At 36.1% G+C, this 72,089-nt stretch overlaps 1 protein-coding gene across 2 annotated transcripts; it reads left to right on the top strand.

The window, feature by feature from the left end:
- Positions 1–19,190: 19,190 nt before the first annotated feature.
- On the top strand, positions 19,191–43,449 carry LOC121422150. Of its 2 annotated transcripts, none has more exons than XM_041617049.1 (7): positions 19,191–19,276; positions 28,622–31,326; positions 33,449–33,539; positions 34,897–35,213; positions 36,926–37,033; positions 37,417–37,644; positions 40,866–43,449. In XM_041617049.1, exons 2-7 carry the CDS (start codon positions 28,669–28,671, stop codon positions 40,917–40,919), a joined length of 3,456 nt encoding a protein of 1,151 aa, XP_041472983.1. In that variant the 5' UTR covers positions 19,191–19,276; positions 28,622–28,668; the 3' UTR covers positions 40,920–43,449. The 2 variants fall into 2 exon arrangements, with proteins under 2 accessions (XP_041472983.1, XP_041472982.1); XM_041617048.1 differs by having other exon boundaries at positions 34,897–35,318; positions 40,866–43,448.
- The last annotated feature ends 28,640 nt before the right edge of the window (positions 43,450–72,089 follow it).

Raw genomic sequence — 72,089 nt, 5'->3', positions numbered from 1 at the left:
CGTTACCTAGGTGAGGGGGACCTATTTGTACATACAAATGTTTGAGAACGCTGTTAAACTGAAATAATTGTGTCATGCTTAAAGTTTAATCTTAGCCTGACCTGATCTTAAAGGCGGGCAGGCTGGTCTATAGTCATGGGCATTCATATATCTCTATATGCTATATTTATGTCATCTGTAATCCACCGATAGCTCATAATTAATAGCTGTGCTGGGATTCCGGTCCGGCTAGCAGGGAACCAGTGGGAAAACAGCCATGAATTTTAAACATTGAAGAACTTACGAGGGGGGCCTTCTAGCCGGGGGTTTAACCCCTCTCCGAGGAGCTTATTAAACAAGGGTATCGGTTGGTTACAGACATTATCGGTATATGTATATGTGATGATATTCATACACTGTACACAAAAAGCAGAATTGGTAAAGATGCACATTCATCTCTATTTTCATTAAAGCCACGACAAATCGCAATTCACTTGTTCTTGTTGTTTTGTTAGCCGTGAATAATGGATTTTAAAGACGGCTTGACGATTTAAAATGATTTATTAGCGGGCTAGCAAAATACACATTTTAGTTTGTTTTGATTTTGAAAGGGGGCGTGGTTGCCCGAGAAAGGGCTCGTGACCCGACCCGTAAAGGGCGGGGCAGCGCTTTTTGGCGCCCGCGCCAAAGAATTTGGGCACAATGCCAGACATTTGCCGCGGTTGAGCTATGCGCGGATAAAAGTGCGGGGAATGCTTCATTTTCGTTTTGGCTTTCAATGAAGAGAGATGACGGTGCATGTGTAAAGCGTGCTTACAAAATTCCCACCTCCTCCCCATTACCATCCTCTAGTTATAATTAAGGGGGATGTTGACATATATATCGTGGGGGGATTCTTGCATATTATGGATATGGTTGTGTATTTATTGTCCTTGTGCATTCTTAATGTTATTTTGTTTATTTAGTTTTTGTTTGCAAGGAAGAAGTCAATTCGAAATTACTATGAAGCAGGTTATGCCTCAAACGTTCATGTGAGTTGTCATAAAAATCCAAGTTATGGATGGTTATAGAAAAAATCTGGGGATTGAAATTATAATTTTCTCAGGTCATTTGAGAAGAAATGTTTATGAATTCATAATTTCTATGTATGTTTTATTTTCCTCTACCATGAGCATTATATATGAAGAAATGTTTGATAAGATTGCATAGGCTTCATTTCAGATAAAGTTATTTCTCGGGTCTGCATCGGACTCCTTAGGAATTAGACGGAAGTATTGTCCCAATTTTTAGGCTTCTTCAAGTTCAGCCGAATGTTCAGGTCTTTAGGCGTAGTATGTTGGTATACTTATGTGAATTTGTATGGTAATTTTGTCATGGTGTATTTATTATTAATACTGCCCACCTTTGGTATAGGAAGCAGCACACGCATCAGTCAGATTTGAGTTATGGTTTTTAAATATCTGTTGTGTGCTGCCCGTTCAGGCAGAAATTGTGAAGAAATGATCGTTTTGGGGAAAGATATTGAAGAAAATATTATTTAGTTTAATTGCATTGATGTATATGTTAATGACGAACACGCATTGGTCATTTACAACGAGTGATACTTTCGTACCTTGCTTCCCTTTGCCAGAGTATGGCCATATTAGTGAATTTCGTTTGGTGAAACAAATTTCTTTCTGAATTCAATTTCCTTTATTAAAGTTCCTTTAAGGGGCTCAATATTTTCAGTGGGATGAAAATTGGATACCTATAGTTGGCTTGAATACCAGCAGTAGTTGATCTTGGCAAAGTGTGATTAGGGGGGGGGGGGGTACAAGTACTTTTGCATTTATATTTTCCAGGGAAGTTGTATTTGTTGAATCTATATGATACTCTATAATGAATGGTGTATGAAGTAGTTGGAGGGTGATGGTATACTTTTCATGGTTAATTTCAGAATCTAGGCAGAGCCTAGGCTGATAGAAGAGCGTAACACGAATCCAAATTCGAGGGTGTTTGACCTGGTCGCACACCAATCCTAACAACGATCGTCGTGCATAAGTGGGCCGTAAGGGAATTTTATCCTCCTGTCCTATTTTGGCCAGTGGGCAGGCGGGTTTTCGCCCTTACTCGTTTTTGGGAGGAGTGTTGACGCCTTGTGTGTTGTTGAAAAACAAGCAGTTGAAGTTCTGGGGGCATGATTTCAGTAAGAGGCGCATTATTAAAGTACCTCCTTTTTTCCTTTCCATGCCAGGGCAGGCATGTGGATTTTAATCAATTATGTTATGTTATTATGTAAGTTGCAGGTCCCCACTCGTTACCTAGGTGAGGGGGACCTATTTGTACATACAAATGTTTGAGAACGCTGTTAAACTGAAATAATTGTGTCATGCTTAAAGTTTAATCTTAGCCTGACCTGATCTTAAAGGCGGGCAGGCTGGTCTATAGTCATGGGCATTCATATATCTCTATATGCTATATTTATGTCATCTGTAATCCACCGATAGCTCATAATTAATAGCTGTGCTGGGATTCCGGTCCGGCTAGCAGGGAACCAGTGGGAAAACAGCCATGAATTTTAAACATTGAAGAACTTACGAGGGGGGCCTTCTAGCCGGGGGTTTAACCCCTCTCCGAGGAGCTTATTAAACAAGGGTATCGGTTGGTTACAGACATTATCGGTATATGTATATGTGATGATATTCATACACTGTACACAAAAAGCAGAATTGGTAAAGATGCACATTCATCTCTATTTTCATTAAAGCCACGACAAATCGCAATTCACTTGTTCTTGTTGTTTTGTTAGCCGTGAATAATAACGATTTAAGAAACACATATTGCCATATTTTCAGAGAACGATCGATTTATTTGTATGTATTGATTGCATTTTCAAGTAGTTTTTATTGACAACTTCAATTCATATACAAAATCCGTATAACAAATAAAAGTCTGATGTCTTTATTAATGAATACCTTGACAACTCATAAATTGAAAACAATTTGTTTTACTTGAGTGTTACAATAAAACACAATATCAGAAATCCCCCAATACATAATTATAAATAACACTGATGATGATGACATGCATTTAGAATAAAGTTCTACAATGAATTCAACATATTCAACTTTTTCCCGAGTGTCATATATTTCCATAAAAAAGAGATTTTCCAAATACATAAAAATAAATAATTACACTCTAAATATTCGAATGTTAAATCGATATTTGAAAGCTGAATCCAACATTAAATGCAGCATTTAAAAAATGTTGTCACTCCAACCTTTCAAATGTTTAGTTAACATTTCTTTTTTCTTAGAGTGTAATAGAAACTAACCCCCCCCCCCCCATCTCCTCGGCCTCTTCACTCAAATAGTAGTACATCATGGTTTTAACAAGAACCAGGCCTATCAGGTTGACCGGCAGGTTAAATTATTACATGACCATGATGACGATAAATCACAGTACATTGAACATTACAATTATAATACATTATTATTATCATAATTTTGAAACAAGTGCACCCCAAGTTAAGTTGCCAATGATGCATATAGCCATAGGCGGCGGAAGCAGGTCCCCCACCCCTAAATTTGAGGTGGGGTGGATGGACCCCCCCCCCCTAAATCTGTTGTTGATTACCTTTTTTTTTGCTTGTCAAAATTTTCACCTGTGTCCATCACAAAATTTTAGGTAGACCCCTCCTAATTTGTTTGGCTTCTACCGCCAATGCATATAGCATTTCCATTTATTTGAAAGCAGGATAAAAGAGCATCGTACATTAAATGCTTTGCTCACGGGCATAGGTGCCACGGCCAGGGATCGAACCCCGGACTTTCTATGTATAGCCAGGCGCCTTAGACCACTCGGCCACGACACCTCCACACACTATTCTGTTAATATTCGATACAAAAATATGCGATAACCACATTAAATGTCTATTTACAAATAAGTTCAACAATGATAGATGCATACACATGGTACGCAGTAATATATTACAGAGGGGGAGAGAGGGAGAGAAATATAGGGGAATAGGAGGTGAGAGAGGGAGAGAGAAGGACACGAAAGAACATGGGATAAAGAGGATCGAGGAAGAGAGATTGGAATAATGCTATTATGGTACATTATAATATACAACAGTGTTATGAAATAGTCAAAATAAGCGGTATAAATAGATCCAACGAGAGGTATCGAGCAGTAGGATAGGAAGAGAGAGATTTTCTTTGTATTAAGTAGTTTTTATTGACAACTTAAATTTATTTACAAAATAATATATATATATAACAAATAGAAGTTTGATGTCTTTACAAATTAATAAAATACCTTGACACCTCATAAATTTGACATCATTTTTTTTCCTGAATGTTACAATAAAACACAATATCGGACATCTTCCGATACACAGTTATAAATAACATTGATAATATACATTAAGAATAAATTTCTACAATAAATTCAACACATTTTTTTCAGTGTCAAATAAAAACATAAAGAAGAGATTTTCCAAATCCACAAAAACAAATCTTTAATAAAACCCAAACAAAATGAAGCCATCAACATATTTTTTTATTTTTTTAAAGATATATATGTAGAGAGAGATAGAGAATAATCAGAAAAGGTAGGAAGAATAAGAGAGTTCGGAATAATATATCATTTTCCTATCGCAACAATAATCTCAGCCTAGGACCCTACCCCCCCCCCCTCCGACCCTCCCTAAAACACCCCCAATGGCCTCATCCCCCATCCTGTAGAAAACTTGCTCTTGGTTCGTACAAATGGTCTAATATTTAAGTTTTCCCATTTAGAGAAATGGATTGTAATAGTCCCCTCTTTGTTGCAAATTTCTTTTCTTCTCTTTGATCTCCTCTAATACTATTTTTTATTTCATTCAATAAAGGTGTGTTTTTTTTTAATTCTCGGTTTTTTGGAAATAAGATATTTAACTAAAATCAAAACATGATTAATTAATTCATATTTACTCTTATTTCTCTCCTGCTTCCCGAAAAGAACTTCCTGCCAACTAAGATTATTTATTTCAAAATTTAAACTTCTAGCACACAGATTCTAAAGTGACTTTGAAAATTCACAAGAATAAAGTAGATGTCCATACGTTTCTTCTCCCTTTTCACAAAATGAGCATAGATTGGTCGAGACAAGACCAAGACGGAAAAGATGGTGATTAGTGTGTATATAATATTATGCAAGAGTTTATACTGAAACTCCCTTATAGGACAAGTCCACCTCAACAAAAGGTTGATTTGAATAAAAAGAGAAAAATCCAAAAAGCATATCACTGAAAATGTCATCAAAATCGGATGTAAAATAAGAAAGTTATGACATTTTAAAGTTTTGCTCAATTTCACAAAACAGTTCTATTCACATCCTGGTCGGTATGCAAATGAGGGGACTGATTACGTCATCCACTTACTATTTCTTTTGCATTTTATTATATGAAATATGAAATATTCTAATTTTCACCCCATTGTCAAGTGAAATGATTAATTCCTCCCTGAACTGTAGATAGCATTGTTTAATACTATATGGTTTAGTCAAGTTGGTTCTTATTGTCAAATCTGTAAAAAATGAAAAATTGTATAATTCAAAAAAAAAAAAAATAAAGAAATAGTGAGTGTTGGTCATCATCGACTGACTCACCTAATTGTGCATGTCACAGTTTTGTGAAAAATAAGCGAAACTTTAAAATTCCATAACTTTCTTATTTTACACCCGATTTTGATGAAATTTTCAGGGTTATGCTAGTTTGATTTTTCTCTAATTATTCAAATCAACATTTTTCTGGGGTGGACTTGACATTTAATCGAGTATTCAGTGTACAATATCTTAATCTTAAAAATATACTTTCGATTTCCTTATTGGTAAGATCATAATCTTTTCTAGTTTTTTCGAAAATAGAGGGTTTGTGGAGCCGTGATATGTGCAAACGCCGGGATATGTGCAAACAACGGTATATGTGCAAAATTTCGCCGGGATTTGTGCAAACAACGGAATTTGTGCAAACGCCACGCCGGGAAATGTGCAAATCTGTCAAAATTTATCAACGGCATCTGTGCAAACGTGACGACGGGATATGTGCAAATGAACAATTTTCACGGGAAAAGTGCAAACCTCCGGGATATGTGCAAATCACTGCATTTATCCATATAAAAGCTATTTCTAATGAAATGTTTCATAAAATTACTGTTAAAAATGAGAAACATGCCTGCATAAGGGAGAAGCTATACAGTGACATCGGCAATGAAAAGCTATTCAGAGAGGCAGGGGGGGGAACTGTTGCACCCACAAATGTAATAACGCCCACAAATGTAATAACACTTTACCCACAAATGTAATAATTTTTGATCGCCCACAAATGTAATAATGACTTAACCCACAAATGTTATAAATTTTAAGGGCTTTTTGGCAAATCCGTTCTTAACGAAAATCCTATAGTAATGCGTTCATATAGCACACACAAGTGCAAAGTCTCTTTTCCTGACCCGGTTATTTAACAAATTATAATATAAATCCAAAGTCTTTATTCCAGACCCGGTTGTTTCAAAAATAATAATATAAGTCCAAAGTCTTTTTTCCAGACCCGGATGTTTCAAAAATTATAATATATGTCCGAAGTCTTTTTTCCAGACCCGGTTGTTTAAAAGATTATGATATATGTCCAAAGTCTTTTTTCCAGACCCGGTTGTTTCAAAAATTCTAATATAAGTCCAAAGTCTTTTTTCCAGACCCGATTGTTTAAAAAAAGAATAATATAAGCCCAAAGTCTTTATTTGAGACCCGATTGTTTAAAAATAATAATATAAGTCCAAAGTCTTTTCTCCAGACCCGGTTGTTTAGAAGATTATAATATAAATCCAAAGTCTTTATTCCAGACTCGGTTGTTTCAAATATTATAATATAGTCCAAAGTCTTTCCTCCAGACCCGGTTGTTTAAAAAAATATAATATAAGTCCAAAGTCTTTTTTTTCCAGACCCCGTTATTTCAAATATTATGATATAAGTCCAAACTAAGATACGATAATGATGTTCCAGTGGAATAAACATAAGAATCAAGCTAGTATTCTTTCCAGACCCAGTTTATTAAAACTGGTGGAATCAATGTCTTTGTTGTTGTTTTGAATTATACGGAATGTATTGTGAATATATTCGCCATGAGTAAATTGAGAATCAAGCATAGTCTTTTCTCCAGACCTGGTTATTTAAATCTAGAAACTGAAACCCTCTACTAATGCCTTCATATAGCACAAAAGTCTAAAGTTTTTTTTCCAGATCCGGTTATTTCAAAAATTATAATATAAGTCCAAACTTAGATACCAAAATGATATTCCAGTGGGGAAAAAAAACAAAATCGAGCTTAGCCTTTTCTCCAAACCCTGTTATTCAAAAATAGTAAATAACAAAACAACAAAAACTGTATAAAGACTCCATAATCTTATTAATGCTGGATAAAATGGACATATAGCGTAGTCTTTCAGCCAGACTCAGTCATTTGTTTTTCAAAATAACGCTAATAGTAAACTTAGAAATAACTCCAAATCTAAGACCAAGCAATCCTTGAACCTAAGAACCTGTTTTTAAAAAGAAGTTTAGAACGTTGTCTTTATTCCAGACCTAATCATTACAAAAATTATGAAAAAGAATCTTCTAACATAAGACCCTATCACATTCTTTTGGAATAACACAAGTTTTAAAACGTTCTCTTTCCTCCAGACCAGGTTATATAAAAAATGAATTAAAAAAGAAAATCAAATCTAAAACCAATTTTCAAAAGTTACACCCACTAAAAAATATGTCTTTACCCTACACCCAGTTTTTTTTTAATATATAATGATACTAAGACCCCTACAAAACATTGTAATTATGCATGGATATAGCAAACGTCCTTTCTCCAGACTTTGTTATTACTATTTTTTTAAATAGTTTTTACCCATATTCTAAAACGAATACCCAATAATCTAACTACTGTGGAATAACATGGAGATCGATTGCAGACTTTTCTCCAGACACAATTATTTCATGAATAAAAAACCAATAAAACCCAATCCCCAACAGCGAATCTAAGAACAAACAATCTTCCAAATTAAAGATAAATTCCAGTTTTGGTAACGATCTCAAAATGACTTTTTACAGAATCTAATATAATGACCACTCAAGTGTCTGTTTGTATGAATAAAAAATATGTGCCAACGGATTCTGGAAGAAATTGTGTAATTGCTGAGAAATAAGCAATATAAGTGCGGATTCGGTCACTTCCGTCGGGTCTTTATTCCAGCAATATTAATACACTGTCCCACGTGTGCCTATCTGTGTTGGTGATCTTCAGTGTGATCATATTTCAGCATAGGTTTCAAGATTTCACAAAGTTCAGTTTATGTAATTGTACCAGATCTAGATCCTCGATGATATACTGACGATTAAGCCTGGTTTTACAGACTTTCTCATGAAATCAGTGTTTACTGCAACTACTGGCATTTCTCTTTAAGACCAAGTAGAAAAGCACACGTTTAGAGCGTTGTCTCTTTTACAGACCCAGTCATTGAAAAATTAATTTAAACATTCTTAAAAACATTAGACTTTGTCATATTCTTATTCCTGTTGAATAACATGGATATTATGCTTAGACCTTCGTCTAGACCCAGTTATTTATAAGATAAAAAAATATTGAAAAAAAACAAAGCTAAGACCAATTTTTTAAATTAAACCCAGTTAAAATGCTTGGGTTTAGAGAGTTGTCTTTACCCCACACCCAGTTCTCTTAAAAATACAAATTAAGCAAAAGATTAATCAGGAAAATTTAGACACCAGCCTCTCCCAAACTGTAAAAAACCTGTGATAACGCATACCACAAAAACGACAAATTAATAAAAGGCGTAAATATTCAGATCTGAATGGTACGCGCCTTAAAAACCCAAAATAACAACAACGTTATTTTACATTAATGAGATTGTGGCGTCTTTGTTAATATTGTTTGTCTGTTTTTATCCTTTCTAATAATTTCCTATTTTGAAATAACATGGTCTAGAGTCCATCGACGGGACAGCCTAACCCCGTAACTCTGGTACGGGTGTGGGAGGGGGCTCCTCTTTCTTTGCCTGTCTCTCTTTCAGTCATTTAAAATCATTTTTTCCCTATCTTATCACTTCTTGATCACATAAATCCTTTCTCTCTGTCTCTCTCTTTACTTTACGGGTCAATATAACCCCAGAAAATATATCTTAGGCCTCTGAGATTATTGGAATTGTAACTAATAAAAAAAAATGCTGAATATATTACAAATGGTGCTTGGTACACTGAAAATTTAAAGTACCGAAGAACTTGTTGAAACGTTATCCCCTCTTGTTAGAATCATTTTCTTTTATGTAATATCTCATAGATCGTCGATCAACAACCTTATCGTTTTGGGGAAGTAATCCTCATATTGTGTGCTGATATCTTATTCCTCAGCTTTTTGTTTTATATTTAAAGGTTTGTTTTATTTTTTCATAGAATAAAAAGGAATGAATATATAAGAAATAATAATGATAAAAAAGAAGTAATAAAAATAACACTAATTAAAATTGTTACCCTACTTCTCATACAGTGGGTGGCAAAAATAGTCAATCATGACTTATTGCCAAATGAAAACATGGAATGGAATGGTTATCCCCTCTTGATCGAATGTTTTTCTTTTATATACTATATCATAGATCGTTGATCAACAACCTTATCGTTTTCGGGAAGTAATCCCCCTATTGGTTACTGATATCTTATTTCTCAGTTTTTTTCACATGTATTAAAAGTTCTGTTATTTGTGTGGTTTTTTTCATAAAAAAAAGGAAGGAATATACAAGAAATTATTTTGGGGGTTTGCAAGGTCGTTCTTTTGTTGTTGTTATTGTTGTGTTTTTAATGATTTTTATAACTGGGTCTGACAAAAAGACTACGCTATATTTTCATATCTGAATGACATATCTGAATGACACGCGCCTCAAAACCCAAGCTAACAACAACGTTATTTATCATAAATAGCATCATGGGTCTTTGTTTTTTTAGAATTATTATAATTTTTGAAATAACCGTCTCTGGAAAAAAGACTTTGGACTTATATTATAATATTTGAATTAAGCGGGTATGGAAAAAAGATTTCGCATTTTTGTGCAATATAAATGCATTACTATAGGGTTTCAGCTTTTAGTTACCGGGTCTGGAGCAAAGACTATGCTTGATTCTCAATTTACTATTAGCGTCTGGAGAAAAGACTAAGCTCGATTCTCATTTTTATTCCACTGGAATATCATTATTGTATCTTAGTTTGGACTTAAGTTATAATTTTTGAAATAACCGGGTCTGGAAAAAAGACTTTGGAATTATATCATAATTCTTTAAACAACAAGGTATGGAAACTAGAACTGCAATCGTTTCAGAAAGATGTGCATGCATTGACGCCTCTGATTTAATAGGGGGCAAGAAACAGGAGGAGATCAAGAGAAAACTCTAGATTATATACATTCTCAAAATATTAGAGGGCGCTATTTCTTAAAGGAATGGTCACTGATGCGTAAAACACAGTTGGAGTATGTGAAATGATATAATTGGCAAACCCTGAAAACATGAGACCAAAATAAATTCAAACAAGAAAGTTATGGCAATTTAACTATTTCAAGACTTTGCAATAGAGGGCGCTATTTCTAAAGGTTATGAACCCTAATTATGGACAGTATGTCTACCAAATCAGAATGAATTTGGATGAGAAACGGAGGCAGGAGAGGACTCACAAAAATTACATGTTAATCAAATTGGATTTTGGCAGATTTTGCTTTTCATAGGAAATTACATTCTCGAGTCAAACAAATTTCGTCCATTTTTAAACCATGTGGCCGCTGAAGAAAGAGAGAGAGAGAAAGACGCAGAGAGGGTAATAGAAATAAGCATACAAATTCGCTGACAATTCATCAACCCAGTGTTAAGTACATATAAGAACGATGTGCATGCATAAACTGAGTTTATCGCCTTACTGGACAAATGGCGTGCCATAGGACGTTCAGTTCGTTTTTGTGCGAAACCGATGCAATAGACACTGTGTACAACTCTGTTGTTGATAATGTGTACATAGTGAGCAGTATACCATGTGTTCAGATTGACTTATCTTGAAATTTTCTGTTGTAACCTATGTCATATTTGGTATCACTGGAAAGAGTATTCCAATGCGGTGACATTGATACCACTTTTATTTGTGAGCAGGCAATAGACCGGAAGTAAATGCCATATAAAGAAAGACATTAAAAATGAAGGTTTTGCACAATAATTTGAAGCTGACGTCAGATTTTTGTCAGTTTTTGTTACAAAAGGTTGACGAACGGTTGAAGTATATATCAATACTCATATCAGCCAAGTTAGAAAGAATAAGCTTCAATAATAAGGAAATAAGAGCAAGTTGAAGTTGTGCTGGCATTAAAGTGCATTTTGGGGTATTTTGCTGATTTTCGGGAGCATTTTTCAGATATTTCGTCAGTTGTAAGGTATATATTTTTTTAAATGGCATGAAAGATCATATCTTGAAGACCCTAAATTCAAAAAAGGGTACGGGTTTGGCCACGCATGACGCAATGAGGAGCATTCAAAGGTAAGCGTTTTTGAAACTTTAGAGGGCGCTATTTCGATGACGGAAGGTCAATGATGCGTGAAAACTCAGTAGCTTGTATGTTATGATACCGTAATCAATTCTTGAAATAATGAGTTCAAAATGAATCAAAACAAGAAAGTTATGGCCATTTTACGAATTTATGACTTTACATTTCAATAAATATGACGTTTTTGAAGGAAGGCTATTTCGGATTTGAATTTAGGACATGAAGATGGCATTTTGAAGGTCAGGTTATACGTCGCAGATGATAGAGAAAGTCTTGGACTATCTATAGCAATTTGTTAGAAGTCTGTAGCATGCAGGATAATTGAGATATGAAAGAATGAAGAATGGTATGCAAATGGACTTGAAATTGACAAAATGGCGCCTGGATGGTCATGCATGAGTGATTTTGGAAAATGGAAGACGAGAGGCACATCTAGGGATGCTGGACAACATGTCTACCAAATTTGGATGAATTTGGATGAGGGACGGAGTCAGGGTAGAGCTAACAAAATCATGTATTAAACAAATGGGATTTTGGTGGAAGAAGAAGAAGATTACGGAATAGGAATATGGAACAAGAACAATGCATTGTCGCCATTGGGCGTCAATGCAAAAAGACTTTGGATTTATATCATTATTTTTTAAACAACCGGGTCTGGAAAAAGAGACTTTGGGTTTATATTATTATTTTTGAAACAACCGGGTCTGGAATAAAGACTTTGGATTTATATTATAATTTGTTAAATAACCGGGTCAGGAAAAGAGACTTTGCACTTGTGTGCTATATGAACGCATTACTATAGGATTTTCGTTAAGAACGGATTTGCCAAAAAGCCCTTCAAATTTATAACATTTGTGGGCGATCAAAAATTATTACATTTGTGGGTAAAGTGTTATTACATTTGTGGGCGTTATTACATTTGTGGGTGCAACAGTTCCCCCCCCCCCTGCCTCTCTGAATAGCTTTTCATTGCCGATTTCACTGTATAGCTTCTCCCTTATGCAGGCATGTTTCTCATTTTTAACAGTAATTTTATGAAAAATTTCATTAGAAATAGCCTTTATATGGATAAATGCAGTGATTTGCACATATCCCGGAGGTTTGCACTTTTCCCGTGAAAATTGTTCATTTGCACAAATCCCGTCGTCACGTTTGCACAGATGCCGTTGATAAATTTTGACAGATTTGCACATTTCCCGGCGTGGCGTTTGCACAAATTCCGTTGTTTGCACAAATCCCGGCGAAATTTTGCACATATACCGTTGTTTGCACATATCCCGGCGTTTGCACATATCACGGCTCCACAGGGTTTATCAAGATTTCTTTTTCATTCAATAGCTGTTCGTATATTTCTTTTGATTTTAAAAACATTATATTAGTTGTTTTCTAACCGAAACTGAAATAGATTCCAGAGTTATGTTTTTAATTTGTTTCAATATTGTTCTTCCAACTAACGAATAAACAGGCATATAATGTTTGATCTTTTCAATATTATTTGCTTCTAAATTCAAAATGAAAAAGTGTCTATCACATTTTAGTTTACCATATAGTTACCATTGTTTTCCAAAATATGATGCAATTTATAAACTTCTTTATCGTATAGAATCTTATCGAATATACAACTTCCCTTATATCGAATAAGTTTATTATTAAACTGTGGAGGTGCCGTGGCCGAGTGGTCTTAGGCGCCTGGCTATACATGGAAAGTCAGGGTTTCGATCCCGACCGCGGCACCTATACGCCCGTGAGCAAAGCATTTAATCTACAAAGCTCTTTTATCTTCTTTCAAATAAATGGAAATGCTATATGCATTATTGGTAAATAAGTGTGCACACAAAAAAATTAAAAATCAGCACTTTCCCAGACTCTGTACTTTTAACAAGGGCCGCGGAAGCGGGGTGGGGTGGGGGGGGGGAGTGGGCTTCATTATTATTATTATTGATAACAATAATAATAACAATAATAATAATATTAACAATAATACTAATGACAATACTAGTAATAATAATGATGGTAATTATAATAATGTAATAATAATAATAAAAGTAGCATTATTAATAAAATATTATTGTTATAGTACAGTGTACAGTGATATCAGTAAAAAGGCGTACAAAATGCAACCCATGTCTCACCAACTATTGCCACTTTTGTTCTTCATCGTTCTTTATAAGAACTTTTCTAGAATAATAAAGTATACTTATTGTATAATTTATGTCCTTTAATAACCTGATACCACAATATATTCACGATTGTTTTCTCCAGTCCAAATATCTCACTATTCATGACGTACGAGATCAGATCGTTTGCCATTATTTCTCAAACACCGCCAAGAAGGGTGAGCGGTGTTTTACAGGTAGAAATATCAGGAATAGTCTGCCTATATGCGGTGTTTATGCTCTCAATTATACTACGAGAATTCAAAAACAAGCTAAGAAACATAGGACGTTCTGTTTCTTTGATAATAATCCCATTTTATTTTTTGTAAGCATATGGAGAGCAGAATTTCATTAATATATTTATTGTTTTATTTTACATGTATTTACTTATTTATTCATTTATTTATTTATTTATTTATCCATTTTACTTATTATTATTATTATTATTATTATTTTATTTTATTTATATATTTTTTTTTTTTTTGGGGGGGGGTCATAATGTGCATGTGATTAATTGCACCAAAGGGGGGATGCATGGTGCACACGGTAAGTCATTATTTTTTAAATTCATTTTTTAAGGGTCTTTGCTCATGTATGCAACTCTAATTAAAGCCATTTTTTAAATGTCAATGCAAATTCACCTATTCATTTTTATTGTGTGATTGTTGTTTTGTTTGCAATCAATACCTTATGTCCTTGTACTTTTACGTTTTATGTACATTTCATCCTGCCTCAAAACAGTAAAGGTTCATGGGCATGGTTTACTTATTACTCTATCATTGTTTCACTTTATCATTTTGTATACTGCTTTTCTTTGATATTAAGCAACCAAACTATTATTATTATCATTACCATCTGAGGAGAGAAGGAAGGGTTGGGAATGATTGTTTTCCTTTCATTCAGGCAAGTTTGATCTATGTTGTACAATAATTGCCTACGGGATTTGAAATTTGATTTCGCCGCCCCAGCAATACGTACTTCACAGACCTGTAAAAAGTGGGAACATTAACAACAATTTCCCCGTGTTACAAGATATGTATATATATATATATACATTTTCTTAACTTTAAATTAGTTTATGAGATACAGCTATTTCCCTTCAAAGTAATCGGAAGAACACATCAATTTTTTGTATTTTTTTTAAATAGTGAAACAAATTTGAATCATTTTTAATTTAAGAATTTGTACAGACTTCTATTTCTTTGTGTTTCATTTATGAAAAGCTGTATTATTTTCTGTTATAACTGATCGATGACATGGTGATAACTGATCGATGACATGAATCCTGATCGATTACAGTATTGTTCGGTCCACACTCTACCGTGATGTCACTAAATCACTAAAATAAAAAATTCACTAAAAAAGCGTATAAAATATAAAATTTAACCCATAATTCACCAACTACTCAAATTGTTTCATCTTAAGGTTGCTGACATAGCACCAGAGAACATGGTACAGTCGTATAGCTTTCATTCATTTATTGATTCCACTTTTAAAACAAATATCATAATATACGTAACAAATGTGTTCATAAACATAGTGTATCAATGATAAAATTAAGTATCTAACATAAGTATTTAAGCATAAGGTACACTGCAAAATGTAAAAAAAGTGAGAAGGCTAAATAAAAAGCAGAGCTTGTAGAAAATTAGGCTCCCAGCAGTGCGGGGGTGTCAAAATTAGAAACTTTTTTCTTTCAGTAAGTTTTGAATAAATCTGCGCATGACCGTTGATATTTTTGTGTGAAATGATATATCCCTATAGTACTGACATAGCACCAAAGACATGTTGGAGTCTTAAATAATTTACGAAACACCCAGCGGGTTTGTCTATTTCAGAAATTTCTTTTCAGCGTATCATTTTTCTCAAGGATCTTTCATTACACCTCTTCGATTTGTATAAAAAAATGAATAAAGAATAATGAACAATGATAATAATAATAAGAGTAATAATAGATAATAAGAAAAGTAATAATCATAATAATAGTGATAATTAATAAGGAATAATAATAATAGTGATAATGATAAAAGTAACAGAAGTAATAATGATAAAAATATTAATAACCATGATAATAATAATAATATTAATGGTAATAATAATTACTATTGTTTATAGTATTACTGGGGAGCGTTGTAGCCCAGTGGATTAGTCTATAGACTTTTTAAAAAAAGGATCGTGGGTTCGAATCCCAGAAATGGCGTAATTTCCTTCAGCAAGATATTAATCCACATTGTGCTTCACTCGACCCAGGTGAGGTGAATGGGTACCCGGTAGGATTTTTCCTTGAACGCTTTGGCGCCTATTAATATGGCGGCTCAGCTACAACCTGGGTAATAATATGATACCAAGTATCAAAGCGCAGTTGAGTATATGAACATAGTAACTGCGCTATATAAATGGACATTTTACCATAATTATTATTATTATTGTTGAAGGAGTCGAGTAGAAGGAAGAACAGCCGTAGGGGAAAAGGAAGCTTTTATTTCATGATTTCTATTTTGATCTGTTGCGTTACCATAATTGCCTATGGGATTTGAAAAAATTTCGCCGCCCCAGCAATAGGTAATTCACAGACCTGTAAAAAGTGATTGAAAAATACAGATATGTAGCATACAAGATCGGAAGGTAATTGATATTTATATATAAATAAATTTGCCTAATTTAAATTAGTTAAAGATGAAATGCTACTTTTTTTCATAACAAATCGTTAAAGTATATTATTTTGTTTTTTCTAAGGTTCAACAAATTTCCTCATTGATTTTTTGTTCTTTTGTGGAGAGGGGGAGCGGATTTTCTTTGGTAGTTGATTAGATCTGTCGTTGTGTAGCCTACAGGATTTGAAACATAATTTAGCCACCCCAGCAACAACGGGCACATGTCAGACAAAAAGTTTTTTTTTGAGATTGTACAAAAAGTGATCTTGCTTAAGCAGGCATCGAATATTATTATATACATCCGCTTTATTTAATTAGTTTAAGCCATACTGCGATCTTTCTAGAGGATAAAACAAATTAGAATAAATTTTCAATTTACGAATTTGTACAAATTTCTATTCAAGTTGTTTTTCATTAATGAAAAGATGAAAAGCTGTATTATATACTTTTTTCTCTTACAATTGATCGATTATAGAGTTAGGATGCTGATCGATTACAACATTCTTCAGTCACCAGTGACATCACTAAAATCACTAAAAAAACGCGTACAAAATATAAAATTCAACCCATTACTCACAAACTACTCAAAGTGCAATTCTGAGTGAGTGAGGAATTCAGAAATTCCTCTCGCAAGCTTCATTATGCATATTGGATAATTCTGCTAAGAAAGAAAGTAAATGTGTTCATGTTTGTAATTGTGTGGGTGTGTCATAAAGCGACTGGAATTATCAAAAAGTTGTGAATAAATTTGAGCATGACTGGTACCCTTTCTTGTGCTAAATACTATATCCTTGTGTTACCGACCTAGCACCAAAGGATATTGACCAGTCTTGAAGGTTTACGACACTCCAAAGCGGGGTGTCAAATTTAGACATTTTTTTTCTGTAAGCAGGGGCGGATCCATGATATTCCAAAGAGGCGGGGGGCACATTTTCCCGAGAAAAAGAAAATTGACCCCGGGGGGGCCACTTACATTGGCGAGTGGATACCATGCGCGACCAAAAAAACACGTAAAAAGGATGTCTTTTTCACGATAGGGCACGTTACGTACGTAACGTGATAAGGGTGTCAAAAACACAAAAATAATGAAAAAAGGGTATCTATTTCGCTAGGAAAATTACGTGTTTAGGGTCGAATATGCGGGGATGATAAAGCAAAATCAAAATGTTTTATAAAGAATGTCATTTTTGCCCCAAAACTTCGTGTTTAGAGTCCGATTTGCGCGAGGTGTAGAAGGTGGGGTCGTACTACACCAAATAAGGTAAAGCCGACGACCGAAGGACCCGTAACGATAAAACATTCCTGTACTTGTTTAGGGGTTCATTTCAGGGAATATTTGCCAAGAGTATCGTTTTGTTTCCAATACTTGTTAAGGGTAGGGTTTCACACGCCAATACTTGTTAAGGGGTGCATTTTCAGAAAATGGAAATTACGTGTTTAGGGTGCTTTTCGAGACCCCATGGTCGCGCATGGTATCCAATCGTGAATGGAAGTGGCCCCCCCGGGAAATTGACAAGCAAAAAAAAAAAGGTTTTCAAAAAATTAAGGAGATTTCGTCAAATTAGACAAGAAAAAAAAAGGTCTTCACTTTAAAAAGGGGGAGCACACTTCTGTTTTACCAGCATATTTACATTTCAAATGTTAATTATGCCTCTCACGAGGAGAGGGGGGGGGGGAATACAGGCTGGCTGTGCCCCCCTCCCCGGATCCACCAGTGTCTGAAAATTAAATGAATCTACGCATGATGGATGGCCATGATTTCTTTTTGCTCTAAATGATAAACCTCTATGTAACTGACCAATGACACTTAAAGGAGAATGAAACCTTTGGAACAAGATAGCTTATGTGAAAACAGAAAAAAAAACAGGAGGAGCGAATTTAAAATTGGGGGAGGGGGGGGGGGTTGGAGGCCGGGGCCCCGGGAAAAATGGCACATTTAAACTATGAAAATGAATGACTTATTTACATTGGCATAGTGAGCTTTAAATTTTGAGGCGGCTATTCGATGTGTCGAATTACTTTAAATTTATAAGAGGCTGCGAGCAAAAATGTTGACACTTTTGTAACAAAAATCCAAATTAAGATACATTCTCACATAATATTAAGAAAATAAAATCATATTTTCTCCATATCTCTCTCTTTCGTTTTCTTTCCTTTCCTTTTTTTTCTTGGTCATGATTTTTTTTTTTTTTTTTGGGGGGGATTATAGCCCCAAGCCCCTCCTATATGTACACCACTGCTTATCAACCCCGTTCACATGACTCATGAAACTTTCGGGACGTACGATGATGGCAAGTTTTTTTCCTTTGAAGGGGAGCTCGTGTAAATTAGGTGTACAGAACACAGTCGTGAGGGGCACTTTTCTAATTAGGTAAAAAAGGGCACTTGCATAACTTCTGAAAAGGGATTTTTTTTCAGTGCTTCAAGAAGTAAAGGAGGGGGGTGGCCCCCTCTCGATCGCCGACCCTAGGGGGTTGTCAAAACTTTGTAATTCTCCGATTTTTTAATGACATTTTCGGGGTTTTTTTGGGGGGGGGCATTTTCTGATCTCTGAGAATAAAATGATATTCTTTTCAACTGGAATACCCGAGCAGGCATATAATAAGTCCCAAGTATAAGTAGGAAAGGACAGAACAACATGAATTTGAGTGTGGTGTGTCAAACAAATTTTCTTTCTTACATTTGTAATAATACCGGGAATAAGACAATTTCCGTTAAAAAAATTGCCGAATTTGGCCATAAAATTTCGTTCGGCCGGCCAATCACATCTCTCGCTGCGCTGCGCAAGCGCGCCCTGTACTATTATAGATGATGAATCTGTAGTTTGAGTCAGCAATATTTGGAAGATTGTTATATTTGTTACTTTTCTTAGCTGTATACTTTTCATGATGTAAGTATACGAAATTAATTACGACGTATTTTTCTAGGCTTTGACTTATACACCCTTTTCCTAGGCTTAGAACATAGACTTTTATTTTAGTATTTGATCATCTATGACGTTGATGTTATACCATCAGTAGCACGTAGTCCCGGGCGTGTTAATTGACGTCGGGCATCGTAAGGCTTATGATGTGTTCTACTACTAGTAGAACACACCATACTAGTACTAGTAGTACTAGTAGTACTAGTACTTTTACTAGACTATACTAAATCATTGATTTGCTAACGTAAGGTTACTCTCGATGAAGCCAGGTCTTCCTTCTCATTCACCTACACGAAGGACGCCAAAACCTGAAACTTTCACCCCCGAGATTTCTACTTTCCTTCTAAAAATTAAAAGATCTAGAAAAAGTAGAAGCTACCTGTTTGCAAGTACTATCTAGAGACTAGACTAGATAGTAGATTGCAAACAGGTAGCTTTAGTCTTGGCATTATTTAATTGCCAAAACACAGAGAAAATCAAGTTAAAAGGAACAAAAACAGTGACTTACCTCAGCTGTCATGCAAATTCACTTCCCCGTTTTCACTCATGGTTTCAAATCGTCTCGTGTGTGAAGGATTCATATGCACCTGGTGCACGCGAATCTTTCACACCATTTTTACTAAAATAACTATGACTTTACATCATAGCTATGACTTATAATTTTTCTATAACACTTACCGAACCATATGGATCGTTTGTTGAATTCTCTTTGTTGTTTGTTTTAATAAAATAAGAGCATTTTTCGTGATCTTCACGTAGATGCCTCTTGATCAGCGTTGATATCAACTTTTGCCTAAAGAGGGCGCGCGATATTATTCACCAAGCCGGTAGGCACTTACGAACCAAGTTTGAAAGGATACTCATAAAATTATGTCACTCTCGCCGATGAATATTCATTAGATCGTGGTCGTGCGTGTTCAATACACACCGAGTGCATGCATGCAGAGCTAGAGTTTGTATTGAACACGCACGACCAGGATCTAATGAATATTCATCGCGAGAGTGACATAATTTTACGAGTGTCCTTTCAAACTTGGTTCTTAAGTGCCTACCGTACCTTTGTTTACGGTGCTGCAAGCTAGCTGCATTCTAGGCGATCAGCATTATTTTCTTGCTCGTTCAATCCACTTTCATCATCATCTTGTCAAAAGATGGCGTACTTTACCAATAAGTATATACATGATATGCAACCTGTTGATTTTTGTCTCACCTGCGAAGCAGAGTGAGACTATAGGCGCCGCTTTTCCGACGGCGGCGGCGGCGTCAACATCAAATCTTAACCTGAGGTTAAGTTTTTGAAATGACATCATAACTTAGAAAGTATATGGACCTAGTTCATGAAACTTGGCCATAAGGTTAATCAAGTATTACTGAACATCCTATTAAAGTTTCATGTCACATGACCAAGGTCAAAGGTCATTTAGGGTCAATGAACTTAGACCATGTTGGAGGAATCAACATTGAAATCTTAACCTGAGGTTAAGTTTTTGAAATGTCATCATAACTTAGAAAATATATGGACCTAGTTCATGAAACTTGGACATAAGGTTAATCAAGTATCACTAAACATCCTGCATGAGTTTCACGTCACATGACCAAGGTCAAAGGTCATTTAGGGTCAATGAACTTTGGCCGAATTGGGGATATCTGTTGAATTCCCATCATAACTTTGAAAGTTTATGGATCTGATTCATGAAACTTGGACATAATAGTAATCAAGCATCACTGAATATTTTGTGCAAGTTTCAGGTCTCATGATTAAGGTCAAAGGTCATTTAGGGTCAATGAACTTTGGCCGAATCAGGGGTATCTGCTGAATTACCATCATAACTTTGAAAGTTTATTAGTCTAGTTCATTAACCTTGGACATATGAGTAATCAGATATCACTGAACATCCTGTGCGCGTTTCAGGTCACATGACCAAGGTCAAAGGTCAATGAACTTTGGCCGAATTGGGTGTATCAGTTGAATTACCATCAAAACTTTGAAAGTTTATGGATCTGATTCATGAAACTTGTACATAAGAGTAATCAAGTATCACTGAACATTCTGTGCGAGTTTCAGGTCACATGATCAAGGTCAAAGGTCATGTAAGGTCAATGAACTTTGGCCATGTTGGGGTTTTTTGTTGAATAACCATCATATCTCTGTAAGTTTATTGGTCTAGTTCATAAAAAGTGGACATAAGAGTAACCATGTATCACTGAACATCTTGTGCGAGTTCGAGTAGTATTCAAAGTCAGCACTGCTGCTATATTGAACCGCGTGGTGCAGGTGAGACGGCCAGAGGCATTCCACTTGTTGGTACAATTTCCTATTACGCGCTGACGACTTGAATTGAGAATGTTCGATACGAAAATTGCTTTTCGATTGTTGTTTGCGTACTTTCCACCGCAGTATTAAGGACGGATCGAACGGAGTATCCTGGTTGAGACTTGGAGGTAAGCGATAAAAACAGTTTTATAAATAATTTCCAATTCATTTTTTTTAAAAAACTAAAAATATTAAAAAGAAATCATTAGTGGAGAAATACTGAAACGTTTGGCGTTTTTTATTCCCTCACATTCGTGTGATGAATGAAAACGTCAAAGTCCACTATGAAACCACATGCGTTGTGCAAGGTTAGTATTACTAACCTCGCATGTTGTGTGAGTGCCCCGTTTTATCCGATCTTAAGTACATAAACATATGGCCATTGTCATTGAGTCCCCTGTACAGATCGCGCTAGAACTTGGGTCTCTGTATTTGGTGAGTGAAGCCAACAGAGTTCAGCTGAACAACCAACATAACAGAGACCGAAGCTTTTGGTCTTATGACTGTAGGCCTATACCTTACTCTTACCTCGGGCGAAGTTCGTGCAGGCTCCATCTCCATTTCAATACACTACGCTCCACCTACCCGAACTTCGGGACGGTGAACTCGATTGGATGTTGGATATTCCGAGTGACAAAGGTGGGATCAAAAAGTGGTTTATTATAAAAATTTTAAGAAAAAATATATAATGAGAAAATATTCCACTGATTCTTGGAATATTTTCCCAAACTCTTACTCTTAGAATATTTCTGGTATTTTCTGAGCCATCCAATTATAATATCTATGCTCTTTGGCCTGCGACCGCGACTGATCGCATGCAATGTTTTGAAATCAGCCGTGCATAGTACATGTACGTATGAGGAATTTGATACTGGCCCCAAATTACCACTTTTGAGGATAACCGGAGGATGGACACGGAGTGAAATAACGGTGAACTTGGGTGAAGAGTAAGAAATTAAGCTATTTTTCTTTCTCGTTATATTTTTTTTCTTTGATTTTTGCAATAAACCACTTTTTGATCCCAATTTTGTCACCCATAATATCCGATCGAGTTCACCATCCCAAAGTTCGGGTAGGTGGAGCGTAGTGTGAAGTGGAGTGGAGCTTGCACGAACTTCGCCCAAGTTAACCTTCCTCTACAACTTTGCAAAGTTTCGTGAAAATGACATGGGGTTTGAATAAAGTGCAGCATTTCTTTTACTTCCTAAGTTTGTTATTGAAATTGGAATTTTTTGAGTTTGGAAATTTGTTCTTCTTTCCCGTAATTTCTAAGAACTGACAGTGCTGTAAGACTTAAATGAGCAAAAAATTGAAAGCAATGTAAATAGATTATCCATTTTAAGTATACAGTTATTATATTTCAAAATTTGATGACATTTTCATGAATTTCGACTTTAAACTCATTGTTGTGATTGTGGGGTCTAAAAATTTCAAATTCTTTTGAATGCGCAATTCTTGAGAACATCCATGTGGGTTAACTTTGAAGCTCTATAGCAAAAAATCAAGCACATAGACCCATGTTAATTTTTTGCATACTGGGTATTTGGAATATTCAGGTGCTAAAGTATTATATGCAAAGTATGATGAAAATGACATGGATTTTCCATGTTTGGGAGCAAGACTTTGGAACCATTCGCATTTACACGGTATTGACAGACTTTTTTGGTGCATTTTGGGCTGTTTCAAGCCAACTCGTAACGCTTTGGACACTGATATAAAAACGAGTACATGGACCCAGTATTATTATTAGCTTCCCTCCACCTTCGATCTGCATTCCTCTACAATTGAGCCGAATTTGATGAAAATGACATGGATTTTCAAAAAAGTGCAGCTTACAATATACTGTTGTAATTTTTGAGTAGATTCATGTCTGAAGATTTTTTTTCCGAGTTTTGCACCATTGTTGCCAAATGAGGGCGCTGCTGACTCCATATAGATTTAGTTTTACCAATTAAAAGACTCTTACTTTGGTATACACTTTTTTATATCTATATATCTTGAAGTTGAAGATGAAGTTTGATGCGGTATCCAGTTAAACTCATTTGGTGAATTCGTGCTCAAAATCTATTGACTATTAGAGAGGCATACCATAATTTTCTTGATTGCGCAAGATTGCATACCATTCAAATACGACTACTTTGAAGACCTGTAGAAAAAAGATAAGCACATGAACCTATATTATTATATTGTATAATCTTTTTTGCATTTTCGTAATGCATAGATACCAAAGATACTCTGTGCAAAATTTCGTGAAAATGATATGGACTTCATTTTAACTGTGGAACATCCTTAAACAGTCCACCAATTGTCGTACATATATACAGCAGTGTATCCTATTACCGGACACCTTTATTTCAGTGCTTTGAAAACGACAACTAGAGGAATCACAATCAAAAAGAATTTGAACTTGCTATTCCAAATATTATATTATGAAAATTTGTGTTTGCTATCTAATTTTATTTTTTCTTTTTAACTGCATGTTCCATGGCACTTTCCAATATTATGCTCATTCATATCGTGCCTGCTCATCAAGTTCTACCCATGCGCTTTTGATCGTTGACAGCTCTAATCACACTAAACCTTGCGCAACATTGGGCAAACCACGCCCCATATTTCCGTCAGAAAATATTTCAATTGTCAATGCAAAACTGTGTTATATGATATTTCAAGTATTTTCTATCATTTTAGAGGTAAATAATGTAGAAGTGGGATTTTTTCGCCTTCTTTTTGCGATCCTGTTCTATGTATTGCTCTGTGAAATTGAACTGCGGAAGTCTTACGGTAATACGGTACAAAATTGTTTTCATACGCAGTAATATGCGCGTCCGGAATCATGATAATGTCCGTTAATATAAAAGTCACGACTATACTATATTTGGCAGGTCTGGTGTTAGCAGTGCCACTTTGAAATATTCTCTAAAGTTACTACATTGTAAGTCAGTGCAGCTGAATGACATTGTCATTTTTCTTGCAAGTTTGCTTTACTTACCACCAATATAGGGCCTACACAAAAAATGCTCAAAATTACAGGGTTTTTTTTAATTTAAGCACTTTTATGAATTAAAAAAAAAATATCCCCAAGTATCTAATGAAAAATAAGTCACAAAATCATGTAGACCTCTATATTAACGTGTGCCTGCATCTAAAACTGAAAAAACACCCCTTTCAACATTTTTTTTTGGTCACACATGTGTACAGCAATATATTTGACTTGCGCCCCCCCTCCAGGAAAAATGACAAAATAAACATGATGAAAGAAAAATAGAATCTAATAATTGCAAAAGTATTGCAACCAATGCCAAATGGTAATGGTTAGCAATGTCAAGGGTCAAATTAAATTTATGGTGCAATCTAATGTTACACATGATTTGGGGGTTTTGATGAAAATGGCAGCATTTGTATGCCATTTATACATTAAATGCCTGAAATGTAATATTTCACCATTTTTCAGATTTTTGTGGTGAATATACATAGATCTGTCTTTGCAAATTTTGTGGTTGTTGCATAACTTCTTTTATTGAAATTGCAGATATGCATACAAGTAGACGAGCAGGGAAAATAAAACGCTAGAATCTGTTTTGGATATTTGAAATTTCCACTAATTTGCATACCGGTATTAAAATTACCTCATTGAAATGAACAAATCCCCATAAAAGTGAAAATACCTAAAAAGGAATTTAACTCTTCATGCGTTCACCTGTAAACCCCTGTGTGTTGCATTATTTTAGCAGTGATCCCCTCTACGCAGTATAATACACTCTGTTGTTTAGAGTGCCATAACTTTTTATCTGATCATTTTGAAAGAAAATGTTGTGTAGCAAACTTGTAGAGTGTTTCCTGGGCTTTCTTATCGTATATAGATTTATTGGATAAATTATGGAAAAATGTATAGTAAATTATATTTTCTAAATGCTTTCTCCTAATACTTCCAACAAAATTAAGCCCCCCTTTTACTTTGGTCTTGTGTTTGTGGCATGAATTTTATTTTTCCACTTGGACTGTTCATTACACAAGATTTGTATTGATACCAAAATCATGATAATCTGATAAAAATAGCCCATACATGTATGTAGTGGAAAATAAAAGAGAGTAAATTTTTGCCTGGTCAAGGTCACTCCAGTGAAAGGGTCTCATTCACATTTGTGCCATGAGTCACAGACTCCTAACAATAAACCTGGCCATGGTATTGTTTGTGAGGAGGGTTTTATTGTCTCACCTGCATAGCAGAGTGAGACTATAGGCGCCGCTTTTCCGGCGGCGGCGGCGTCAACATCAAATCTTAACCTGAGGTTAAGTTTTTGAAATGACATCATAACTTAGAAAGTATATGGACCTAGTTCATGAAACTTGGCCATAAGGTTAATCAAGTATTACTGAACATCCTATTAGAGTTTCATGTCACATGACCAAGGTCAAAGGTCATTTAGGGTCAATGAACTTAGACCATGTTGGAGGAATCAACATCGAAATCTTAACCTGAGGTTAAGTTTTTGAAATGTCATCATAACTTAGAAAATATATGGACCTAGTTCATGAAACTTTGACATAAGGTTAATCAATTATCACTGAACATCCTGCGTGAGTTTTATGTCACATGACCAAGGTCAAAGGTCATTTAGGGTCAATGAACTTTGGCCGAATTGGGGGTATCTGTTGAATTCCCATCATAACTTTAAAGTTTATGGATCTGATTCATGAAACATGGACATAATAGTAATCAAGCATTACTGAACATTTTGTGCAAGTTTCAGGTCTCATGATTAAGGTCAAAGGTCATTTAGGGTCAATGAACTTTGGCCGATTTGGGGTATCTGTTGAATTACCATCATAACTTTGAAAGTTTATTGGTCTAGTTCGTTAAACTTGGACATTAGAGTAATCAAGTATCACTGAACATCCTGTGCGCATTTCAGGTCACATGACCAAGGTCAAAGGTCAATGAACTTTGGCCGAATTGGGTGTATCTTTTGAATTACCATCATAACTTTGAAAGTTTATGGATCTGATTCATGAATCTTGGACATAAGAGTAATCAAGTATCACTGAACATCCTGTGCGAGTTTCAAGTCACATGATCAAGGTCAGAGGTCATGTAAGGCCAATGAACATTGGCCATGTTGGGGTTTTTTGTTGAATAACCATCATATCTCTGTAAGTTTATTGGTCTAGTTCATAAAAAGTGGACATAAGAGTAACCATGTATCACTGAACATCTTGTGGGAGTTAGAGTAGTTTTAAAAGTCAGCACTGCTGCTATATTGAACCGCGTGATGCAGGTGAGACGGCCAGAGGCATTCCACTTGTTGATTTTGTCCTCTCCTTTTTCAATGAACTTCCTGGCTGTGATCAGGATGTATTGATTTTTGGGGAAAACTCAACGATTCTGTAATTTGTAAACTGCGATAATCCGTCGAACGATAAACTAATGTCGCACGATCGATCGGTACACGTACGGTATACACAAACGCCAGGCTATACATTGTAGCTAGGCACGATCCGGGGCATCCAATTGTTCAATAGGACAGGGGACGTCTATGGGAAATGTGTGGTTGTGCAAAAATGCGAACGAAACACGCGTACGGATGTGCAATAATGCGAACGTAACGCATGAAGAGTTAATGAGCAAGCCAATAGAAATATGTGGATATATATGGATGTTTGAAATATGGGTATCAGGGGTCTTAAAAAGTTAAACATTTACACTCATAAGATGTGAGCAATTCACCTCATTTTTAATGCCATTTTAGAATCGTGAAATTTCCTGTCAGATGCAAAGTATAGGGCCTACATGTAACTACTTTTGAATGTGTAGGGATAGTACATGTATCTTCAAAGTTCTGCCCCTTTTTATACCAACAAGTGTGCTATCATTGGATGTGGGTGACGTAAAACAAATGAGGTGAGATCAAGACCCATCGCCATATATGCCTTGGCCCAAAACTAAAACTGAATTTATTGAATGATTTTTATTTCTAATTAAAAAGATATTTTGTGGGCTATGTCGTTAACTTTTCATTAAAGTGTAGGGACAGTGATTTTCCGTTTCTAAAAATTGCCTTTTCCGTTTCAGAGAATCTCAAATTCTGTTTCAGCATGTCTGAAAACGGAAATTCTGTTTCCCCATAGACTTTGTGTACAAGAAAAATTGACAAATCCGTTTACATAGAAAACCAATACGCAACGAGTAGCGATGTCAAAATGGTAGCGCTGCTCAAAATTTGCATCTACCAATGTACTAAAGTCGCTTTAGAATTCATATTAATCGAAGAGATTCAAGCTCATAAAATAATAAGGGAAACATAATCAGGCCAAATCGTGGTTTTGGGAACCACTCGTAGATTTGTGTACGCGCACTTGTGTACAAAGTGAATGGAGGTGGAAATAGGGAACCGTGCGTGTGACTGAATAAAGCGCTGCTGTATGAAGTGAACGGTGGTTCCCACATATCACGATAATGCCCATAATCAACATGAATATATTCTCACCTTTCATATTATTAGCATTATTTTATTGTTAAATGGGATTTTATCGCTGATTTGGGGACTTTTCGGACATCGTTTTGAGCAGTCGACGACTTCCGAATATCCGCCATTTTGGATTTGATGAATCACCGTGATCATTATATTACAAGTGTAAACTAATTTGGATACGATCGAGTGATGGAGAGGCTCGAGTGTAGTTATGATGATTGTTGTTGCAAAGTGAGATTGTGTTTTTTCAGTTGATATTCGCATTTTGTTGAGGATTTGGGATTAATTTCTGTTGCTTTTTTGTGCATTTTGAGAAAAACATGTTTTCCGTGATTTTCCGTTTGAAAAGCCACTTTCCGTTTCAAACAGCCGATTCCGTGAATTCCGTCCGTTTTCCGCGATCGTGGAAAATCACTGTCGCTAAAGCCTAAAGGTGCCTTACTGAAATATGCTCAAAATTATGTTATTTAGCACACTGGTTAATGATACAAAATTTTCTTCATCACAACTGTTTTCTTTGCATTTCAGGTTCTTTGCAGTACTTACATGAGAGGCCGGTATCCAACTGACTCAAGATGGATGATATCTCCCTGATGGACACAACTTCGGATGATGAGCTTGACTTCAATACCCCTCTCTGGAAGCGCATCAATAGACGTCAAGTTTCATCATCGGGAAGTCCTAGAGATGGAAAGGACTTGTTATTTGCCAAGCCATTCTTTGAAGAGGCACATGATAAGTTGAAGAAAGGGTTGACGACGTCAGGGTCTTCGGATGGGACAGCCTTTGGGGAACGTGGAAGTCCGCTCTCGGAAGTGACTAGCAACATCTCCTGGGGTCCTCTAAGTCCAACATTCCCTGGGAAGCCGACATTAGACAAAGGTAATCCATTTGCAAGGTCTGCAGATTGTAAAACAAGTGGTCCAGGTACCAGTAAAGCAGAATGCTTCAGGACACCTTATCAAGAAGAAAGTACTAAATATCCTGTTTCTGAAAAGGGGAAACTTGGCAAGACTAAACTGACATCAACGGACACTGCTTCAGAACGGTTACAAGCTCCTAGTCATCAGGTCAGTAAAGAACCACAATCATACATCTGTGGCAAGTTTGCGAAAGATGAACCAGACACTTCTGGAAGGCAGCACCTGCCCCTGGAGACGAGCAGCACTCTGTCTCCCAGTCCTTCCAAAGGAGGATGGAAAAAGATACATGTCAGTCCTACGGAAACGTCAAAGAAGTTGTTGAACTTGCCCATTTCTCCTTGGAGACACGTAGGGAAAGTCAGCCCAAAGCATGCCTCTCCAGGATCAAGTGTTCATATACACTGGGATAAGAACAAAAAGATGCAGTCTACCTCACTAGAGCCAAAAGGCAGTAGCAGATACAGTCCTAACAAACTTCGGACGCATTTTAGTCCAAGTTCCACTCTCAGGTCACCTTCAACCTTCAGTATTAGAAGTCCAATTTTGATCCCTGACACACCAAACCTGGAAAGTCAGGACAGAAAGCAAGATAGTGATGATGGAAACATAAGGAGTTCCTCTCCGAAATCTCAACTTGGCCATTCTGGAAACCGTGATAGGCCTAATGTTCTTTTGAATGATCTCTTGTCAGAAGATGATGACTTTAAATTAGATCAGGACTTGCCGTCTACTTCATCAGCTCGTAGCCTGTTTTCATCCCGCTCACCACGTTCAAGTCATGATGTCATAAGTCCAAAGAAGACCGTGCACACTCCAACAAAGAAAGTGAAGGAAATTTGGATGCAAAAGCTGAAGGGCTCAGAAAGCAGTGAGAGAAAGGAAGCAAGACAAAGGGATCCGGTGTGGGACTTTGCTGACAAGTTTTCCTCTCCAGAAAAGTACTCTGACGATTCCTCAAAGACGTTTGATCACAGAAGACAAGGAGTGGGAGTGAATTCAAAAGAGGACAATTATTTCAACAAAGTAATTAGTCCTGAAAAAAAGGTGAGTAGAAAGTATCTGCGATCAGTGACAACAAGTGAAGATGATGACCTTCCTCTTATTTCATATGTTACAAAAAAGAACAGACAATCTGCTTGTGATAAATCACCTGCCGACTCTGCGAAACACATGCATGATCCATTGGTTACTTCTCCGTCAAGAACTTGGACAAGCCCTCCAAACAGGAGTTCATGGGCCTCTCCAACCCATTCTAAGAAGCTTCCGGTCATTTCTCCTTGGAGGCCACAGTCTGGTGTCAGCAGTGGGGTATCACACAGAAAGGACACTTTGAATAATGATGCGCAGACGGCTAAAGGTATCTCTAGCAGCAGTTCTATAGGTAGGGCTAATGATGATAAGAAGGATGGAATGGCACATCGTAGATCAGCAACAGGTAATGATGACAGAGGGAAAAGAAATGCCAAGGGTAAATTTGCTTCAGCAATGACGAAGAAGAAGCTGATGGCATCATTGTTTGCTGATTTTTCAAGCGATGAAGACGAGGATAACCATTTGTCCGCAGATAAGAAGCGGAAGAATGAGGATGGTGCCCATGGACTTGAGAGTGTGGAGGAAAGGACCAAACGGAGGAAAGTCAATTCACATAGTACTTGTGAAGACTTTGATGGTTCAAGCAATTCCAGGGATCAACGGAGAGTTGGACATCGTACAAGTTCAAAGAGAATTACAGACGGTAATCATTTATCAGATTCTATTCAAAGTAGTTCAACAACTATATCACCGTCCTATCCCAACCAAAAAAGCGTGTCAAGAACTTCTTCAAAGAAAAATCCTATTCCTTCCACCAAAACATCAGGTCAATCATCTAGTGATGAGTTAGCTCAGTCAAGGTACTCAAAAGGTAGAGGTGAGAAAACAGAAAAAGGACAAAATGGTCCTTCTAGGAAAGAAGGCCGCCAGATAACCTCAAGTAGATTCCACACTTCTGATCCTTTGGATCTACCTTCGTCAAGCGGCATTTCAGAAGGTACGGTGAACACGGTGAAGGATGATTCTGACGATGAAGTAGTGGTTCTTGATTCTTATGCGTATGCCTCCTCACTGGTAGGAACCTATGGCAAGACAAGAAAGAGCCACAAAAAGAATGCAGCACATGACAAGAAGAAAGATGCCAGAGGTTCATCTAAAAGCTCTTCCAGGAGCAGCGCTACAGGTAGTCTTGCAGATGAGAGGAATACAGTCTCACCTTCACTCTTGCGTCAACTCAACCAGATGGAGTCGGATGAAGCCATGGCGAGAAGACTGCAGGTAAGAATACCTACCATTTTTCAACATAAAGAAACCTGACTTCGGCTTCTTAAGCCCCCATCACACTTATTCAGAATCAGCTGGAACGAAACAAATATTTAAAAAAATCTAGAAATTTTTGAGAGGAACTTATTTATTCACTAAACTGGAGTTGAAATTCAGTAAATTGACCAGGTGAATCATCATACACTAGTCAAAATGAACGGCAATGGAGTCAGATTGATAATTCGTGCTACATTCTTGGACATTCTCGGCGCATTCTAAATATTCTGACTGCATTCTGAGTGCATTCGAAATATTTTTGTCATTTCTTTTGGTCGTCCGGAAGGTTTTGGTCATGTTCAAAACATTCAAACAGTGTTCGAAGTAGACTTAAATGACCAACTGGTGGTCAAACAATAGTCCTTTCATTCCGGCCAACTCTGCTTGATTCGAAATAAGTGTGATGGGGGCTTTAAGAAATATCTGTGCAGTATTTGTTAATCAAAAGCTTGACAGCTTCTCTCATAGCAGCTTTCCCACATTTTGAATTTTGTCTTTACTGAAATAAACCAGGCCATGGTTACATGTAGCTCATGATCAACTTCTCAAATGACTTACGATTTTTTTCATTAGGATGAGCACAAATATTTTCAAATGAAGATGTTGCATAAGCTTTCCTGGCAAAGCATTCAAATTCTGACGATGACTCATCAAATAAATTCCCTTTTTAAAACAATTTTCATTTATACAATATATCTAGGGTCGGGAAAATGTTGACTTATGAGGCTTGCCATCATGCAGTTCGCTCACCGGTTTTAAGCCGTTTGGATAATGCAAATTCTCTTTTGATTAATATTAATGTTTCCGACTTAGATAGACTACAAAGAATTCAGAATCGTGCAGCTCGTATTATTTCAATGGCTAGAAAATATGATCATGTGTGTCCTTTGTTCAAAGAACTTCATTGGTTACCGGTAAGAAAGAGAATTACATATAAGATTGCATTGCTTGTTTACATGTCCATGAATAACCTAACACCACAATACATACCATGTCTGTTTTCTCCAGTTCAACAAAGTCAATATTCATTACATTCTAGAACAGACCCTTTTCTTTTACAAGTCCCAAGAATGAACTGCAAGAAAGGTCAACAATGCATAGGTTTCACAGGTCCCAGTATTTGGAATAATCTCCCTATCAACATCCGCTCATGTCCTTCACTGCAATTATTCAAAAACAAACTAAAGACCTATTTATTTTCTTTGTAATATCCATTTGATAAATATTGTTAGCACTTGGAGAGCAGAATATTCAACATAATTATAATATGATACTGTAAAGCGCTTTGAGCATGTTTACATGGAAAAGTGCTATATAAATATTAAATGTATGTATGTATGTATTCTAAGAACAAGAGGCATTGTATATAGACCAGGTTGGTGTTTCATAAAGCTGTTTGTAAGTTAAGAGCGACTGGTGAACCTTTCTTATGCACTAAATAATCACCAATGAACATAATGGTGAATGTCATTTACCACAAGAAAGGATCACCAGTCGTTCTTAAAGTCGCTCTTGACTTGCGAACAGCTTTATGAAACAGCCCCCCCTCCCAATTGACTAGAATAGTACTTCAGGGCAAAGTTTGAAAATTTGTTTGTTGTATCATCTGCTTTTGGTACATTTGACTATTGTTAGGGCTACTGTCCATGATTATGAAGACTTTGTTGCTCTTCAGCTTGAATGTGATAAAAAGAATATCTTTGAATGAATACATGAATAACCATCAAATCACAAATTATGCATGTCAGTGAATTTGATAACCACTTTCATGGTTTATCTCAATTGAACTTTTACTGCTTGTGTGCATTTTACAACCTTGAATAGGCTAATTGAGAAAATACCCTACTCTGGTTATTTTTTGCTTAAATGTCTATTGATGTCAGGCTACCTAATGGAATTATTTACAGCTGTGAATATTGCTAGTTCTGGAAGTTATTTTTGTTTGGAAAGATTGATGATATATTTTGGTACACTCAATGTATGATTTATGTCAAACAGAATTGTTAGGTATGTTGTGTTATGACCAAAATGTATTAATATCTATTTTTTCAAAAGTACATTTTATTGAAATAATTTACAGGAGGAGTATGATGCAGAAATGGCTCGGTCTGTCCAGCAGCATAGGCCGACTAACAAATCAAGGGAAGATACACATCGAGCAGAATCGACAGGTAAGTAATTAGCTGCAGAAGTTATTCATGCTACCGTTGGGTGAGGCACACGGAATTGGAACGAAAAGAGGTGTGTGGCCTCAAAATCTGAAACCATATTCTTAAGAATAGAAGTTGCTTATAAATTGAGGGGCTCAAGAAAGAACAAGTTAGATGGCCCTCTACAAATAAATGGAGATACTTTGGAGCTGGAATTTAAAATGAAATGGGGTTCTTGAAAACCGACACATGAAATGAGGGGCTTACATACATGTAGTAATGGGGGAAATGAGATGATCAATGGGAAAACTCAAAGGCCTGTATTCTGAAGTCAGGTTTAACTAAGGCCATGGTCTAACTCTGCGCTACAATTATGGGAAGCTTAAATTGTAATTTTTTTTTTATTAAGTTGCATGTTTCTTATATATCTGTGCTCTTTCCTGATTCATCGATAGTGAAGACAGTCATCTGTTTATACTTCCTAGACAATTACAAATGATTTGAGAGCCAAATGAGCTGAAATATATCTCTACTGTTAGTGATTTATGAAACAATTGGCTGTCCATACTTGAATCACAACTTTAAACCTGGGTTTAAGTTGAACCCGACTTTAGAAACAGGCCAAAAAGTATATAAAATATGTACTTGGGAACAGTTAGCAAGGTGTAAAAAACGGGGTCTTAAGGCTGCACATGACCATACTTCCAGGTTTGATTACCCAGTACCATGGCATAGTTGCTCTTACTCTTACCTTGTAATCTCACTGTGGCTTGTGTCCTTCCATCAAGGCATCAATCCAAATTTTGCCACTCTCCACCCAGGTGTTAAATGGGCACCCAGTGTGTGTTTCATAAAGCTGTTCTTGAGAGTGACTTAAAGAATGACCGGTGAACCTTACTTTGCACTAAATAATCACCAATGAACATTTGGTGAATATCATTTACCACAAGGAAGGATCACCATCCGTTCTTAAAGTTGCTCGTAACTTGCGGAGAGCTTTGATTGATTGATAATGAATTTATTTTGATTGATAATGAATTTATTTTGATTGATAATGAATTTATTTCATTCAAAGCTTTATGAAAAGGCCCCCTCGTACTAAATGAAAGTTGCATAATTGCTCAGCATTGAGAATACTTCACATAAGTGGCTGGTATACTACACAGGGAGTGGAGGATGTGCATGACTTCTGTGCAGGTTTTACTTGAATCTGATGGCCAGGGTAAAAATAAATCTGTAAGCGCTTAGATACGTAGAGTGTACTTTTTATGCAACTTATGAATAACAGTATGTTGTTGTTGGTGTTATTAATGTTCTTACTATTGTTAGTAATAAAGATTCCCATAATCATTCAATGTTTCATTTTTTTTTCTATCAGCTACCCATTCAGCCAGCGACAGAAGGGAAGCGGTGAACGAACCCGATGCTGGAACCTTCGCAAATTTCAATCCTCGTCATAACATCTCTATCGAAGTCTCCTCCGATGTACCCGTCCAGATCGGCAGCTTCAACTGGAACTACGATTTCCAGCCTGCATCATCGCTCCTAGACCTAGGCAGACCGGATCGTCCACCGCCGTCTCATTCACCTCCTCCCCTGCCCAGGAGAGGGCGTCCTGACCATCGCCAACGACGTGGCAGTCGCTCGCGCAACTCCGACGCTCGTGTGGACGAGGGAATCCCTAACTTGGCAAACGTTAGAGGGCGCTTTTACGAAGACCATGGGCTTGGCATGGAAATGTTATTAGATATGCATCACGACATGGGTTCACGCTGGATGCCGTACCCATATTTTGATGATGTGAGTGTTTGCACTTAATGGCCAGTATTCTAAAGTCAGGTTTGATTCAAACTATGGTCTTAATTTGTAGTTTAACTATGAATAGCCAGTTGTGACATTAAGAGTAGAGAGTAGAGATGCAACGTATCAGCCCATATTACTCTCAAATCACCTTAACCCTATCTAGGCCGGGGTATTTTGGGAGTTCATATGGCCGGGGGGGGCCTCCCAGGCCCCCCTTAAGATCCCGAAAACTGGCACGTTGGTTGTCTAGGATATAATCAACAAAACTGTATAGTAATTTATTTCATGTGAATCGTTATTACGTAATTATGGTAATTTATACGTAATTAGTATGCGAAATCATACCTTTTCCTCTAACTCCATAAATAAAACTCCAAATGTTCTAATTTTTGGCATAGAAACTCTTTGTGATGTTCTTAGCAAGTGCACATGAAAAAATTGTGATATCAGATCAATTTCTTATGTATTATATTGTTTTTTGCAATTATGTATTTCTTTGTTTTTTGGACCTTTTGTTTTTCATTGTTTTTTCAATGAAATTCATTGGGGACTCTTCTAAGATCATTAACAGCATAAAATACATACATTTAGGCCAGCAAAACTAAAAATAATCATACATACCGGTAATGATTTTTGGTTGAAAACACAATTTACATTGACTTTGTACACGAAATCACGTTTTTGAGCAATTTTTGGTCTGACATGCACTTACATAACGTTGCGTAACTTTGGAACCGTGTACCCGGATGACACAAAATTGGTCTCAAAAGTTGCATAAGACTAGAAAGTAAAAAGTCAGCGAGCAGCGCGGTCAAAAAAATTTTGCACGGCAAAATATCGCGCAACTCGTTAAGGGGGGGCCTCCGAGGCCCCCCCCCCCCCGGCCTAGATATGGTTAAAGGTCAAGTCCACCTCAGAAAAATGTTAATTTGAATCAATAGAGAAAGTTATGACATTTCAAAGTTTCGCTTATTTTCAACAAAATATATGAACAAGCCAGTTGTACATCCAAATGAGAGAGTCGATGATGTCATTCACTCACTATTTCTTTTGTTTTTTATTGTTTGAATTATACAATATTTCAATTTTTACGAATTTGATGATTAGGACCTACTTGCCTGAAGCACAATATGTTTAAAAAAATGGAATTCCACATGTTCAGGGAGGAATGAAACTTCATTTCACATGACAATGACGAGAAAATCAAAATATTTCATATAACAAAATACAAAAGAAAGTGAGTGAGTGATGTCATCGGTTCCCTCATTTGCATACCGACCAAGATGTGCATATAATTATTTTGTGAAATGAAGCAAAACTTTAAAATGTCATATTTTACATTCGATTTTGGTGAAATTTTCAGTGTTATGCTTGTTGGATTTTTCTCTTTTTATTCAAATCAAGTTTTTGTTGGGGTAGACTTGTCCTTTAACTGTCTAAGATTATATTATCTATTATATTTTCATTTTTATTCATTTGAACTGCCCTTTTTATTATTTTCCATTTGTGGTGTATGTGCCCTATGGTAGAATGGTGTTGCCATTAAAATATCAGTTTGTAGCCCGATTCAGTTTTAGTTTAGTGATGGTCATTCCTCTTTTCAGATTAACCCTCCACCGAGGCCTGGTCGACAGCGAGTACGGGGTGGAGGTCGAGCACGAGGTCGAAGGAGAGTTATGGGTGGTGATCACAACAATGGCAATGACTATGATGTAAGTTTCAACGTTTTCAGCCCATTGTCCTAGACTTGGGCTTTTCTTACACTCATACCAGATTTTCATCCTTCATTTAAGGCATTTCTGAGATGATTACAGATATATCATAATACACAAGATGAGTCATTGTATAAGGAACTATTTCCCATATTTAACTCAATTTGGCCATAAATTGGACTTGGGCCGTTTTTATAATTCAGATACTCAATTGACAGACTTATAATTGATTCTTGGACCCAAATTTGACTTGCATTTGATCGCAAGTTTCTTGCAACACCCTATTTAAACATGCTTAACACCCTCCCGAATTGTTTAGAAATAGGATTAGATAATCCTATTTCTAAACAATGAAATTACCACTTTTCTTCACTGCAATGCAGGCCCTCCTCCAGCTCGCGGAAAATCTTGGACCGGCCGTTGACAAGCGGCTCAACCAGGCCTCGATAGACAGGCTTCCAACCTTCAAATTTGCCAAGGACCAGCACTCGGGCTCTCAGGAGGAGAACTCCTGTCCCATCTGTATGGATGATTACGAGGAAGGGGCGGAGCTCCGCAGGCTGCCTTGTTTCCATGGCTACCATAAGAATTGCATCGACATGTGGTTGAAGGTAAGCTTTAGTAGAAAGCCACCTCATTAAGAAAAAAATCAAACCATACACTGCAAAAATGCTGGTGTGAATTCAACACCACTCTGGTATCTATATTGGAAAACACCGAAGGGTGGAGACAGCACCAGACTGGCGTTAGGCTAACACCAAATAGGCATTTAAGCGACACCAATTAGTATTAGAACACGATCAGTTTGATTCTAAACTGGTTATGTTTACAAGACTTCTCTGGTGTTTTCTGATATAGATCACAGGCTGGTGTTAAACTTACATGTAACCATGTATTTTGCAGCGTCGAAATAAAACCAGAGTGAGCAAACATTCTGCTGGAGAGGGTTTCATGAAGAGTTTTGTCAGTGGTTTTGCCTCTTAGCCAATCAGGTGCAATCAGGTATTTTATCTTTTCTCAGAGATATGACAAAATCGGTATTCTGGTGGATGTCATAACTTTTATCACAAAAATTGTCATAAATTTTGTCTCTTCTCTTTAGCGCGCACCAAAAAATATGCGGCTTTAAATGCACGGAATCCTTTTATACAAGCAAAAGATATGACAAAAGTTATGACAGGGGGTAGCAGTCATAAATTTTGTCATGTCTTTTAGTATATATTACCCCGATACCCTGCTGACTGAATGTCAAGCATATAATGATATTATTTAGATTAGATTGTGGTACTAGTTTCACTCATCATCCATGACAATTTTCAAAATTATTTTTTCAAGCTAAAATTAGTTAGGTCCTATATTAATTCCTCCTCTTTTTCTCTGTTTTTCCTTTGTTTTTTAATTCTCCAAAATCCTTCACAGCTCCTTTGTAATCAAGCGCATCAATATTCACGTATTGTGCGATGCCCACAACTATATTGGGGATACTCCCTACCTGTCACGGGGCCTTCCTATTGACTAGAAGGGCTCCCACTGGGAACTAACAATGATTTTGCTATACCTTTAAAATAAACCCTAAAAAGACATGTTTCGTGAGAAGTCCGCCGCGCGAAATTTTTTGACCGCGTCGCTCGCTGACTTTTTACTTTCAAGTCTCGCACAACTTTTGAGACCAAAATTGTGACCTTCGGGTACGCGGTTCCGAAATTACACAACATTTCGTAAGTGCATGCAGACCCAAAATTACTCAAAAACATGAGTTTGTGTACAAATTTAATGCAAATCTTAGCCAAATTTCATAAATGTATCATCATTTATCCTTTTACTGCTTAAAATCAATTAATCTGATCTTGTTTATGGTCAAAATAAAGTCCCCGACAATATCCATTGAAAAAACAATAAAAAACAACAAAAAACAAAAAGTCGAAAAACAAAGAAATACATAAGAAATTTAGAAAACAATAGAATACATAAGAAAATAAATGTGATGTTGAAATTTTTTAATAATAAATTTGATCAGATGCCTATCTAGAGTATGTGAAACAAAAATTAGCATTTCAGGGGCATTATTTTATTAATTAGAGCAAACTGATTTTATGCATAAATTAGCATCATTAATGCGACATGAGATTTTTTGAGGAATTTGATGTTATAGTTTTGTAGATAATGCCATGGGTAAGGCGTGTTCCAATTTTCGTCGCGATCGCGCCATCCACGGCCGAGATCATAAGGGGGGCTGAATCACCCCCCCCCCCCCCAGTCTTCTTAGGCGTCGAAATAGCCCAGTCTATTTAGGGTTAAGCCATCCAATATAATTATCATTTATCCCACCTCCCCCCCCCCAAAAAAAAAGAAAATTGATGGAACAACTCATATCACTTATTACATTGTGGCATCATCGCTTCGTTGGGATAAATTTTGTCATTGACATGCGTCGTTCATTATGACGTCATTGAGTGTCATTGTACTCTATGCTGCTCATCACATTGCTTTCATTGTTGTATATGTTGTATATCGTCGCACGCACCACGAACCGTCCTCTCTGCGCACTTCGATGCAAAAGTTACTTTGGCAGAAAACGCATTTAAAGAAAATTTTTTTTTAACAAGCAATAAGTGCACCTACGAGGAGAGCAAAATATTTACCATTGTCTTCGTTAAAAAGTTTAGGTTCCAAAGGTTCATCCCGGGGGGCCACTTCCATTCACGAGTGGATACCATGCGCGACCATGGGGTCTCGAAAAGCACCTTAGACACGTAATTTCCATATTCTGAAAATGCACCCCTTAACAAGTATTGGCGTTTGAAACCCTACCCTTAACAAGTATTGAAAACAAAACGATACTCTTGGCGAATTTTCCCTGAAATGAACCCTTAAACAAGTACAGGAATATTTTATTGTAATGGGTCCTTCAGTCGTCGGCTTTACCTTATTTGGTTTAGTACGACCCCACCTGGGCGTTGTGGCGTGCGCTGTAATCCAAGCTATGTGGGGAAGTTTCAAATTGATGCAGAGGTTCGAGCCCTGGTCACGTCTTTCGGATGGTGATGTTAAAGGTCGGTCCCAGACGTAAATAATCATATCTGATTGAGACACGTCTGACAAAACTCAAACACGCACACACACACCTACACCTCGCGCAAATCGGACTCTAAACACAAAGTGTTGGGGCAAAAATGACATCCTTTATAAAACATTTTAATTTTGTTTTATCATCCCCGCAAATTCGACCCTAAACACGAAATTTTCCTAGCGAAATAGATAGCCTTTTTTCATTATTTTTGTGTTTTTGACACCCTTATCACGTTACGTATGTAACGTGCCCTATCGTGAAAAAGACATCCTTTTTACATGTTTTTTGGTCGCGCATGGTATCCACTCGTCAATGTAAGTGGCCCCCCCCCCCCCCCGGGTTCATCCCGTTTCTTTATATTTTCTTGAAGTTACGGTAATTATTTACGCCACAGTGGGCAACGTAACAGAGAGGACGGTTCGTGGAATAGATACAGTGCGCTCAACTTTCGCATCGAAGTGCGCAGAGAAGACGGCTCGTGGTGCGTGCGACGATATGTCACACAAAGGCACATGCGCACTAAACTATTGAATACGCTTTCATAATAAATAGCAATTTTTGCACAGGAACCTATGTATATTCGTTGGATTTTGGTCCTTTTAAGGGATGCGCTCTGATACTGCACGGGCAATTGATGCAGACCAAGAGTATGTGTTTTTAATGCATCACTAAAACGCTGTATAAAGGTGATAATCTCGATATTATCAGCCACTCTTGGTCGATAGTAAATCATTGGCTATTTATTGCTATCTTCCCTTGCAGAAAAATCAAGATCCAGTGTGTCCAATATGCAGAGTAGAAGTGAAGATCGAGTAGAGATGGACAACAACAGACGGCCCCATCATAGAGCTAGCATCAGTGTACGAATAAATCCATGTGGTGATTTACCTACCTGTTACCTATCCTCCAAATGCCCAGGGCCTCCACGGAACGTCTCCACCCTGGCTTCTGCCCGCAACCTACATCCACCCACGGTCCTCTCTATTTCCACTGATAGCCGCCAAGTTGCTTTGGACCTGCCCCTTTTCCTCTTCCTTCTGGTGCCCAGGTCAATGCTGTGTAGCAGATGCTTCAAGGTCCCTCTCCGCTTAATGTCTGCCCGATGAATGCTTGGGAGACTTAACATGTGGTGATTACTAGTATGTATGTGTTTTTTAATATAGGATGATAATAGTTTCACCTTTTGATACTCCCTTTATATACATGTACATCTTATTTGAAACGGCACCAAAATGGATTAGGGAGATTTTGATAATGAAGGAGGCCCTCTGGGTTTGACCATTTTGGCCTAATCCAAAATGGCTGCCAGGTGTAGAAAAGTAGAGTAATATAATTTTTTGTGCTTAGGGGGTTTATAGCTTTGCTATGCTCCTCAGAATTTAAGAATAAATGGGTTATTTCATGGAGTCAGAGCAATGAAATCCGCAATGTTTATGCTGACATTATTCATAATGTCATGATGAATATTTATATAGATGTCGTTTTGCTTTGATGTGCCAGGTTAATGTGACTTTGCCCCAATAATGATTCATTTTAAGGTTTCATACATGTTCCATACAGGCTTCGGCCTCCCCCCTCCTATTTTTCTAAAACCCTGTACAAAAATGTAAAAATGGCCACTTGTGTTTTTTTGCCTGGTCAGCGCCCCCCCCCCCCTACTTTCAGAACCGTTCCACAACCTGTATTACTGACATAGCAACATTGCATTTCCTTTGAATTAAATGACCATTAAATTGAAGATGATGATCTACAGCATTTGTATTGTCCCATATTAACAGCCTGCATATTAAACATATGGGGCAATGGCATTTCAACAGGATAACCATCAAGTATCTTTACTTGTTTCAAAGTTACGTGTAATGTTCTCCCCAAAGATGTGCTGTGTTTAGATATGCCAAGAAATAATGGAACAGGGGGTGTTTCACAAAGACTTAAATTTTCAGTTGTATTACTGAATAAAATACAGTGCTGCATTGGTCAAATGATGGTGAGAGGACAAGCGGTAATTGCGTATTAGTAAGATTGCTTGTTAAAGATCATTTGCGTATTGACATTTTTAGATGTCAATGTGCATACTGAAGTCTCACTTAATTCTTTGTGGAACACTCTCCAGTCGCTCTTGCAAGTTCTAGGGTTCACTCAAAGCGACATGGGCCACATTGAATGTTGCAAGGCCATTTCCTGACATTGCAACATGAAATACTCTACATAAAGGCGACCGCACACCTTACGATTGGTCTGCGACCCGATTTCAGAATAAATTGTAGTAGAATTTGTTGCTAATATTGAGAGTTGGAATATCTTACTGTGTAATGTTCTTAATCATGGTACGAATACCTATGTTCAAATCTGTGACTATGCTGTCGTCCTTAGAATACAAGCGAATTTAATTTTAGTCGTAATGACGTCATAGCAGTCGTACGATTGGCTACGATTTGAACTAATTTGGCCTTTATTCCAAAATAAAGGCTTGTAATCTTACAAAATTGTTATATTAGAATTCTTTCAATTAATTTTAACCTCAAATAAAATGATGTGTTACATTCTCAGAAAATGAGTAAAATGCGATTTGTTCCGAAATCGGATCGCGAACAGTCGTAAGGTGTGCGGTGGCCTTATGTGTCCTTTGTATGTAATCGCCGAAATACGAATAGTTGTTCAATGTAGAATCTTAGCAATGCAATATATTAATCAGGTTTGTAGGGTGTAACAGGCCAGATTCCATGGCCCGTATTCTGAAGTCAGGTTTGATTAAAACTCTGGTCTAAAGTTGTGGTATGACTATGGATAGCCAATTGTGACATAAATCTCTAACAGTAGAGGTTCATAGTATCAGCTCATGTGACTCTCAAATCATTCTTAACTGTCTGGAAAGACAACATAAGATAGTTGTCTTCACCATTAAAGAATTAGAAAAAAGCACAGTAAAAATACGAAACAATCGGAAACATACCATGCTAACAAATTTTGATACGTTTGGCTTCCCATAATTTTAGCACAGAGTTAGACCATGAATGGTCTAAGTTCAGAATACAGGCCTATGCGTCTTATGACTGGTATCACTCGTATAAGAACATGCATGCCTACGACAAACCGGTTCCATGAAATTTGCTCCAGCGACTATTGGTCCAATGGAAAATCTGCACATTAAGCCAAATATAAATGCGATCCTTCACAACTAAATAAACCCTTATCTTATGTATATTATTCAGAACCAAATGGTCTATTACAATCCTAACTCTAACCCTATGGCCTGTATTCTGAAGTCAGGTTTAAGTTAGACCGTGGTCTAACTCGGCTAAAATTATGGGAAGCCAAAAGCATCAGAATTTTTATTACACTGTATGTTTCTTATTTTTTCTGATTCATCGATGGTGAAGACAATCATCTATTTATATGTCCTAGATAACTATGAATGATTTAACCCTAAAAAGACTGGGGGGGGCTGATTCAGCCCCCCCCTCAACATTTTTCGCGATAAATCCGCCGCGCAAAATTTTTTGACCGCGTCGCTCGCTGACTTTTTACTTTCAAGTCTCGCGCAACTTTTGAGACCAAAATTGTGACCCCCGGGTACGCGGTTCGGAAATTACGCAACATTTCGTAAGTGCATGCAGACCCAAAATTACTCAAAAACGTGAATTTGTGTACAAATCCAATGCAAATAGTGTTTTTAGCAAAAATTCATAAATGTATCATTATTTTTCCTTTTACTGCTTAAAATCAATTGATTTTCTCTTTTTTATGGTCAAAATAAAGTCCCCGACAATTTCCATTGAAAAAACAATAAAAAACAAAAAGTCGAAAAACAAAGAAATACATAAGAAATTTAGAAAACAATAGAATACATAAGAAAATAAATGTGATGTTGAATTTTAAAAAAAATAAATTTGATCAGATGCCTATCTAGAGTATGTGAAACAAAAATTAGCATTTCAGGGGCATTATTTTATTAATTAGAGCAAACTTATGATTTTACGCATAAATTAGCATAATTAATGAAACATGAGATTTTTTGCAGAATTTGATGTTATAGTTTTGTAGATAATGCCATGGGTAACGCGTGTGCCAATTTTCGTTGCGATCGCGCGATCGACGGCCGAGATCATAAGGGGGGCTGAATCAGCCCCCCCCCCAGTCTTCTTAGGCGTTGAAATAGCCCAGTCTATTTAGGGTTAAGAGCCAAATGAGCAGAAATATGATATCTCTACTGTTAGTGATTTATGTAACAATTGGCTATCCATACTTAAACCACAACTTTAAACCCGACTTCCGAAAACGGGCCTATGACCTCAGAGATATTGAGACCTCGGGAGCGTTTCATGAAAGGACTTGTCGGACATTTTATCCGACAAGTCCCATTTTATCCGACAGTGCCTCTCAGCCAATCAGAATCAAGGAAAGATGTCAGATCTGACAACTTGTCGGACAAAAATGTTGATGAAACGGTCCCCAGAGCAAATGTTATGTCACGAGCAACTGATATACTAGTAATGAGTTACAATTGATTGTAAGATTGTATCTTTTTGTACTTCATGGCCTTGTACTTGTAAGACTTCATGGGCCCTGTGAAATAGACCAGGGGCCCGTTGCAGAAAGAGTTGCAATCAATTGCAACTCTAAATATGATGCGCTTCTTGATTTTCAACCAATCAACAGCGCGCATTTGGGACTTGCGATTGATTTTTTTGACTTGCGTTTAAACGCAACTCTTTCTGCAACGGACCCCTGTAACTTAAATATCAGCCACCATTTTATATCAAACAAACTCTGCATTATTACACTTAGCATGTATTTGCTTGAATCCAATGTCACCAAATTGCATCAAAGATTTACACCACCACATGGAATTGTTTGTTTTTTTTTGGCTTTTATTTCTGGATGCAAAACTTTGGATAATACATGCCTAAAATGGGTTTACATTGTACATATAAAGTATACAAAAATAATTCATAATATAAACATCATAGTCATAATAAGTTATAGAAAACAATGATTTGAATTTTAAAGTAAAGACTTTTCTTTTAATAAGATGTAATCAGTGAATATAAGGAGACCACCATCGTGAGCGGTTAAGCTTGAAATTGATGGTGGCCTAAAAAAAAAAGAAAGTTCATGACATGGATTATGAATTACTAGTCAAGAGGGTGCAATGCAGGTGCAGTAACTATTGAAGGAAACCAAAATCCAAGAAGAGAAGCAATCTTATTGGAAAGAGTAAAATGAGGGGAACAATTTTAAAAAAGATTCATCAAAATTGGTTATGAAATAAGCAAGTTACGGAAGTTTTAAAAGTCTTATTTTACTTTCTATGGGGATCCAAATTGGCAAGCGTGCTTCAAAATGGCTAATTTGTGGACAACTTTCCATTTGTTTTGAACAAAATTTTCAGATTTTTCCATCTGTTTTCCATATTTCACATTATTTCCTCCTGACCTTCACATTTGTGATGTGAATGATATTTTCCCATGACATATGTTGTGCTCAAAAGGAGGCAAGGTGCAATTTGAAAGATAATGATCAAAATATGAAAATTTGTGTACAAAACAAATGAAGAGTTGTCCACAAAATCAGCGATTTTGAAGCACGTTTGCCAATTTGAGGATCCCCATAGAAGGTACAACAAGACTTTTCAAACTCCCATAACTTGCTTATTTCATTACCAATTTTGATGATTCTTTTTTTAATTGTTCCTTTCATTTTACTCTTTCCAATAAGATTATTCTTGGGTTTGGGTTTCCTTGAAGTTGCAAATGTAATATATGAAGATTTTATGTGGATTAACCTTTTGATTGTATCTCAGGTATAATGTATGGATCGGTGGAGTGTTTCACAAAGATTTATGTTTTACTTAGAGGGTGATGCAAGAAAATATTTGCAATCGATTGCATATGATCTGTTGTAATTTTACAATTGATTGATCAATTTCAACTCTAGCAAATCATGCCACACTCCTTATTACAAGAAGCAGGTAAGATTAATTGCAAGACTTATGATTATTTTTAGGATTTAAATTTGCCATGCAACGATCGCAAATTTTTTGCAAACCCCATTAGAGTCGCATGCATACATGATGCGCAGTGGTATTGATCAGTAGTCAGCAGTGCACGTTCTCTTCACTTGATTTGACCAATGTGGTCATGCCTTTTCTAACGCAAGCAATAGGCATTGACCTTAACAGGGCGTTGCAAGAAGCTTTTGACTGATTACTGAACTACTTCTTGGAATGTGGAGCGTAATCTGATTTCCTACAAATAAAATTGATCTATTGATTGTAATATTGCAAAAGAAATTTCGCAATCCATTTCAAATATTTTCTTGCAGCACGTCATGTTTAATCTCTGTGACACACCCCCCTGGTTTGGAAAATTTTATCCATTTGCTATTCATCTCCATCTTCACTGACTCATCATTTATGGTATTTCAAAATAAATTGCTGACAATCGTATCTTTATGGAAATCCATCACTGTCAGCATTTTTTCTATGGCAAATTTGCACAATGTCCTTTGTAAACAAAGAGAAGCGCAGTGAATTTTCATGAAACAATGAATGCATGAACATACATCATAGTATGTTCATGCATAGTTCAAAATATTTTGAACAAACGTGCATATTAGATGTTGACGTTGCTGGCTGTCCATAGTTGTGATTGATCGGATCAATGGCAACTCTTCGTAAGACAGGGCCCAGATCTATTCATTGTGAATGCTGTGAACTTACTCATATTTTATATGTACATGTAAATACGCATTTTGCTAATCATAGTCTGGACTTTAATGAATGCAATCAATATTACAATTATTGTAACCTGGGGCCCGTTTTACAAAGAGTTATGTTTGATCCAATCAATCACAACTATGGAAAGCCAGTAACATCAACATCTCATATGCACCTTTGATCAAAATGTTTTCTCCATGTGTTGTGTAATCATAGATTGATCGTTTTCTTATAAATTCAGTGTGCTTCTCTTTGTTTACTAAGGACATCATGCAAATTCCTGGAGAAAAAAAATATAAATTGTTGAATTTCCATATAGTTTAAGATGATCTGGGGAGCGTTTCATGAAAGGACTAGTCGGACGTTTTATCCGACAAGTCCCATTTTATCCGACAGTTACTATAGTAACAGTGCCTCTCAGCCAATCAGAATCAAGAAAAGATGTCAGACCTGACAGCTTGTCAGACTAAAACGTTGATGAAACGGTCCCCAAATCATGTAACACTTTCTAAGACAGGGGCCCTGTAGTACATGGGTTGTCATACATATAAGTTATGCTATTGTCACACTTCCCCTATGGTGGCCGAACTGCGAGTCGAAAACAACCGTAGCTGTAACAAAAATGTTTAAATGGCTGTTTTTTACTGGCCCTACGGTCGCCGTCAGAGCAAATGTAACAGGTATTTACTATCAGTAATGTAAAATTGATTGTCTCTCTGATAATTGTTTTTCTCAAAGATACTGTATGATGTTGAGGGAAAAAAGAATGAGCAAGGACACTAACTGCTGTGAACGATTTGTTGTCTTTAGGGGAATGACATTTAACTGATGGGAAAGAGAGATATTGTAGAGAGTGAACTATATAGAGTACCAAAGCGATGACGTCACAATTTTTTTCTATGGCCGGTGTTCTGAAGTCGGGTTTAACTTGGACCAAGGTCTAAATCTGTGCTAAAATTATGGAAAGCCAAACATGTCAACAATTTTTTCCTTACATTGCATGTTTCTTATGCAGTGGCGTAGCTACGGGGGGGGGGGGGCCTGGGGAGCACGTGCCCCCCCCCCTGAGATTTGGTGTGCCCCCCAGAAAAAAAATTGGCAGAGCAAAAAAATGGAGAAAGCAGAAAAGAAAAAAGGAAATGAAGAAGAAAGACAGAAGAAAAAAAGAAGAGAAAAATAAGAGGAGGAAGACGAGTGAATGAAATAATGTGAGGGGAAGACTTGCAAAAAAATCTTTCATGTTACTATATAAAATGTTTGCTTGCGCTTCGCGCCAGAATTGCCTGTTCGATGAGATTCATATCTTGCTCAATAGGCTGATATGAAGCAAGTTTTGAAGTCAATATAAAACATATTTTAGCTCGGATATCGAGCTTTCAATATTTTTTTTTTCATTTACAAATTTAAGTGCTCTGTAAAATATCCGTTTTGGTCTACATATCAGCATTTAAAGCTCACGCTGTGTTGTCACATTGTTTGATTTGTCAAGTTCATATTGTCTACGTGTATTCCATGATGTTCCATTAAACAAATGTATTCAGAATGCCCAGATTCTAGGTCTAAATCTAAAACATGCGCGATAGCCTGCATGTTGTTTAGTCAAAATGTACTTAAATTATCAAGTTTCACATCAGAATATCAATAATTGTCTGCTCACGCTTCACGATCGCATTATTAATGATACCCATGTCCTATTAATGATTTACAAAATATGAATACACTCTAAAAAAGGAAGTGCTAATTCAGCTCTTAAAGAGCGTGTATAGTGACTGCACTTCGGAGTGCTGATTTGTCTAGTTCAAATTTGAACGAGAGAAATCAGCACTCCGAAGTGCAGTCACTATACACGCTCTTTAAGAGCTGAATTAGCACTTCATTTTTAGAGTGTAGAGTGTCCTGCTTTTAGGTCTAAAATCTCAATTTTCTTCCTCTCGCGCTTCGCGCTCGCATCAATTGTTTAGTTACATACCTATCCGATTTATTAATACAAAAAGTGCATAGAATGACAATTTTTTAAGTCTGAATGTAAAAAAATTGGCTCGTGCTTCGCGCTCGCATTATTGAAATATATACCATCTTCGTGGGTAACTGTAAGCAGTCCTTAACAGGTCCCTTTTAGATAATGCTAGAACAGTTAATACAAATTCCTGCTCGTGCTTGGCGTGAACAGTAACCATCTAGTTACATACGAATCTTGTTCAGGATCATACATAACATTGCCCAGAATATTAAATTTTCGGGACAAAGTACATGAAAGTAAAAAAAAATCGCTCGCACTTTTTTCTATAAGGCTTATGAGATTATTTTATGTTTATGTTGTTTTATAATAAAACTAAAAAGTGACTGATCGGGGAAAATATAGGTGAAGATAATTTAGGGCCGTCCCCTATTGGCGAAAGTCGGATCCGCCCTTGTGACACATACACATCGGAAAAAATGGCCGGTGCCCCCCCCCCTGAAAAAGCAAGGACCCCACAGTGCCCCCCCAGGAAAAAAATCCTAGCTACGCCACTGTTCTTATGCTTTCTGTGCTCTTTCCTAACTCGTAAATTGTGAAAAGAAAGTTATCTTATTTATCTTCTGAAACAGTTAAAGATGATTTGAGCGAAATGAGCTGACACAGTTATGTTATATTATTAGAGATTTGTGCAACTATTGGCTGTCCATAATAAACCACGACTTTAAACCTGAGATTAAATGAACCCTACTTCAGAATATGGGCCTATGTCATTGTTTTTTATATCATATTTTGGTAAAGCATGATGAAACACACTTTGAAAATTTGGTGCGAATCGGTCCATGGGGGCGTTAGATATGACATCAGAATACATCATCAGCCTCATTGAAATCAATGTAATTTTGACCAGGGGAGTGTTTCATCAACATTTTTGTCCGACAAGTTGTCAGACCTGACAACTTTCCTTGATGCTGATTGGCTGAGAAGCACTGTTACTATGGCAACTGTCGGATAAAATGGGACTTGTCGGATAAAACGTCTGACAAGTCCTTTCATGAAATGCTCCCCAGGTGGGTGATTCATAAAGCTGTTCGTAAAGTTATGCATGACTTTACGCACGACTTGAACATTATCTTAGGTCCTAAATCTATTGCATAGGGATATCACATAGCACAAGAAATGATCACCGGTTGTGCCTAAAGTCAGTCGTATCTTACGAACAGCTTTGTGAAACACCCACCTGGTTCTAAAATATGTCAAGAACCAGGCCAATAATCATGATAATACATTGACTTCAATTATCATGGCTGATTATGTTTACATGAGGTCATAATCCCGGGGGGGGGGGGGGCCACTTCCATTCACGAGTGGATACCATGCGCGACCATGGGGTCTCGAAAAGCACCCTAAACACGTAATTTCCATATTCTGAAAATGCACCCCTTAACAAGTATTGGCGTCTCAAACCCTACCCTTATAGCAAGTATTGAAACAAAACGACACTCTTGGCAAATATTCCCTGAAATGAACCCCTAAACAAGTACAGGAATGTTTTATTGTTACGGGTCCTTCGGTCGTCGGCTTTACCTTATTTGGTTTAGTACGACCCCACCCGGGACCCCACCTTCTACACCTCGCGCAAATCGGACTCTAAACACGAAGTGTTGGGGCAAAAAGGACATCCTTTACAAAACATTTTAATTTTGTTTTATCTTCCCCGCAAATTCGACCCTAAACACGTAATTTTCCTAGCGAAATAGATACCCTTTTTTCATTATTTTTGTGTTTTTGACACCCTTATCACGTTACGTACGTAACGTGCCCTATCGTGAAAAAAAAAATCCTTTTTACGTGTTTTTTTGGTCGCGCATGGTATCCACTCGTCAATATAAGTGCCCCCCCCCCCGGTCATAATATGTGGGCCCTATTGACCGATTCCCACCAAATTTGTGTTGCGGGGGTTTTTCAGCAAGCTGACTCAAGCTGCTCTGACGAAGCTTGAAAAAACCCCAAGCAAATGCTAAATTGCACAAGCAAAATGTTCGCTAAATGTATACGCTTTGCTTGTTAGCAAAAGCTTAATCGTCAAGTTAATGCAACAGTCAGCAAGTTCTTTAGCTTGCTTGCTAAAGCAATTGCCAGCTTATATCCATACGAAATCAAGCAAACGCCAGGCATAAATTAAGCCTAGCAAAAGCAATTGCTATAATTTTTCATCAAAGACAAGGGGAAGACTGGACACTTCTGCGATGTATTGAAACGTTCGATTTCGCTCATGGGCTCTGCTCATGGGGAAAGGGCGTATGGCAAGCCGTATTGATATATATTGTGATTTTGTGATATCACGAATTAGAATTACTGATATCACTAATTCGAATTACTGATATCACTAATTCGATTTAGTGATATCACTAATTCGATTTAGTGATATCACCAAATCGAATTAGTGATATCACTAATTCCCATATGTTTTCACACAAATCCCTTTTTTGATATCAAGAAATAGAATTCGTGATATCACTAAATCGAATTAGTGATATCACTCAATCGAATTAGTGATATCAGTAATTCGAAATTTTTGATATCACAAATTCGAATTTGTGATATCACTAAATGAATATGTGATATCAAAAATTTCTAACTCCGGTTATTGGGATTCATCGCTTACCGATTGGGTACGATTTGAAACTTATTCGACATTTACTTTAAAATAAAGGCTTGCAGTCTTTCAAAATGGTTATATTAGTATTCTTTCAATTAATTTATCCTCAAATAAAATGATATATTCCACTCACGTTTCCAGGAAGTGAGCAACTTTTTCATTCCCAGAGATCTGTTAGATAAATTCATTTCTAATTTTAGAGAAAAAAAAATAAATGTAAAAATCGTACACTCTTGACCCCTCATGATTATTTCCATGTGTTTTGTACACAACCAAAAATGGCGATACGAGACGGTCTATTTCCTTATCGCCGTTGGGCGCTCCCCAGTTCTAGAGTTTCAATACGCACTGTATTGATCTAGATCTTATCTAGATTAAATCACCTTACATTATATATGTATTCATGCATCTGATTAAAGGGGAAGTTCACCCTGACTTAAAGTTTATTGTAAAAATAGCAGAAAAAAATAATAAAAAATATCGCCGAAGGTTTGAGAAAAATTCATCAAACAATTAAAAAATTATTAGAATTTCAATTACTTTTGTGACGTCATATGCGAGCAGCATTCCTACATAGCGAATAGTAAAAAAAATCAATGAAATGTCATTTTGTCAGAAAATTGAAAATGGTTTTCACTGTAACTTTTGTATATCAATAGACAAATCATTTCACACCCGATCATGAAAAGAAAACAAAATTAAGTCTTCAGGAACCATACAAAATTTGAAATTCATACATTTTATATTACATAACACATGGGGCAGCTGCTCGTTTATGACGTCACAAATCCAAAATTTTGAACTCTAATAACTTTCTTACTCTTTAACGGATTTTCCTCAAACCTTCACCAGTATTTTTTATTATTTTTTCTGCTATTTTTACATCAAAGTTTTCTTCAGGGTGAACTTTTCCTTTAATCAGAGTATGGATCTCGATCAAACCAAGATCCACGCCAAAATAAAAATCTGATATAATTATTTCACCTTCAACCATTCGCGCTTTAACAATATTTATATTAACACAGTATATATAATTACCGGTTACTTTACATTAGATGTCTTTTAATACCATTTATCTTACCTCTGACTGGAAAAAAACAAGAACAACTTTTTGCACAATAAAATAGAAATTTTGATTACAAAATCAACAAAATTTGCACTCATATTTCTGTTCCCACCAACTTGTATTTTTCCCTTTGATTATTAATTAATTAATATGATAAATAAAACGTTCGATACCTGCGGTGTGGTGTATGATCGATAAACGCGTAATCACTTATAATCGATATGTACTAAAAAATGCTAATTGGGCAAGTTATATTTTTTTTTTTTAAATCTAATTTATGATTTTTCATTTTCTGTTGTTACCTGGCCCGTGATAGATCGAATACGTGAACAGAGTCGAAACTGATATTTCCACTTATCAAGATAGAGTACCTCCACACTGTTTGCGCCGATTTGTATTTGATCACATGGATTGTAGAATAGTTTCAATTTTTACTGACTTGAGGATACGGAACTTTTTAATTAAGCCACAAAAAGTTGCAAAAATTGTCATTTTACGTTCATGGAGGAACCGAAGCGTGTTTCCAATGTTTCTCGTGACAATATACCTTGTTGGAATAATAAACAGTTAAAGGGGAATCCAACCCAAATAAAAACTTGTTTTTATAAGGAAAAGAAAAATCAGACAAGTTGATAGCTGAAAGTTTGAACAATATTGGACAAACAAGAAGAAAGTTAAGAATTTTTAAAAGTTGTAAATATTGGTAATCACTATACCCATGGAGACTTCAAATTGGCCACATATGGGATGTCATAGTGATGTAAGGCAAGGACTACTCTTCCATGTACTCCAATGCATATTATGGCTAAATTATCATTTTTCCCAAAAGCTTTATTTCAAATTATATTTTTCTGTCATGAGGACATAAAACAATATACTACCTGGGTTATATTGAGATTACAGCCCCAGGGTAATGGGTACTTGGGAGAAAACCACAAATCCCTGATGATAAAGTACATGGCCTATGGGAAAGTTGTCCTTGCCCCTTGTCATAATTTACTTACCCTGTTGCCAATTTGAAATCTACATACTATTAGTGATCTCAATTTTAAAGCAGCTATAACTTTCTTATTGCTTGTCCGATTTCTTTCAAACTTTCACCATTCTGTTTGATTTATTTTTCTCCTTCCCAACACATCATTTTATGGCCAAGGCTGAATTCCCCTTTAATCAGAAACAAGAATTTTGTTAGGACTCGTCCGTCCGTTTCAGAAACACACTGATCAAGCAAACACTCAAGCTACTCTGAAGAAGCTTGGAAAACACCAAACTCGTCCGTCCGTTTCAGAAACACACTGGGTGATTTCAAGTACGGTGTTCGGTGTTGGTGTTGGTGCTGAGAGCGTAAAAATTCCGCTGAACCGAGCTCCAACACCGAGCTGGGTTCAGATGAACGATATCGGTTGCGTTTTATCGATAGCAAATGACGTCACGCCTCTGCGCTGCTAAATCATCTCAACTTCACGCGAGAAGTCTCGATGACGAAAATGAAATAGGAGAGAAATGCATTAAATTCTCTTCGTACAGAATACCAATGCTTTGATTAATTCAATAATTCGAAAGAGTGAACATTATTCTTCATCAATATATATAAAGCTCAAATGATTTGTACTCAACTTAAGCTAATTTTGCGGGGATGTTTCATCGTGTTCGCCGCCTGTTCACGAGCTTGAGATTGCCAACAACAACACCGAACTTGAAATCATGATTTTCCCACTGATCCCTGGGGGTTGGTGTTGGTGAATGGGGAAATCGCACGTAGATCGTCAACACCAGCCGCAGTACTGGGTTTAGCAGACGATATTCAACACCATTCTTCAACACGAACTGCCGGAAATACGTCACATTTTTCGAGGTCAATCCCAACACGAGCCTGAGTTGTGGCTGGTGTTGGTGTTGCCACAACACCAACACCAGATTTCAGCACCGTTCTTGAAATCACCCACTGATCAAGCAAACACTCAAGCTACTCTGACGAAGCTTGGAAAACACCAAACTCGTCCGTCCGTTTCAGAAACACACTGATCAAGCAAACACTCAACCTCTGACGAAGCTCGGAAAACACCAAAGCAAATGCTAAATTGCACAAGCAAAATGTTCGCTATATGTGTACGCTTTTGCTTTTTAGCAAAAGCTTAATCGTCAAGTTAATGCAACAGTCAGCATTTTCTTTAGCTTACTAGCATCTAGCATCTAATACAGTACAAGTGGAAGACAGAATACTTCTGCGATGTTTTGAAACGTTCGATTTCGCGCATAGGAAAGGGCGCCCAACAGAGTTGAACACCGGTAAATAAACCGCATCACATCCACATATACGCGGCTGTGTATAAAACATATGAGGATAGTGGGGTTTGGGGGAGACGGCACATTCCCAGAAATCTGTACGATATACCCATCTCTAATTTTAGAGTAAAAATATAAGAAGAAAAAAAAATTAAAATGTGAAAATTGTACATTCCTTGACCCATCATGGTTATTTTCATGTATTTTGTACACAACCAAAAATGGCGATACAAGACGATCTACTTCTTTGAAGGGTGCTCCGGGCTGAAAACATTTACAGCTTAATAAAAAGAGTAGAATTCACTGAGCAAATGCCGAAAATGTCATCAAAATCGGATAACAAACAACAAAGTTATTGAATTTTAAAATTTAGCACCATTTTGTGAAAACAGTTGTCATGAATATTCATTAGGTGGGCTGATGATGTCACATCCCCACTTACGCTTTTTGTATTTTATGATATGAAATTAGGTTTACTCAAAATTTTCCTCCGAGAACTAGAAAAATTGTATTGACAACTGATTTAGTGCATTAGATATTTATTGCTGCAACTTATATATGATTATAAGGGAGACATAATTCACACAAGTATGGAATAATAGGTAAATTATCAAAATAACATAAGAAAACGGAAAGTGGGGATGTGACATACTCAGCCCACCTAATGAATATTCATGACAACTGTTTTCACAAAATATCGCTAAACTTTAAACTTAAATAACTCTATGACTTGTTATCCGACTTTTATGAAATTTTCTGGTTTTGCTCAATGAATTCTACTCTCTGTACTAAGATAAATAATTTTTTAGCCCGGACCATCCCTTTAGTACCGTAGGGTGCAGATTTTCTCTAATGTTTCGTTACGCGCTGCATTGACCATGTAATCTAAATAACCCCGTATTTTGTACATTTCCATGTATCTGATTGACCAGAATATATGGATCTCAATCAAACAGATATCCATGCCAAAATTAATTTGTATTTTGATCGCATTAAGTTAATGTATGAGGACTTTAACAATATTTATTATTTTACAGTATTTATAATTACCAGTTATATAAGTAATTTTTTAAATGCCATTTATCTTAATTTTTACCAAAAAAATAATTTTCATGATATAAAATAGCATTTTGAGTTACAAATTTACCAAATTAGTAGTTACATTTTTGTTACCACTAACTTATATTTTTTCCTTTGATTATAAACTAATCTAATAAATAAAACAGTCGATACTTGCTGTGTAAACAGGTAATCACTTATAATCGATATGTATTGAAAATGCTAAATGAGCGAAGTTATTTTTTAAAAATTTAATTTATTATTTTTCGTGGTTCCGCTGTTACATCGGCCCGTGATAGATCGAATGCGATGAACAGTATCGAAACTGATATTTCCACTTTTCAAGATTACCATAGAGTATGTCCACTATGTATGTGCCGATTTGTATTTGATCACATGAATTGTACAGTGCGTCCCATAAAAAAAACGAAACCGAGATTTATCGATGATTTATCATAACTAAATCACAAAAATAATAGACAAATGACCTACCATTGTAAAGCTTAGAATCTCCTGTTTTATCTCAAATTACTTAAATCATTTCTTATTTACGCATGAGTAAAGCCAAAAAAATGAAACTCATACGTCAAAATTGACACTTTGGTGATATTTTCGCCTTAAGATTATCATCTGCTTGAAGTCATTGTGTGTTTGATAGTGATTAAGAAGAGAAAAACTTTTTTGAAGTGATTTCTTATTATGGCAAAACGTATATTTAGGCTTTATTTTTCGGGAGAGTATAATGAGCGAGCGGCTTGGTAAAACAAATTCAAATGTGAAGTTGTAAAACGTTTTTTGTGGTCAATTATTCTTAAAATGGCATTATTGCGAGGTGTTGCGAGCGTGAATCACAAGCTAAAGCTTTTTTTCAATAAAAAATGAAAATAAGTTTTTTTAAATCCGAGCAAAATTTCTGCTGTCATTAAAAAGATGTGCATCTAACTAAAGAATTAACACGAGCGCAAAACGCGAGCTTAAACATACTGACCAGAAAAGGAACCTGTTAAAGAAAGCATTTAGTGACCTCTTTAGGATGCATATTTCACCAATCGAATGAGAGTGCGAAGCGCAAGCTGAAAATTTGCAATATTCCAGCCTGAAAACTTAACTTAACTTGTATACTTTAAAAGAGTATTTTATTTCGAAAAAAAACACGAAAAACGGCATATTTATTTTTGAAAAAGGAACTTTCCCATTTTGGAAAATATTCATTTCCCTGTTTTTTATTTCATTTTTGGGGTGCAAGTGCCCCCTGCCTCCCTCCCGGCGGATCCAACTTTCGTCAAATGGGGGGGGGGGCAATTTTTTTTCAGCCATATTTTCCTCGATCGGCAGCTAAAGTTGATTTTTGTTTGTTTCTTTGAAAGGGTAGTCCTAACAGTCAATAATTAGCTTTATACTTATAAAATAAAGTAAATATGTAATAACATGATAAACCCTTTTTAAATAATGCGAGCGCGAGCTATATTTTTTTATATGATGGGCAATATGTTTGTGATCTTCAAAACGAGATGCCTATTTCACTAAATTTAGATAGAAGCGCAAACAGAAACTTTTTGCAGTTAGCCATGAAGACTATGCGTGTTTCAACCAGTGGCGGCGGAACGTATTTTCCTTGGGGGGGGGGGGCAAAGCCAAAAAAGTCGCCAATAGGGGCAATTTGGTGCAAACGTAGTATATTTTCACCATGAGATTATCATCTGTGTAAAGAGGTTGTGTGTTTTGTAGTAATTGAATTGATCAAAACTTTTAAGTGATCACTGATTGATAAATTATATAATATATTTACGTTTCATTTCTGCGAGCGTAGCGAGCAAGCGGTTTTTGGGGAAAAAATCAAATCTGAAGATGTAAAATTCGCCTTTTTGGTCAATTACTGTTAAAAGGGCATCCTTGTGAGATGTTGCGAGCGAATCACGTGCTCAAACTTTTGGAAATGTCATGTAGGCCTAGAATGATAATAATGATAACAATGATATAGATATTATTTAACCAGGGAAGCCACTTCAGTTCTGAAAACTGTTCTCCCAGCTATTATCATTTTTTTTACAAGAATGCTTAGAATTTCCAGTTTTCAGGTTGGAAAATCGGAAAATTTTGGCTCACGTTTCTCGCTCGCATCAAGTATTGTTTATTGAGGAACTCATTCTATTCCTGGTTACAAAAAAGTATTAAATGTCCAGTTTTCAGGTGGAATATCACAAATTTTAAGCTTGCGGTTCGCACTCTCATTATTTAGTTCGTGAGATATATATTCTATTCATGAGTCTCTAAATGCAGTCCAAGTAAAGATTACTTAGAAGCCTGTTGCATAAAACTTTACCTGAGAAAACTCTGGTAAAAACGGAAAACTAAGGTTAGTCTGATTTCCGCCATTGACTTTAGCACAGGCCAAAAACTTCGGTAAAAACAACCTGAGTTTTCTCAGGTAAAAAGTTTTATGCAACGGGCCCCAGGTTAGTATATAAACAAATTACAGCTCGCCCTCGAGTTAATTCTTTAGAAAGATACACATCTTTCTCACGATTACAAAAAATGCTCAGAATGTTTAAGTTCACGTCTTGTTACATGAAATGTCTACTAGTTTGAGCTTGCGATTCGCGCTTTCAACATCTCACAAGGATCATTATTAGTATTAATTTTATTTTTATTACCAGCAGAAGCTGTTATTAAAAATGACATCCCCTCCAATACAAATCCTATTATCTAGAGGTTACTCGCACGCGACCAACACACTTGATTCCTGCATCTTTAAACCATTTGCTTATAGGCAGCAATTGCTCAGATAAAATCGAAATTAGCCTATATATGCTTGATCAGGGCGCCTATTCTTAATGAAATACATGCTTTTGGCCACAACACACGCATGTATCATCGATCGTTATTACTATCATTGCATAATATCGTGTAATCTTGTAATGACAACACCGTTTTTGTTACCAAAATGAATAATTTTCATTTTCGGAAATACGAACCTTATTTAATTTTCGGATTAACGAACCTTATTTCGTTTTCGGATTGACGAACCTTCAGAATTACGAACCTCCTTTCGTTTTCGGATTAACGAACCTTCGGAATTACGAACCTTATTTCGTTTTCGGATTAACGAACCTTATTTCGTTTTCGGATTGACGAACCTTCGGAATTACGAACCTTCGGAAATACGAACCTTCGGAAATACGAACCTTCGGAAATACGAACCTTCGGAATATCCGAACCTTCGGAATTACGAAGCTTCGGAATTACGAATGTATGCGTTATTTTTGTAACATATCACAGACACAGGTGACCTTCTAGCTCAGATTTTAAGAAAGTCAAACAAATCACTTTAACCCCAGGAAGTTAGGATCTTCTAACCCCCTGTTTAGACCATAGACGAATGAAAATCTGCCTGCGGAACGTATGGATCTCGTTCAAAGCAAGATCAAAATCAAAAATTAAATTAAAAAATGTATTAGAACACGGTAACACTGTGAAAATCTAGTTAGGATATATAAAATAAAGGTATTTATAATTATCGGTTATTTAATTTTAGATATCTTTCAATGCTATTTTTCTTAGTTCCGCTTGGAACAAAATGAAATGAACACGAAATTAAGATAACAAGCTCCATCTAAATGCACTTTCATATTTATTTTTATTCTATTAGTTCTAGTAACTTAGTTTTGTGTTTGATTATATGAAACTAAGCCTTTAAATAGAACAACAATGCTTGCTAATTTTATATGATCGATAACACACTCTGATAATCGATTGTATTGAATGTGAAAAATGCGCATTCTGATATAATTTTTTTTTTCATTTTTAATTTATGATTTCATGTTTTCTATTGCTGCATTGGTCAATGATAGCATAAATACAGGGTCTGGATCATTTGTATTTACACATATCATTGCATAACATTTCAATTTTGCACACTTGACAATAAGGAACTTTTTTAATTGAGACACAAAAGGTTGCAAGAATGTCCATTCCCCCCCCCCCCCGTTCATGGAGGACGAGATAGCTGCCAAGCTATAACCCACCGGTGATCAGCGCCCGGAAAGGGTTGCCTTGGTTTGGAGGGCCCAGATATGAAACAAACTGATATTGTCTTAATAACAGCCTGTCTAGTTTTAACTTAACGCAAAACTGGTGTTCAATCAAAACCGGCGTTTTTGCATGCAGTGTGGTGATTTTGGATGGATGTGGTGATTTTTTACCTGATTTCTAAGAAAGCATGAATGCTTGTAAGCAAGCAACCAGAGGACCGACGGCTTAAAGTCCCCTCCGAAGGACCTGGTAATGAGGATTAATGCCTTACCAAAGGGCACTAGCGCACCTAGTGGGAATCGAACCGGGTCACCAGAATATGAATCCCCCGCTCTACCGACTTAGACTGAGCTATCGCGCCTCAGTGTATATGCATCATCGACACCAAAGTATTTTCGAGTTTAAGGTCAAGTCCACCTCAGAAAAATCTTGATATGAATCAGTAGAGAAAATCAGACAAGCTCAATGCTGAAAATTTCATCGAAATCGGATGTGAAATAAGAAAGTTACGACATTTCAAAGTTTCGCTTATTTCTAACAAAATGAACGAGTCAGTTACATCCAAATGAGAGAGTCGATGATGTAACTCACTCACTATTTCTTTTGTTTTTTATTGTTTGAATTATACAATCTATCAATTTTTACGAATTTGATAATTTACCTCCTTGCCTGAAGCACAAAATGTTAAAATAATGGAATTCCTCGTGTTCAGGGAAGAATGAAACTTCATTTCACATGACAATGACGAGAAAATGAAAATATTTCATATTTAATACAATAAAATACAAAAGAAATAGTGAGTGAGTGATGTCATCAGTTTCCCCATCTACATACCGACCAAGATGTGCATATAACTGTTTTGTGAAATGAAGCGAAACTTTAAAATGTCATGACTTTCTTATTTTACATCCGTTTTTGATGAAATGTTCAGTGTTATGCTTGTTGATTTTTTCTCTTTTTATTCAAATCAAGTTTTTGTTGGGGTGGACTTTTCCTTTAAGAAAGTTATTAAATTATATTCATTTAATAATAATAATAATAGGCATTTATATAGCGCCATTTATCTAGAAATATTTTATTCCGAGGTGCGTTGTTTTTATTATTACCCCGGCTTTAGCTCGAGCTGCCTTTCAGCGCTCATGCATTCAAGGAATTAATCCTGCCGGGTATCCCTTCACCTCACCTGGGTCGAGTGCAGCACAATGTGGATGATTTATTGCTGAAGAAAATCACGCCATGGCTGGGATTCGAACCCACGACCCTCTGCTTGAAAGTCAGAAGACTTATCCACTGATGTCACTTCCCCACTTGTGCTTTTTGTATTTTATATGAAATTAGGTTTACTCAAAATTTTTCCTTCGAGAACTAGAAAAATTGTATTGACAACTGATTTAGTGCATTAGATATTTATTGCTACCTTCTATTATCATAATAATATAAGGGAGACGTATTATTCACACAAGTATGAAATAATAGGAAAATTATCAAAATAACATAAGAAAACGGAAAGTGGGGATGTGACATACTCAGCCCACCTAATGAATATTCATGACAATGTTTTCACAAAATATCGCTAAACTTTAAACTTATATAACTCTATTAGTTGTTAGCCGACTTTTATGAAATTTTCGGCATTTTGCTCAGTGAATTCTATCTATCATTTTATTTTTATTGGCACGTAAGTCAATTTGACTATTTATGCCAGCTAATAAAATAAATTTTTATTTGGCTTTAATGCCTGAAAAGTAAAATTTGATTGGCTTTTGTGCCAGTTTTGAAATTTATGCACCATTTATCAAAACATGGTGTTATATTGATTTTGATGCACCATTTATGTTTTCATGGTGTTATTTTTATGCACCATTTATTATCATGGTGTTATAATAAGTCTTATTTATAGGTCTTTAAGGTACTATCATTTTTCAATTCAATTTTCATTATCATGTTGCGACAAGTCAAACCAGATGAAAAAACCAGAGAGTGTGACCAAAATTCCTCTGGAAAAACTGTGAGAGACTTTTGCAAACCCCCAGTGAATAAGTCTAGCAATGTGTGATATCATATGAAATTTGGAGTGATGTTTATTTCACATTTTAACATATTAAAATAAAATTTTGATAGGAGCATAACTGCCAAGTAAGATCAATAATGGTTATCATGGATTTTGACCGCAAACTTTGGTGGCTTTTTGTGCCCTTGAGAGGCGCAATTTGATAAAGTAATTTTGTGCCTGCTTCGATGGCAAATTTGGCTGGCGTTTTATGCCTGGAAGAGATCAGAATGTGATGGGCATTTTGGCCACGGCGAAAAGTAGACACTTTTCGCGAATGATTAACATCATTTTAGTTTGATTTTAAAACTTGCTATAGGAGTTCATTGGAAGTCTTTGTTAAAGGTTAGAGGAGAGAGGGAGATGGAGATTGTTAGTATCTTAAACTATTTTTTTGTATTTTGTATTTTGTATTTTTTTTTTTTTTTTTTATGAACGCTTAAACCCTATCTGGTATGCTATCAACTTATATAAATTTGTTAGTTTTTTAATTATGAATTTAAAGTTTACTCTTTAACGCTTATTGATTTAATTTTTTCCTATCAATAAATTATTTTAGTCGGGACATTAAACCCACTTTGTTTCTCATATACCCTTTTGATACGTGACTATCACACCCCTCACCGTAGAAACGCTGTTTAAAAGTTAAACAACGTTTCTATTGTGTTTATCTTAGTACTCATCTTTCATGCTAGACCTCCACGCTCCACCCCCATAATACTTTCTCACACTTGCACTCCTAACGAGAGGAAGCCTTAACTTATTTAAAGGTATTAACTATGTAAATGTTTATAGTCGTGGTCTTTGAGATAACATGTGCTATAGATAACCGGTCAGATTCGAAGAAGTCAATTTTCTTTGATTTACTTTTGGATTACAACTCATTTATTAATCCAGTCGCCCTTACAAAATGTATAAGAGACGACTGACCCTTTTCGCTTTCTAATAATGAAGATAGAGATATTGGTATATTTGGATCATTTTGCAAGAATTTTGTTCTTGCATTTTGGTATTTTCTACAATGGAGGACATAGTGCTCCACATCATCATTTGTTTTACAAATATTACAAAGGCCATTTGGATGCCTATGGATTTTGAATAGAAAATAGGATGTTCTAATCCAACCTGTTCGCAATCGATGGATAATTATTTCATGACGTCTACAAAATGCATGAAGTAAAGGTTCTTTCCTGAACGCCCGAGTTTGTTGTTTCAGTGAACTGATTTGTTCACTTACATTTGGAGAAATTTCGACATCGATAACTGGTTTGTTTAAAGCTAATTTAGCTAAGTTGTCTGCTTCTTCGTTTCCACTGATACCGCAGTGTGCCGGGATCCATACAAATGTTATCTCAACACCTAGATAAGTAAGTGCCCTACATTTTGTAAGTATTTCTAATATGAGGGGTAGCTTAGTGTTTTCATAATTAGATATCAATTGCAGAGTGCTGAGAGAATCAACTAGCAATGTTGCACGTAGAGGGCGGAAATCTTCCAACCAGGTCAGTGCCATAATGATTGCTGCCTGTTCAGCACGGCAGACTGATATAGGTGAAATGCGAAGGCTTTTTGAATATTTTAGGTCAGGTATATAAAATGATATGCCTGTTTTGGATGAAGTAGGGTCTTTTGACCCATCAGTATATATTCGAAGGGTGTTATAATATTTTGAGTAAATTATTTCATAAGAGCATTGTTGTAGTAGTATAGGATTGTCTTTTTTAGAAATCTTTTCTTTGAGGCTAAAATCGATTTCAGGAGGAGGAAAGTGCCAAGGTGGTTGCGGCACTGTAGTAATCTTTTCCACCGATGGTGAGTACTCCAAAGTTCTCATTGGTAATGGTAAATTAGTAGGTGATTTGTAGTTGTACTCCCAGCAGTCTGCAAAGGATTCTCTAGTTGGGTGATATGGAGCTGAGTGTAATATATTTAGTTTATATTTTTTAGAGAGGAATTCCCTGCGGTGGCAAAGTGGCAATTCGCCACATTCAATTTGGAGGTTTTTTAAGGAAGTTGAAGGCAATGTGCCTGTAATAATCTTTAAGGATTGGTATTGGATCGAATCTAATTTATTCTTATGAATTTGAGGAGCCGAATCAAATAAAAAGCAACCAAAGTCCAACAGAGGTCTAATGAGAGCTCGGTACAAAATCAGGAGCGTTTTGGTGTCTGCTCCCCAGTGGGTGCCAGTAATACACCTTAATATGTTAATTCTTTTTTTGCATCTAATTAATAAGTCACTGATGTGGTATTTCCACGAAAGCTCAGAATCAAAGGTTAAACCTAAAAATTTAAAATTCGATACAACTTCTATTTTATCATCTCCAATATAAACATCAGTAGAAGCATTTTTCATTTTTTTAGTTAAAATGATGATTTTGGTTTTGGAAGCAGATAATTTAAGTTTTATTTTGCTAGTTCCTTCTGTGATGGAATCAATATCTGTTTGGACTTTTTTGGTTGCAATTTTAAGGTTTCGGCATCTATACCATAACGCAATGTCATCTGCAAAAATAGCTATATTTGAATAAATGCATGAGTGCGCTAGATCATTGATATAGAGATTGAACAAGAAAGGACTTATGACTCCCCCTTGGGGGAGCCCTTTTGTTATTTCCTTTCGATGTGACAGGAAATTATTGACCCTTACTCTGTAAGTTCGACCTTTGATAAATTCGGTTATCCAATCAAGGATATGACCTGAGAAACCAAAAGTTTGTAATTTCAATATCAGAATTTTGTGATCAACATTGTCAAAAGCCTTCTCAAGGTCAAGGAAAACCGCTATAACAAAATCGTGATTCATAAATGATTTGTGGACATCTGTGTCGAGTCTTGTTAAATTATCGAAAACACTTCTATTTGGGGTAAAACCAGATTGAAGAGGTGATATTAAATTGTATTTTTCGTTTAGCCAAAGTAGCCTTTTGGTAATCATTCTTTCCATAATTTTGCACAAGACCGAGGTTAATGAAACCGGTCTATATGATTTTGCATCTGATTTGTCTTTATTTGGTTTTAATATTGGAATAACGATTGAGGATTTCCAAATAGGCGGTAATTTAGATGTCTGCCAAATTAAATTGAAAATATCAAGCAGTATGACAATTGCATTATGGGGTAGATTTTTGATAAAAAGCGCACTAATATTGTCAGGCCCTGAGGCCGTGTTTGGAGTTGCTTTTAGTGCTTCAATAAGCTCTTTAAGAGTGAAATCTTCATTAATTGTTTCCAAATTATTTACGGGTTCTTTATTTCCCAAGTCAGTTTTGTTAAATGACGACTCTTCGTCAAATTCTTTTGGATTATGAAAATTATCAGCGATGATATTTGCCTTTAATTCGTCATTTTGAATAACTCGGCCATCAACCCTTATTGGAATATTAGAACGAATATTTTGTGGCTTTTCTAAAGCTCTAACTTTTTTCCAGACCTCCGTAAGAGGGGTAAATCTATTGATTGTATTGCAATATTGTTCCCAAGATTTTCTCTTGGCTTGTCTCAAAATTCGTTGTGCAACTGCCTTTTTCAGTTTATAATCTAGTAAGTCCGAAAATTGCAAAGTTTTGCGGAATTTACGGTTGGCCCTGTTTCGATTTCTAATGGCATCATTGCATTCTTTGGTCCACCATGGGTTCTACTCTATGTACTAAGATAAATAATTTTTAGCCCGGACCATCCCTTTGGTACCGTAGGGTGCAGATTTTCTCTGTTTCGTTACGTGCTGCATTGACCATGTAAGCTAACTAACCCCGTATTTTGTTCATTCTCATGTATCTGATCATAAAAATATTGATCTGACAGACCTGCATAGAGTATATGGATCTCAATCAAACCGAAATCCATGCCAAAATAAATTTGCATTTTCGAAGCGTAGTTACAGTGAGAAAGTGCTTTAAGAGCAATAGCTTTTTAACACTATTTATAATGACCGGTTATATTAGACATTTTTAAAATGCCATTTATCTTAATTTTACCCCAATATTAGTTTTTATGAGTAAAATAGCATTTTGAGTTCCAAATTTACCAAATTAGTAGTTACCTTTTTGTTACCACCAACTTATATTTTTTCCTTTGATTATAAACTAATATAATAAATAAAACGGTCGTTACCTGCGGTGGGCTTATGATCGATAAACACGTATTCACTTATAATCGATATGTATTGAAAAGGCTAAATGAGCGAAGTTATTTTTTAAAAATCTAATTTATTATTTTTCATTTTCTGCTGTTACATTGGCCCGTGATAGATCGAATGCGATGAACAGTATCGAAACTGATATTTCCACTTTTCAAGATTACCATAGATTATGTCCACTGTGTATGTGCCGATTTGTATTTGATCACATGAATTGTACAGTGCGTCCCATAAAAAAAACGAAACCGAGATTTATCGATGATTTATCATAACTTAATCACAAATATACATGTAATAGACAAATGACCTACCATTGTAAAGCTTAGAATCTCCTGTTTCATCTCAAAATACTTAAATCATTTCTTATTCACGCATGAGTGAGCAAAAATAATTTGAAGAGGGGATATCAAAAAGTCATTTGGCGGGCTGTTTCTGGGTTTCAAAAAGAAAACCACAATTTCAAAACGTTCAATACTAGTATCTGCTCTTCAATTTGATAACTCAATTACAGAAAAATGGTCATGAAATAACAAAGTTCTGTTTATTTCAAATAAGGCTTGAATTTCAATAATTTCATAAAATGAAGAGGTGTAACGATCAGCCATGCATTAAGTCTTTTGTTAAAAGTGCGATAGCTTTTGTGGGAAAACTAGTGAAAACACGTTTATTCGATTAAATTATGGAAATACAAGCATTGTTTCGAGGAAAAATAACTTTTTTACTTCTTGACCATTTTTTGTGATTAAGGTATCAAATAAAAGAGCAGATATTGAACTTTTTAGGCATGTGATTTTCTTTTTGAAATCCAGATACCGCCCACCAAATGACTCTTTGGTATCCTTTCTTTCATCGGTCATTGAAAGCATGAATACATGAACTGGATCGAAGTAACATAGGGTATGTCGTAAGTGGAGGTACCGTGGCAGAGTGGTCAAGGCACCTGGCTATACATGGAAAGTCTAGGATTCGATCCTCGGCCGCGGCACCTATGCCCGTGAGCAAGGTATTTAATCTACAATGTTCTTTTATCCTGCTTTCAAATAAATGGAAATGCCATATGTATTATTGGTAACTAGGTGTGCACTTGTTTAAAAAAAATACTGAATGTCCATTCTGATAATTTTTCATATTTAATTTATGATTTTATTTTTTCTGTTCTTTCATTGGTCATAGAAAGCATGAATACATGAATTGGATCGAAGTAACATAGGGTATTCCATAATGTATGCGCCAATTTGTAGATTATCATAATATGAATTGTAGAATATACTCAGACTTGACGATATAAAGAACAATTTATTTGAGCCACAAAAAAGGCTTCAAAAGTGGTAATTTCGGGTTATTGGAGGAAAAAAACGTCGATTCTCATAAGAATGTGCTCTCCCATCCATGTGATATTTGGCTGTAGCCGTACTGAAAGGACTCCATGGCCCGGGGGTTGGGGCATTGACGCATAGGCAAAGTACGATCTGCGAGAGACGTCAAGACCGTTGCCGTGGTCAAGTGGTTCAATGAGTCCGACTACTACACCATGGAAGTCCAAGATTCGATTCCCGGTCCGTCCTGGCGCAAACCATTTTTTATCTACATTGCTATTTTACCTTCCATCAAATAAATAAAAAAAGGCCACGCTGCAAAAATGCGGGTGTTAAGTTAACACCAGCCTGGTATTTCAAGAGAAGTGTTGAAACAACACCAAGGGCCCGTAACACAAATCTTAGCAATCAATCGTAGAACATTTTGATACGATTGATTGCATTGACTACAATGTACAATCAATCGTAAAAATCGAGCGTACGGTTAATCGCAAACCATTGTGTTACGGGACCCAGATATGAAACAAACTGATATTGTCTGAATAACAGCCTGTCTAGTTTTAACCTAACGCAAAACTGGTGTTAAATTAAAACCGGCGTTTTTGCATGCAGTGTATATGCATCATCGATACCAAAGTATTTTCGAGTTAAAGGTCAAGTCCACCTCAGAAAAATGTTGATTTGAATCAATAGAGAAAAATCAGACAAGCACAATGCTGAAGATTTCATCAAAATCGGATGTAAAATAAGAAAGTTATGACATTTCAAAGTTTCGCTTAGTAACAAAATAGTTATATGAACGAGTCAGTTACATCCAAATGAGAGTCGATGATGTAACTCAATCACTATTTGCTTTGTTTTTTATTGTTTGAATCATACAATATTTCAATTTTTACGAATTTGATGATTTACCTCCTTGCCTGAAGTACAAAATGTTAAAATAATGGAATTCCACGTGTTCAGTGAGGAATGAAACTTCATTTTACATGACAATGACGAGAAAATCAAAATATTTCATATTTGATTTGATTTTATTGATTTCCGTTTCACAACATAAGAATGATAAATATAACATGATAAGGTCGAAAATACTGCAAAACATAATAAATATATATGACATAATCAGGGTGACCAGATTTCACAAAGTGAAATACGGGACAATCGAAAAAGCACGCTGTACGAGCGGATCGACCGAGCCAGGTCTTAATAAAAAAAAAGATCAACAAAGACTGCTACACATATAGTAATAGACTCGTAAGAAAATATAAAGAATAAGAAGGGAGAATGAATGAAAGAATAAAGGAAAGAAAGAAAGAGGAAAGAAGGCAGATGAATTGAGAAAAAAGAAAGTAAAAAGGAAGGGGAAAATGAAGGAAAAAATAAAAGAAAGTTAGAATAAAAGAAAGATGAAAGAAAGAATAAAAGAGAGAAAAATGTTTCCGTCATTCTTTGAAATGAATAAAGAAAGAAAAAGAAAGGAAGGGGAAATGAAGACATGTGTGAAAAAATGAAGGAGAGAAAGGAAAAAGAAAGTAAGAAAAAGGAGGAAGAAAGAAAGAATGAAAGAAAGAAAAAAAAGGAGGAAGGAAAGAAGGAAGGGAAAGAATATAAAGAATAAGGGAAAGGGGGAAAAGATAAAATAAAGAATGAAAGAAAGAAAGGATAAAAGGGGAGGAAAGAATGAAGGGAGGAGAAAATGAAGAAAATAATGTAAGGGGAGAAAGACCGAAAAGAAAAAGGAGAGGAAGGGACAAGGAAGCAAAGAAAAGTTCAAGGAGAGAAGAATGAAGGAAATAAAAAAGAAGAAGGAAAATAAGAGAAAGAAGGAAAGAAGGAAAAAGAACAGAGAGAGAGAATGGAAAGAAAGACAAGAAATAGAGATAGATGGAACAAAAAAGGGCAAGCAGGAAGGATATAGATGGATGAACAAAGAAGGATACAGAAAAAAAATGAAAGAATTAAAGAAAGATGAAAAAGTTAAAACTTCAAGCAAAAAAAATCATCCAACAATTATCTTAATGATATTTGGTGGGTTTTTTTTAATACTTTTTAAATTCTAAAAAAAAAACATGTTTTAGAAATGAATAAAATTTCAAAGTGACACGTTTTCAAACTTAAAAATTAGATGAAACAACGCGGCATCACACACAGGAATCTCTCCCATCCCATTACAAGTTCGCACCGATCACAACAAGACTCAACAACTAGATCTACACTGTTAGAAAATTTATCCTTAAAATAAAAGAAGTTCCTGCAGCAGAGTCTCGAGATCATCTGTAATCTTATTGAATTGCGTAATCTTACAGGAATTTGGTATTTGGTGTATGGAATCTTACAAATTTCCTTGAATAAAACACCCTTTTCCCCTTTTTTTAACAGACCTGTTATGTTAAATTGCAGAAAAATTCCTGTTTTATGAATTTACAGAATGATTCTGTTATTGCTTTGTGCAAAATCTTCTGTTTATTTTCTGTAAAATCACGGGTTTTTTAACAGTGTAGTTATGAAAAATCAATAACTTGTTCCTCCGATTAAATCAAAACATCAGTATTAAGAAAATCCATAACATAAATATAAACATTTCCCGCCGGTTTTGTGATTATTTTGGTTGAAAAGCTGTTTATTATATGAGATTGTTTGCACCATTGAGCATGTTGAAAATCTGCTCCGATCTTTTTATATAACTATATTTTGTTCAATATTCTGAAATACGGGACAAATAGGCGTCCCGGGAAGGGTTTGTCGGGACGCCGGGACAAAGGAGCAAAATACGGGACGATCCCGGGAAATACGGGACATCTGGTCACCCTGGACATAATCTTAGACTTAAGGAACATGATTTAACAAATAAGAAAAAACCTAATATGACATTTGTATTTGAAAGTAAAACGGAGGGTCTTGCCGAAAAAAGCCAAGCTTGTACAAAAGGCAAGACCCTAAATAAACTTAGTTTCATTACACAAAAAAATTACTGAGTCGTAATGATATGTAGAGCTTTTGTTTACAAATAAATACAAACATCATTAAGGTGGAAGGGGGGGGGGTTAGGGGAAGAAGAGGGATAGAGAAGTGCAGTGCACATGACGTAGAAAGAAAGCGGGCAGCAGGAGCAGGTACTTTGGCTAATTGCGATTTAAAAAAGAAAAAAGCAATAACAAATTATACATGTATATGTATATAATATGAAAGCATACAATACACATACACATTAACGCCGAGGATATAAAGAAAGAAAAAAAAACAGTTATTCAGCATGACCTGCTTGCAACGAGTATTGCAAAATTAACATTTTTTTCAGTTTGCGTTTAAAAATATGTATATTAGGGGATTCTTTAAAATCTTGAGGCAGAGAACTCCAGTAGGCAGGCCCGGAGAAGACAAATGAATTTTTTGCAAATAAAGTTCTTGTTAAAGGAAGGTGATAATATTGTCGTTGCCGTGTTGGGTAGCAGTGTACTGATGCATTTTTTGGGAACATATTTGAGAAAATAGTGGGGAGATCCTCCTTGCTTAATTTGAACATAAATTGGCTAAGTTCAAAGAGATATATGTCACTTACTTTGAGAATGTTGTTTTCAAAAAATAAGGTATCAGTATGTGATCTAAAGTGTGTTTGAAAAATTATTCTTAGAGTTTTTTTCTGGAGAAGTAGTATTCTATTTAGTTGTGTTTGTATTGCACATCCCCAGGCAATTATTCCGTAATTAATATATGGTAGAATAAGGGTGTAGTATAATGTTAACAAAGTTCGAGAAGGGAGAATTTTTTTTAGTTTATTAATAATTCCAATGTTTCTGGAAATTGTTTTACATATACTATCAATATGAGGCTTCCAAGATAATTTGTTGTCAATAAGGACACCCAAAAATCTGGTAGTGGAAACATTATTAAGAACAAAATTATCGAAGAAAATACTGTCTGGTAGAGTATTAATTGTATTGCTAAAAAGCATGTAGTTTGTCTTCTGGTGATTAAGTGAAAGTTTGTTGGCCTTGATCCAATCTGTAACATTTGTTAGTTCACAATTTACGATTCTAACGAGTTGATTAATATCATCATCATGATCATGGGAAAAAAAATATTGGAGTCGTCAGCAAAAAGTATAAATGAAAGCAAATCTGATGTATTTTTAATATCATTGATATAAGTAATAAAAAGAAGTGGGCCTAGTAGGCTACCCGGGGGACACCGCACGTAATTGGAAGAGTAGATGAAATGCTATTATTAACTGATACAAATTGGGTCCTGTCAGTGAGGTAGCTCCTGAACCACTCCAAGGCCTTCCCTCTAACTCCATAATGACGTAGATTATGAAGAAGAATTTCATGGTTTATAGTGTCGAAGGCCTTGGAGAAGTCCAGGAAAATGCCAACAGTATGACAGCTATTATCGATGGAAGTGGTGACCTTATTAATACATGACAAAATTGCATGGGAAGTACTATGGTTTTCACGGAATCGAAATTGGGAGTTTGAAAAAATGTTGTGTAATTTGAAAAAAGCACTTGTTCTGGTATGGACAAGTTTTACGAGAATTTTAGATAATGAGGTTAGTAAGGATATCGGACGATAGTTGGAAACGAGTTGGCTATCACCCTTTTTGAACAGTGGGATGACTTTGGAGATTTTCCTTTTATTTGGGACCCGTCCAGTGCTAAGAGAGGTGTTAAAGATATGTACCAATGGGTCAACGATGGCTGCAA

The sequence above is a fragment of the Lytechinus variegatus genome, chromosome 9 (assembly GCF_018143015.1).
Source record: "Lytechinus variegatus isolate NC3 chromosome 9, Lvar_3.0, whole genome shotgun sequence".
In the NCBI taxonomy this organism is placed as follows: Eukaryota; Metazoa; Echinodermata; class Echinoidea; order Temnopleuroida; family Toxopneustidae; genus Lytechinus; species Lytechinus variegatus.
This window is presented reverse-complemented; position numbering and strand designations above follow the sequence as displayed.

Coding starts and splice junctions, on each gene's coding strand:
- LOC121422150 (XM_041617048.1), top strand. CDS start 28,669: ATGGATGATATCTCCCTGATGGACACAACTTCGGATGATGAGCTTGAC. Junction 33,540..34,896: donor ACATCGAGCAGAATCGACAG/GTAAGTAATTAG, acceptor TTTTTCTATCAG/CTACCCATTCAGCCAGCGAC. Junction 37,034..37,416: donor ACAATGGCAATGACTATGAT/GTAAGTTTCAAC, acceptor ACTGCAATGCAG/GCCCTCCTCCAGCTCGCGGA.